Source organism: Poeciliopsis prolifica, unplaced genomic scaffold (assembly GCF_027474105.1).
Source record: "Poeciliopsis prolifica strain line A6 unplaced genomic scaffold, Auburn_PproV2 SCAFFOLD086, whole genome shotgun sequence".
Taxonomy (NCBI): Eukaryota; Metazoa; Chordata; class Actinopteri; order Cyprinodontiformes; family Poeciliidae; genus Poeciliopsis; species Poeciliopsis prolifica.
In genome coordinates this window covers 636,873-705,000 of record NW_026562461.1, presented here as the reverse complement: position 1 = coordinate 705,000, position 68,128 = coordinate 636,873, and the positions used below count along the sequence as shown (strand labels likewise).

The 68,128-nt window shown below is 38.3% G+C and overlaps 1 protein-coding gene across 1 annotated transcript; it reads left to right on the top strand.

Moving 5' to 3' along the window:
- Positions 1-54,142: 54,142 nt before the first annotated feature.
- ccnd1 (cyclin D1) lies at positions 54,143-60,002 on the top strand. The gene is made up of 5 exons (XM_055022458.1): positions 54,143-54,711; positions 55,977-56,192; positions 56,840-56,999; positions 57,102-57,250; positions 57,347-60,002. The coding sequence occupies exons 1-5, from the start codon at positions 54,514-54,516 to the stop codon at positions 57,500-57,502; spliced, it is 879 nt and encodes a 292-aa protein (XP_054878433.1). The 5' UTR covers positions 54,143-54,513; the 3' UTR covers positions 57,503-60,002.
- Positions 60,003-68,128: the final 8,126 nt, after the last annotated feature.

Sequence of the window (68,128 nt, the reverse complement as noted above, 5' to 3'; positions counted from 1 at the left end):
GAGTATAGAGGAGCAGGATCTACATCTGTGGGGCTGGGGAGGATGGAAGGGGGTGTCCTTTAGCTTCAAGCTTTCAAAGGTTTGAGTTCAAAAGGGCTTAGGATAAAATTCTGAATATGTGTTAGCATATAATCCTGTCATTCACTGAGATTCTGAATGAAAAGATTCAAGAAGCATTTAAACATGATGATATTGGCACTATTAACTGATAAACTCTCAAAAATGTAATTGTTCTGCAAATGCTGTAAGCATCAATTAATGTTTAATTAGAATCAATACTTGTGAAGCAAACTGTAATAACAGAAATACACATAAATAACTGTAATAACACATAAAGCAATAAAACAATCATTTGCTTACCTGGTGCAAGTGAATCTGGTGTATAGGCTTTATTTCATTTATTATTAAACAAATAATAATATTTATTATTAACAAACAGGGTAATAATAATAATAATAATAATAATAATAATAATAATAATAATAATAATAATAATAATAATATTATTAATATTAATAATAATAATAATAATAATAATAATAATAATAATAATAATAATAATAAAGGTATCAATACACTTTATGTAGTGCTTTTCTAAAAACTCAAAGACAATTCATAGGAAACAAACTAATTTAGCAACAAAGCACTGAAGTCCATTAACCAAAATCATTAAGGGAAAAAAAAAAGTTTATCTGTTTTGAGTTCGAAGTGCAAAAATTAAACAAGAAAGTTAAACATTTAAATGTTGGAAGAAACCTGGACCTCAAAATTCAACATGGTGGTATACATATAAAATATGTACAATTTGAGCTGTAAAATCTATATTTTTACAGTCTATTTTATTCAGTCAGTAACAACCATGGTATTGTTCAACATATCTTTTCTGAACAAGCTGTACTTATTTCAAAACACAAAATGCTATGATTTTTTTTTAAATCTGACCTGCAACTGAAACATTATTAAGACGTGTGTGATAATTCAATGCAAATTCGTAATCCAAAAGGGAAGTAAATGTTGTCATAAATCATATCATCCAAGTATCTTCCAAGAGACGAAGATACTTTGAGCAGGAAGCAGTCCTGTCCAGTAGCAGTCAGTTTTGCAAGAAATGTGAAGAAACCTCTGACTGGAGATGGTTTCAATAGGACAGTCTCATGAGTGCAAGATGCTGTCAGCCCAGATTCCAGGCTGCAGAGCCGATACAAATCTCCAAGAGCAGAGACATTTTCTCTCTCTGGTTCTTCCTGACCAGATAAAATTAGTTCTTGTTTTTGCTACCTCTGTAAAAACCAAACAAACAACAAAAAAACACACACAATGTAAGTTTTCTTGCACAGTTAAAAATCTTTACAGTCTCGTTACTGCATTTTAGTTTAGGGTTAAACTTCTGGGCATAAAGATGAGTAACTTCCTCCTCTGGGCAGATTGTGTTGTAGGAAACATTGAAGGAAGATAAATTCGCCGAGCTCGAGGGATCCGATCGGTATCAGGGTTCTTCCTGCCACCATAGTCATGCTGTAGAAAACATCAAAAGATATCTGCCCCACAGGCTGCTGGTGACCACCCTGTGTGGTCAGACTTTGTTTAGACCTATCGGACTCAGCCAGTCTTGACAGTCATAGAATTATCAGTTTCAGATAACAAAGTTGGCATCTTTTATTTTGCTGTATATTTTTGAAACAAGCTCTGAACAGAACAAGTTTAGATTTAACTGCATAATTCCCAATGGGATGTTACTCAGCCTATTTTTACAGATAGGAAGTTGTTGCTTTCTCTGTATGTTGTGGCTAGGCATTTGCCTTTTTGAATAACTGGAAAAATGGCTACTATTAGGAGTGTTCCTAATAGCAGCGGCTCCTTATAGAGAAATAAAAGCAGTTTCTAGTCGGTCCAAATAACCAATTTCAGAGCTGGTAATCATGAGACAGAAGGATGCTTAATGTACATATTTAAATGATACAATAACAAAACAAATATTCAAATCAAAAACAGAATTTGAATGTTTAACAAAATTTACTACGGTTTGAATGAAACAGCTGAACAGGCATTTAACGGTTTAATAATAGAACTGCATAAAGTGGCTCCATCTAGAGAGAGCAGTGACTCCTTTCTCATCTAATCCCACTCTGCATGACCCCTCCACCCTGATAACTGCTATCAGGGGTGGAGTCAGAGGGAGGTGGTTTTCAAACGAATATTGCTCAAGTCAAAACTTCAAATACAGTCCCTCAGGAACCTAAAGAAAGTCTCTGTACATGACAGACCAGTCAATGAGAGATCAGAAAGGTCAAGTCAAAAACGCTGCAGTGGTGCTTCATTCAGACTTTGAGGCTTTAATTCAGTGGGATTTGATTTTAAACAAGCCTTCCACTTCAGCTGTCCTCCATAATGCCACAGCTGATGAGGCTCTTTTTTTTACTGCAAAAGATTTTATTAGACTAAATTGTTATTCTTATCAAGTCCAAAGGACGCCAAACACACACATTCACACACATTCACACACTGATGGTGGAAAGCTACTGGCTAGGTGCCACAGCTGCCCTGGAGGACAATGACATTGTAAGATGTTGGCTGTGCCAGCTGTGTATGAATTTACTCTAGATATTTATTAATCATATCTCCTATCTGAAGTGTATCAGAAACTTGATGAAGAACAAATAGCTGCACACTCACACATTTAACAAGATCTGTATTTACTGAGGTGCTCTGAATCCAGTCCAGCTTTTTACAGAAACCCCATCTTTGTCCAACCAGCATGCTCTGTGATGTTACCAGCCAGGAGCAACTTCAGGGGCCCTGTCACACATCCTTTGCCTGTGTTACATTTTTAAATACATTTCTAAAAGTTGCTTAATGCTGAAGACTTCTACTTTTGTCTGTTAAAGAAACTTTTGAAATTGATTTAAAATGACAGCAAAAAGTCTTAGTTACATTTTTCTCAACACATGGCAAACACAAAAATCTGAACCGGTACCTCAAATCTGAACTTTGACCAGAAAACAATCAGCTGAAAAACAAATGTTAAAAGATAAAAACACACGAGGAGAAAGTGCACAGGCTGCTTTACATTTTGTTCTGCTGCTTGACGGAGGCAGCTGATTCCCACAGGCCTCAGTAAAGTCCACAGTGTGGCAGGGGATCCCCTGTCCATGCAGACATGTGTGGTCCCTTCTTCATCCTTTTTCCCTCCCCCTCTATGGTACTGTTTCACTGGCTGAGGCTCCCCACCAACAATCAGGGCCTTCATGGGGGCCATAATGACAAAATGAAAGCCAGTTGTGTGTCTGTGGAGGTTTTAATGACTTTCAGAGCTGCTGTGGAAATGCTGGGCTCGGTGGCTGCTGCCTTACAAAGACAAAGCAGCTCAGGAGAGGTTTACAGGGCTGATGCAAGCATTGTTTCTACAGGATTAGAAATGTTAGCAGTTCTAATGACTGCAGATATTAGAAACACAGTGGGGAATGACAATTAAGTAGGACAGTAGATTAGAAGTTGATAAAAAAAAGGGTTGTGCTTTTATCAGATGTGTTTATTTTCTGTTTGATTTTGATTTGAAGAAATCTAAATCTGAGCCTGTTTCACACACTTTAGGATGTGTCAACATTTGACAAAGAAACAGATGGTGAAATCTCATAATTCACAAATGCACAGAACAAGATTCACATTTGTATATTTGATGTAAAAATAAATACATTTTGATTTTCAAGTTGCTTCTGTGTTGCACCTGTGTTGCACTGCATTTCTGTATGAATTTGGAGACTGCCTTGCAGTGCATGAAGAATGCAGAAATCATCCTTATTTGAAGTTTCACTCATCAGATAAATGTTTCATAAATCATAACTTTGGTTTTAGATATTTTGACATTGGTTGAGAATAACTGCGTCCAGGTTTGAAGGATCTAGGTGTTGTAGTTTGGGAGTTAGAGTAGGTCTAGTGTGGTCCAGATATGTATAAAGCGGTGAAATCAAACTTTATTGAAATTTCACAAATCCGTGAAAGTTTCACAAATCGCACGCATGGTTTTAGATATTCTGCTATGAGACCAGGATGATTTAGTCCAGGTTTGAAGAGTCTACTGTTTGTCAGGTGTTCAGACCAGTGATGGCTGATTTTTTTGTAATAGGAACTATGTAGGAGGATTTCAGACAGGATGAAACTCTGGCCTGAGATGTTGGTAAAGACTGAGCAAGCTGTTCTGCACAGGGCAGATCCAGGAACACCATCAGGTCCTGCTGCATCTCAGGGGTTGACAGACTGTCTGGGGCGTCTCACCTCACAGTCCTCCATCTTGAGGACAGAGGTGCTTAATTGCACTGCTGCATCAGAACAGCTGCCACTGGAGGCGCCGACTCAAAAGAAGTGCTTCAACTTCTCCACTAGTGAGATGTCACCTTCTGCTGGTGCTGTGGTTGGTGATGTGCTGGATTCCAAACCAAACCTGCCGGCTGTTGTTATGGCCCAGTTGTTCTTCGATCCTCCTCTCGTCGTCCCAATGAAGGTCTTTGGTCATAGTTTATGATTATATCGAAGGTCATAGAACCATGAGAGGTTTATTAAGCCTCCTAAGACTGTTTTTCCCCTATAAGGATAAATCTTTAAAGTCTTGACTGCCACAATTCAAGTTTGCGAGACATGGGTTATTCATAATAGGATAATGCAACTGTTATCCTTTTAATGTTTGCATTGTTTTGTGTCTCTGCAATATAGTCTCTAATAGTTGACATGTGGGAGGAAAGATTTGATGCTGAAAGAAATTCCAAACATCATAATCAGGGAAATGCATAACTCTTTTGACAGCAAATTACGCTTTTGAGCTTTTAGGAGTTCCTTATCACAGTATCAAACATGTCTTTGTTTGTAGAATACCTTGTAAATCTGGCCTACATTTGTCATTCCAAATGGTCCTGGGCTTGTGTTTGACTGACACTGTGTTTTGTCTCTGCAGCTTTAAAAAAAACCTTTCCCACATGCCAGAGTTAAAGTTTAGTAGGCCAAGCCTTCTGATGAGCCTGTATAAACAGGAATGAACCTGTTAGCAGGTTGGCCTGCTGAAGTGGTGAGAGAATGCCGTGTGGGAAGTGAGAGCGCATTCTTGTTAGATTTCCCACACATATAGACAAGTGCAAGGAAAAATTACTCCTGTCTCACCTAACCCTGCCCACAAGGAGATGCATGCATTTCAAGTATTGGTTTTTCTCCCTTAGTTGCATTTTGAGTTAGAGGATTCATGCTTTTTAGAATCATCCAAAACTAAGAATAATTACCAATGTCACAACTGGAACAATGTTAAAAACAGCAGCCAGAGCCAACAGTCAGTTGGAAAGGTGGGTGAAGGCTGCTGACATGAGGGAACCTCAGAGGTGTGTTGCATCACTTTACCAACAAGTGGAGTTTCAGGTTAAATTATACACCAGTTAGGGCAGGCAGATGTCACAGAGAGCTACTGGACCCAGTGGCTCCCATGGATCAAGAAAAACTGCAAATTACAGGTCAGTTGCCATTTGTGGAATATTTTTGAAATTTCCTCCCACACCAACCCTAGTAAAGGTGCAGAAAACAACTGGTTAAAGTATTTAGATACTTTATTCAGATAAATAAAGTCAACAAAATTGTTTTATTTCCTTTTAAACTCATAAAAATATGATTGTTTAAAATGTGTCACTGTGTTGACAGTGAAAAACATTGGTTGTGATCCAAGACATAACACATAAAGATCACATCTTTTAAATGAAGCATTATTAATGTCATGGTTTTCAGCAGATCTATAAGGCACACTTTTGTGTGTGTGTGTGTGGGGGGGCGGTGTGTGTGTGTGTGTGTGTGTGTGTGTGTGTGTGTGTGTGTGTGTGTGTATAGTGTCAGCACACAGTCAGTGTTTTCTCTTTTTCTCTGTAGTTTCTACCTACAAATCAGATATAACTGATACCTAATGTCATCGTACAACAAAGAGGAAGAAAGAGTTTTCCAAAGCGTGACTTCAGCTGTTCCTTTTAGTCCAGCTGCTTGGTGGAAGTCGTCTCTGGAGCTTCGTCCCTCCTCATGCCTCTGGGCACATGTCCAGCTGCTGCTGTTGCTTCCTGGTTGTGTGATGAGTAACAACCAGTGGCTTTCCCCTGAAACTTTGCACCTTCACACAAATATGCAAATGACATTGAAATATGAAAAGATATGAAAATGTGATAGGCAAAGTGGGCAAAAAGGTTCTGGGTTATGCAATTTATGAAATAAAAAAATTGTTAACCAAGGTAGGAGCAGCAAACTGGAGTTTATTATCTTTAAATAAAATATGAAGTCTAGACACTGATTAGTCAATACATATCAATACTGATTAGTCAGTGCAGCCCTTGCTACATGTTCTCTGTTATTTAACTACTGGAAAACCACAGAGGAACAAAAAATGGCATTCAGTTAGTTCATTTTATTAAGTATAGAATTGTTAATTGTCTCTGTATCAGCACCATTTGTATGACTTATATAACTAATAATATTTATTATGTTCAGCATTAAAGCCTGTTACATGCATCAGTGTTTGAGGAAGTAAATGTGGATGCTAATGATGGAGTGTAGTTTATGATTTCAAAGCTGTGGTCTGACTCAGAGCTGATTAACAACTAATTATAGTCGGCCACGGTTGTTATTTTTCGCCCTACTTGTGTGTGTCAAAATGTAGAATAGTGATGTGTTTCGAGTATCAGTGATGTTCAGATCAGATTAAAGCGACCTGATCACAGACTCAGGTCACATTTGAAAAGATCAGATTAAGGATCACATATCCAAGTGGCCTGGGTTGCATTCAAAAAAATCAGATTTATGAAGGTCCAGCACCTGCGTGAAGCTCACATCCCATCCACGTCAAAAAATCCACCAAATAGTGAGTGGCCAATGCTCCTTTTGTGCAGGTTTGTGCCGTTAAAAATTTTGTTTGTGCAGCTTTTGTTTTTGAGATATTCAAAGTTATAATTTTGGCTGCTGACGTCACCAGCCCCCCATCTTGCTCCAAAATGCCAGTCATTAACACATCAGATACATATTGCATGAAGCCAAAAAGAAAAAAAAAACTAAAGAATTGTGAACATAGCCTTAGTTACAAATGAGGTAGTAGGTCTTGGACTTATTATTTATGTATAAAATAGGAAAATAATTATTCATCTGAAAGCTTCTTCTCCCCAACATTAATACATTTGTAATCACACTTAACTCTCCTGAACTGTTCAGCAAATCAAATAATGAAGTAATTAACAATTCTCAGTTCTCAAACACATCGAGTTAAATTAAAGAGTTACAATAATGTCACGTTTCAAATATTTGATTCACAGCAGAGTTCAGATTAGCTTTCTTACCTGATCAACGAAAAGCTAACCAAAAGTTAACCAAAAGTTAACCAAAAGCTAACCAAAAGCTAACCAAAAGTTAACCAAAAGCTAACCAAAAGTTAACCAAAAGTTAACCAAAAGCTAACCAAAAGTTAACCAAAAGTTAACCAAAAGCTAACCAAAAGTGGGCCACCAGTATAAACATGTGAGAGTGGAAGAAGCAATTGCAGGCATTGCGAAGGAGCGAAGAGGGTCAGTTGAGCAGAGACTTCAAGGAACAGAAAACAACACAAAACATGGATGAGTGTAGACATTCCATTTATATTAGTAAATGGAGGATGTGTTGATGCTGGGAAATTGATTCCCTGTTTATTTAGGTCAAGATATAAAAAATAAAGTTGTCCCACTATAATTAAGCACCAGTTAACCTTCAAATTATGATTATTTACATCAAGATGGAGGAGTTCTGCATGTGGTAGGTCAGTGGGAAAACACAAACAACTTTTTTTCATGACCAAACCTGCAGATGCTCTGGCTCACATCTCGAGTGTTTTTTTCTTTTTATTTTCAGTTTGTAATACATTTTATGTGGCATCTGAAGAGGGTGCTGCAAAAAAAAAATAAAAAACCCACTACAAACATGAAATTCAAAGCTGTATAGAAAAGCGAACCAGAAATAATAATAATAATAATGAAAGAAATGTCAGTGTTATTAATTTCTTGACAAAACTTGTGTCCCACTGCCCCATGAAGAAATGCACCACTCCCTGTCAATCAGAGCCTGGAGGAGAGTCTTGGCGCAGTCCATCAGGCTCGTGTACGCACTGCTCAGTGTGCTAATGGCAGGGCAATGAATTACTGTGACAGGAAAATTGTTGTCATCAGTGGCCATGCATTCATATTAGGCTTTGTTGTGGTGAACCAGTTGTAGCTTAGCAACGCCAAAATTATTCTGAAAATAAATGCCATTTGTCTTGGCTTCCCCATGACAACATGAACAATAAAATGTTAGATAGAGATGATAAAGTAGAAAGCCATCAAAAAAGGCCATCCAACCAGATATAATATTATGTGTATTATAAAGTCAGAATTTTACATCTGACAATTGTTCTAATGTCAGACCCATATCTAATGTAGTAGAACCATATCTGAACAGATTAGTCCATAGGAACATTGTTAGCCACTGGTGCCAAACCACATAGTCACTGTGCTATCAGTTATAAAGCAGCTTTTGCTTTATTCACTCTATTAATAAGCAATATAAACTAATGAGTGCAGCTACTTCTCAAATAATAATTTAAGCCAAAATTAGACTAAAAGACCTTACTCCCATTTAACTGATCAGAGATTTTTTTAAAATCTGTGTTGTTGGATTCTAAACATGCAATATCCGTCACTGTAGCTGCAGTCACTTACTCAAAACTGTGTTAGACAAACAAGATGAGTACATTGTGGTTGCCTCCTTTGGCTTCAGTGAAGCTGCCCTTCCTCCTGAGCCCCTTCAGCTCTCACCACATCCCTCTGAGGTGAGCAGAGAAACCTCTAGCTATTTGTTCTTCCAACTACCATCCACCAAGGCTACACTTCCTTTTTCAACTGTCAGGCAGATTTCTTCATACTGGATTGCCACTTTTACCTTTGTGTGTCTGTAAAGTAGAAAAAAAAGAAAAGAAATGCGTGTTCTTTGTACCTCAGTGATCACTGCATCACCTGTCTTCCCATCTGTTGGGATCTTGGGATGTTTTGATTATTTCCTTCTAGTATAATCATTCTGTGTTCCTTGATTGGATCAGTCTTGTTACTGTTTAATTTTGGTTCAGTACTTCCTTAGTGATTCCAGTTTACTATGTTTATTTCTGATGTCTAGTTATTCTTTGTTACACTAATTGAATTATGTTTCTTAGGTCTGGTTATTATTCATTTTCAACTTATTTCCAAGTCCCCTTTGTACTTTCCCTCATCCCTGTGTCATTTTCTTTCTTTCTGTCTCTCTCTCCTCTGTCTGCCGTCTGCTCTCTCCCTTCACACCTGGAACCCGTTTCTAATCAGCCATTTGTACCTTCTTCAGTAATCAGCCTCCCCACTATATAAAAAACTCAGTTCCTCCAGTCTAAGCCAGTCATCTTCCTGTTCTTTCCCTGCTTGTTTTGCTCCTAGATTCCTGTTTTTCTTCTACTGTGTCTCCTGTGGTTTTTCTAATTTTTCATCAGTTCTGGGTGTTAAACATTTTTCATCTACAAGCTGACTCTGCCTTTCTGCATTTGGGTCCACTTTGAAACTACACATAATGACACTCTCTGTGTTCCTAGAGGGTCAAATGGCAAGGTGTAATAAGCTACAAACTTTTCTCTTTGTTTCCATGTCATGGGTTTCTTTTTGTGAAAAAAGACAACTTTCAATACATTGAATAATTCTCAGAACAGGCAGTATGTTTATAACACAATATTCATAAAAAAATATGTAACTTTAAGGGTTAAAATATTTTTGTCAGCATTTCTCTCTCTCCTCTTATTGTTAAGTTGCTAAAATCATCTTCCAATGAAGTTGTCACACTGAATCATCAGCCTCAATAATCATTCCTGCTAAAAGCCATTGCTGCTAAATCTATAGTCATAAAGGACAGAGTTTAATAGCAATTTGTTGTAGAAATGATCAATTAAACAAATAATAAGGTACTTAAACATAAATATTACAAAGTAAAATTCTATGCAAACCCACTCAAAATGCTCTTATCATCTTAAATAATAACCAAGATGACTCCAAACGACTTTGTGATTCTTCCCTTTCAGTGGATGATGATGTGTTCTTACCTCAGACTGACAACAAATGACAGTACTAAGAAATACATTAAACTTGCATTTTTTAAATGTACAACACAATGTTGAGTTTTCAAGTTACTCCACTTCCAAAGAATGAAGAAGTCTATGATTATCATCCAATAACAGAGAAAATCCAAATAATTCCAGACAAATCACTTTATTATAATTTAGTTTATTGAGATTTTATAGCATGAAATAAGTATTTGAGAGGAAAACAAAGCTTAGTATTTGATCCAGAACCATTTGTTTCCAGGTCAGAGGTCAGTCGTCACTTGTGGTTCTGGTCCTCTCATCCATATTGATCTTCAGGTTGCTCAGGTTCCCTCCAAATGTTCTGTTTCTGAACAGATGACCCGCCAGCCTCTCCTCACTACATTGCAGCCATCCTGCCTGCTATACAGACAGTCAGCCCCAAAGCATGATGCTTCCACTGCCGTGCTTCACAGTTGGGATGCTTCTTCCTCCTCCAAACACAGTGAGTGGATTTCATTCCAGAAAGTTCTCCAGATGGTCATCTTAATTCAGACGGGGCTGAACACGAGCTGGGGACCTTTAATACACTGTAGGATTTTAACCCATGATGGAGTAGTGCGTTATGGTTATCATAGTAACAAGTGTCTTTTCTACAGGCAACGAGTTCAAACAGGTTTAACTGATACAGGTAATGAGTGGAGGGGAGGAAAGCTGCTTAACGATGGATTGCATCTGAGACAGACAGAATTCAAATACTTATTCTATGTAAAAATATTTTAAAATCATCCAATGGGAGTCTGAGAAATGTGTCCGAATTATGGATTATTTTAGTTTAGCTACTGTTTCTTACGTACACCTCAACATGTACATAAGTTGGAGGTGTATGCTGAAGGGACCTGAGGGGGAACCGGGGTGTTTCAAATACATATTTTCCCACTTTATGAATAAGCTCAATATGAGAGGATAATAATTTGCATCAAGTTGATTTAATTAATTCCTTGGAAGCATAAAGTGATACAAGCTGAGCCTGATGGGTAGAGCTCACCACATGAATTCATTTGGGAACAAAAGAAACTTATGGCATCAGTAAAAAAGTGTAAAAGCAGCTTGTTAGAAGCCAAGAGCAGTGAGACAGGTACTGAGGTCTGTGACTGACGGCAGCAGAGAGTGTGTCCAGCTGCTCAGTGAGACAGGCAGTAAAGGGTCTTGATTGACAAGAGGTCTTGTGGCTCAAGCCTCAGCATGCCACTCACCCGCCACTTCCTGGGCTTTTGTGTTTCAGATACACACACATACTCACACACGCACAACCCCACACACACACGCACACACACCATCTGCTGTGGTAATTCACAGACTGCATGCCAGCGCAGCACACGGCCTCCTCTCTTACTTTGCTTTCTCCTATTCATCCTTCTTTCACTCACTCGTTGTCTTTTATTTGAAGGGAGAAAGCCAGGCTTTTCAGAACTTTTGTTTGTACTACCACTTCCAATATGCACTCTCGCTCTTATTTTCACACGCAATCATTTCCCTCCACTTAAAAGCAGTCTGATCTACTGAAGTTTTCACATTAATTTAATATTTGATAACATTATAGAAGCATAGAGGGAAACATCTGCTTTGGATAAGAGTTTTGAAAATAACTCATTGTGATTTCTCCCTAACATACCTTAGTGTTAATGAGTTAAATAACTCATTAACAGTTATTTAATGAGTCTGAGATCATATTAAATTACATGCCTATTATCAATTTAGTACAATAATATTGTACTAATTAACAACGTTGTTCAATCGATGCTTGTGTCTTCCAAAATGTAATTACACTCGATCCCCTGTGTTTGAGAGTTAGAGTTCACATCTGCCTATGAAAAGCCAAAAGCTTTGAACATGTCATACCACCTCTTAAGAACACTTAAAGCAGCTTATATTAATATCTCAAATAGCAAATAAACCTTGGCAGGCATTACATTATAGAAGTCATATGGGTACTACTGCAGAATTAATATCTAAAGTCTTCTTTTACTCCCTGCTGGGTTCATTCTTAGTTACATAAATGGTGCTCCTGAATTGGCTGCTTAGCAGACACCAACCAAGATTTATGCTACCTTTATACATTTAATATATCCTGCCTGACCAAAGGAAAAAGTTGCCACCTGAATTTAACTGAGTTATGGTATTAGCCTCCTTCTGGATAATTACTACAACGGCAGCTGTCTTCCAGCTGGAACAAGTTATTTAACTCAAAATGATTCAATGATTTTGTATCATAGTTTAACAACTATGTGAAAAGGCACATCCTGTGGACAAGAGGCGGGTGAAGTGATTAGCCATCATGCTTAGTGCCTACTGTACAAACCTGTTTGAGCAGCACAATGATCTGGGGTCGCTGCAGTTGGTCATGTCAAGATTCAGCAACCTATGAGGTCAGCTGACCGCCTGAATGACCAGGTTATTGCATCAATGGACCGTTTCTTCTCTGAAGACATGGGATATTCTTAGACGACAATGTCAGGAGGATTGATTTGAATTTGAATTATGAAAGACTCAACCACCACAGAGTCCAGACCTTAATTCCGTCCAGAATCTTTGTAATGTTCTGGAGAAAACTTTGCCCATTGGCCAGTCTCCCATCATCAACAAAAGATCTTGGTGAAGAATTAATGTAATAATAGAGGAAATAAATATTGTGACGTTGCAGAACCTTATTGAAAAAAGCCACAGCATATGTGTGCTAATCAAAGTTAAAGGCAGTCCTTTAGTGTGTGACCTATAAAGTAGATTTTATACCTTCATTCCATTTAAGAGCAATATTAACTTAATATATCTCTAGAACCTTATTTTTTGGATAATAAGTCAGCTGTCACAGCTGTTACTTGATGCATTTGTTTGGTCTTTAAGTGATCTATGAAACAAACGGGGCAGCAATGTGGTTGAGGTCAACCCACTGCTGTTACTCTCCTAACTCAAAAAGTGAGGTATTCTCAGCTCATGTGAATTGATTTATGTTGAGGTAACCTACACTCCAGCTGAGTATCAAATACAGCACAGCTGGTTTGTGGGCCCAGGCCTTTAGTGCTATGAAAAATGCTAAGACCTAAAATCTCTCCATACCTTAGATTCAGAAGAGCTATTTTCTGCTCACAGCATGACCATCTCAACAACTCTAATAATACATGTACAATATGAGTAACAACATTTAATTTGCATTTGAACTAAATTAAGTATTTTTGAATTGAACTGAATAAACAGGGAGAATTACCTTGACCAGTATCCCCATATCTACTACGCTGCCCATTTTGGCCAAACAAGGCATGAGGAAACACGCCTTCATCAGATGAGAGTCAAGCTAGTGTCTCAATTCTTAATGGATCCCTTTGAATGTTGGCAGAATGTAAAACTGAGCTGAGAGACTGCATGTCAGATTGATTGTTTATTTTTTGTTCTTAGTATCTCTTAAAACAATTGTCAATTCATATAGCAAAACAGATAAGATCTTTGCGGGATATAAGTTTGTCCCAATGTTCAAGTTCGTCCTTTACTTCAGAATTGAATAACTCCATATTTCAGACAACGTAGGAATCATTCAGAGGAAACTGCAAGCATCATTCTGTCAAATTCAGTAAGACTTATTTTCTTGTTTAGTGTTTGATAAATACAGTTTCTTTGTGATTTCTGCATTATTTTCTTTGTGTTGTTGAAATTCAGGTGGGGTGTAGACGTATAGATGAAGTTGGATGGTCTGTCTAAAGCAGGTTGCAGAGCTTGGGGAAAGTTTACTGTTTAGCTCGTGAATCAAACTGGTAAACGGGTCTAACTCTGTTGTTGACTGAGGAACTGGAGAGCAGCTTTATATTTAGCAAAGAATTTCTAAGTATCTCTTCTGGGTTCGACTGGGCTGATGATTCTGTCATGTCCATTTTTACCTTCCTGACCAACATGTAGAAATCCTTCTAAAACTTTGGATGCAAGAAAGTATTAGTTTATTTTCAAAAGTGTTTTATTTGCAATTTGGAAATGTGCAAATATATGCAGTGGTTGAATAGAAGAGGCGTTAGATGGGACAAGGAGGTTAAGGAAAGAATATTGTAGAGGTAATGGCTTTTTCTCACAGATTTCAATAAGTTTAGCTCTGGAGGAAGGTAAACTGACCCTGACTGTGGGTGGTTGTTTGAGGCATCTGGTAAGGACTTTCCAGAAGAGGCTGAACTGTCTGTTCCAGAATAACCATGCAGTACTTGAGTGCTTCCAGAATGAGGATCTGTCTAGATATCTCGGCTTGGACATCAAACAGTTGTACAAACCTTGAATCAGTCTCTCAAGGTATTCCTCAGCAGTCAAAAGCATCAGAGAAGGAGATTTAGTGACTTTCTGTTCTCAAGATGCAGGGCTTTACTGATGTGATAAAATAATAACAATAATAATAGATAAAAAATTATTTTCCAGCAGCCATTGTACAGCGTTTGTTTATAACCCAAGTGGAGCTGCACTTGGGTTACCAGGTGAGGGGCTGGGCTGGGCTTGGAGTTGCTACACTGCAAATTCAAAAGTGTTACTGAACATAATCAAGAGTGGAGCAATATAGACACTCTCCTAAGGAGTTGAATTGAAACGTCCAACCTGTGTTTGCTTGTTTTTTGCTCTTTTAACTGTATATAGCAGCAACAAATAGTCATATGGATGTATAAATACACTAAAGAGAATTTTGCATAACAATGGGCAGAAAGTTACTGGAGTTATTTAACCAAATCGAATTAGGTCAGCGAGTGGCATGTTCAGCTCAATGTGAAGTGATTCAAACTGATGGGGAAGATGAAGCACATTATTAAGTTAACTGTTTGATTGGAACTACCTGATCTTTTTCATTGTCTTGGTATGCATTCATTGCACACTACTCCCACGCAAGTCCCACAAGCTAAGATGTGTAACAACACTAACACAACAGGTGTGGCTTTTTAAAGGCCTTACAGAGACTATGAGAAGAAAATCTTCTAATTAACATGTTGTCTTTTTTTTTTTGCATATTACTTACCCCTAACTTAATATTGCATGAAATATTTGATTGAGCTAATAACTTAACATCACAAGTTATGTGTTTTTTCTCAAAGATCAAACATTTCTTAACAATTCTATAGAAATTGTTTTCCTTCATCATACCAGTACTTCCACCTTGATTTCCAATGAACTGGGCTCAGCATTTTGACAAGTTGGAACAGATAGGTCCCTTGCTATTTCAGCGTTATGGTTACTAAACTATGCAGCTGGGTTTCCAGTTCCTTTTAAATGCCCTAAACTTTTCATTATGTTGCATTCAAGTCGCTCTTCTCTCTCCAGAAAGGCATTTTTGCAATGGACAGAAAGTATTCTTTCTCACTATTACAAGACTATCCCTGCAGCCACTTTAACTTTGGTCTTCAGCAAACACCTGTGAAACACGCAATCCATATTTTTACACCAGTTTGACAGCATCTGCATTGCACATTTTACAAGACCAGACTAAATAAAGGTATTTCCAATTGGTTGCCTCAGGTGATGAAATTTCTGTTTAAGTTTCAATAAGCTATATTACTTAGTGAATGTTTTAAAAAAGTAGATGAAGCTCTTTGCTTAAATTGCCTTCTTTGAAATATCTTTCATAGAGCTGCATGAGTCTTGAAGGGTTATAAGATGACTTCAGAATTTAAGTCAACTAATATAAAGAAAGATAATGGCATTTGTAATCTTGCACAGGTTACATAAATGAAATCAGTGTCTGATAACCAAGTCATATATATTTGTTCCTATTACTATAACCTGTGCATTATAATGGAGTTTTATATGACATCCCAATACAAAGTAACTCAGTGCTATGAGTTACAAGAAATGGGATGTATTGTGCATGATTACTGGGTGAGTATGATTGTGCAGAATTATTATACATACTAATAATTAAAACTGAAAATTTTCTTATCTCACTTGTCATCTGTCAAAGGGAGAATAATGAACATACAACTCAATATTGACAAATAATCATTTCTGACATTTTCAAAAATAAAAATCTGTGACCACTATAGTCACCCTCTTTCCAATAGTCATTATAAGCCTTCCATTCGTGGAGTCTGTCAGTTTCTTGATCTGTTGACGTATTGTGCAACAGCAATCACAGTCTCACAGAGATCCCACTGTTCAGAGATGTGTTCTGTTTTTATTTCACTGTAAATCTCAAATTTAAGAAGGTCCCACAAATTCTCAAGGAGGTTTAGGTCTGGTGAGGAAGGGGGCCACTTCATTATTCTTTAATCTTTAAAGTAATCAAGGATTAGTTCAACATGTTGGCCTAAATATGTTGTAATTGTCCTATCAGCTAAAAAAAATTGCTGTTACCCCAAAACTCATATTATTTCAAAACATGTATATCTTTTCTTGTATTTTTCGCCCATGGAGGTCATCATTTTTTAATCATTTACAAAACAAACTCATAAAACAGGTCTGGATAACAGGTCTGGATAACATTTCTCTTCAAAATATTTGAAGGGAAATATTTTGTTGCTCAACCTTTTGAGGCAATCACTGCAATCAAACCATTTCTTTAACTATCAGTGAGACTTCTACACCAGACTACAGGTATCCTGGTTCACTCCTCATGAACAAACCTCTCCAGTTGCCTCGGTTGAAGGGAAAACCTTCTCCAGATGTTTCAGCTCCACAGTTTTTCAACAAGATTTAGATCAGGGCTGCTAAAAGGCCAATGTTTTGCTCTGGGCCATTCTTGGGCAGTTGTGGGTTTTGGGTCTTTATCCTGTTGGAAGACCCATGAGCAAGGCTTCCAACACTTGGCACCACATTTCTCTGCAGAATACTGTGATAGTCTTGAAATTTTACCAAACCTGCACAGACTCAAGTCACCCTGTGCATTTCTTCAAATACTTTTTGTAGATAATACTGTTTTCAGCCATTCTTAGGAATGTTGCATTGAGAATAACATTGGATGATGAGCTCAGCAGATGTGCAGCTCCACCAGGTGTTTAATTGCTGCTGCCAAAAGTCCCAGTCAGCTTTGGTGGAGCTGACTGGGAGGGGTTTGGAGGTACTCTGTGTGGTGGCAGCTCCGCTTGTGGATTGCTTCTCCAAGAAGGAACTTTGTGGAAATAGGTGGCACTTTGTGAGGAGAAGAATTTAGGCACTCCCTCCTGAATAGTTGCCAGGAGAGTTTTAGTCATTTCTTAAACATGCTTGAAAAATCAAAGCAACACTCCAGGCATGTCTTTGATGACAGGAATAACAACACTTTCTTCCATATGCTGTTGTCCATGTCCAGTGTGCTGCACACCATGCCACCAAACAACAGAGTGACTATTATCACCCTTTAAATAGGCTGACCGACTGAGTACTAGCTTGGAAACATCTGGAATGCTAATTAGAGGAAACACCTCAGTTTAACAAGATCAAAATATTTTCAATATTTTTAGAGATACCTTCGTTGTTACCAAAATCATTAGTTAATTTTTGTAATGATTCTTTTGAACCCCATTTGAAAGGTGATTTATTTTCTTTTTTCAGTATATGAAAGAATTATTTTCACTTGTAATGACTGACTTCTCTTTACTTAATTGTCCTTCACTTTCCTTCATTGCCACATCTTGGGGAAAACAAGTGCTAGGGCGGAAGGAGAGGATAAGCAAACATGATTGCATCCTCAGTATTGAACCCAATTGTCAGAATGCTCAAGGTCTTTGGTGTCACAGGAAAAGCATTGTGTGTTACTTTCCTCCCTACTGTTTTCTGCCTCTGTAGAAGAATAACACGGGATGTTGAGGAATACAATCCTCACAGTATTTATTGTATTAGAGGACACGCTGATCCTACTTCCCTCAGAAGTTGCACCTGGCTGCCACGCGACTCTTACTGTATATGCATGTGTGCAACCAAAGTGGTCCTTCCCAACAGGAATTTGAAGGTATCAGCAGTGAGTGGAAGCAGGAAAAGGGTGGCTCCAAGAATAGTCTCACTGTCTCTAGGCTGTCTGTCTGACATAAGACTGAATCATAGCCACGTTTTCCTTTAATTCTCTGATAAGACTGATTTCTTGATTTTTTAAAAATTTGACATCTTTAAATTATTTGCAGTTACTAAAAGTTTAATATCTTGATACTGCTCTCATTCAAGCATGAGTAACTGAAAAATATGAGTTATCATATAGCAAGTCTATACACTTGAATCTCATGTGTTATTGCCTTCATGGAATATAAATGTTGGATCTCACCAGTCTTTCGTAACTTGCGGCTTTTCTTTTTAAGTTTTCTTTTGGCACTAATGGCCTTTATTGAAAAAGATCAACATTTAGAATGTATAGCACAGAAACAGCACTGTTGAAAATCATCAAGGTAATGATCTTCTGAACTCAAATATTTGATGGATGTTTAAAACCCAAACAGGAGGGAGACAAGCATCAAAAACAAACAATCAGAGCCAAGAGGAAGGTCTTAGCATTGTTAGTCATGCTCATGGATTCACTGCTCAGTATCCTAATGTAAGAGATACTGAGGGAAAATGTTGATCTGCTGTTATCAGTGGCCATGCTAACTAGCCTTAGCATGCATTTCAGGCTTTGTTTTGGTGAAGCAGCTGCAGCTTAGCAGAGAAAAAGGGGAAAGGTGTGAGTTCAACCTAGTTGGGCCATGAGGCATTTTTTTTGGACATGTGATATCACAGAAACTGTTATGCTTGCACTCATTCTGATTGAATGGATGCATAATATCCTGAAATGTATTCAGGATAAGTTAGCGACCAAACTTAGGCTGCCTTGAAGCAGGGATCCTATATGAAAAATGTCTCATCTTATTCCAGTCTCCCCTGTAAATCTTTTGACTGCGCTACTCTAAATCCAAAATGTTTCACGTTTAATGCAAGAAACTCATTTAGATATATTTACAGCAAAATTATCTGGTAGTTTGAACTGTTTTAATTATATTTGGGCCATGACAAATTTTTATAAGACAAAATACTGCAAGCATAATCGGAACAACGGCCACAGATCTTGCACACTCACAGCCCTCCCACATTCCTGTCTATGTGCATGCCTACAACAGTGACAAGTGAGGAATCAATCCTAATGGCTCTGAACTGGGGTAGGACCGAACCAGACACCCTCCAACATGCAGTCAGAATGTGGGAGTAAGTCAGCGTCCATAGAGTACTCATAAAAAGCCCAGTAGCAGGAATTTAAACCAGGAATCTTTTCATTCAATTTAATCCAATTCATTTTTCAAGAGAAAACATTTTGAAGAATTTAAAGAAATATGTTACATTCATGCAATGTTTTCTTCTCCTTTTTATTTTTATTTTTTGATTTATCTAGAATAGGATGTTAAAGGATTCTTCTAACATGAAACGCCTCCCTGAGCTGGTGCTTTAAAAAGTCTATAGTTCAGCATTTCCCTGTCTCAGAGTCAGGTTTTACTTATATGTACATACGTTTGTGATCAAAATCACTAAAGATCATGCTTCCACCAACAATGAGAAAATAGCAGTAAAACCATTGGTTCTTTTGCAAAGTTAAAGGGTTTTGTATCTCGTGTTGAGGCTAACATGGTGGCCTCCATATCTCTCCCTCCTCTGCCCCTACCAGCATCCCACAGAGCCAGAGTGTTGTGAAAAGAACAAGTTTATTCAGTGAGGGAGCCTATTACCCCATGAAAGGTCTCTGAAAGGCCGCCCAACAACCCATGTCAGCACATGAAAGTAATGATGACTGGACACTGGACAAAATGTGTGTATGTGTGTCTTTGTGGATCTGTATGGCCTATTGGCGAAGGGTGCCTGCACTTGAACTGGGTCCATTCACTCGGGTTAGGGGGTCTTGTGGTCTTTAATGTGACCAGAGCAGGCCAGAATGACCTCTGTGGGACTGGCCGGCACCACAGCCTTAATCCTCCTCCCTCTCTTTTTTGATTCTTTTGCTTCTTTAGTGTCAAAAGAGGGTTCTGACTTTTTTCCTTCCTTTCTCTTTCTTTCTTGTCTGCTCTCCATATAGGCTTCACACTGGTCAAGGAATGTTTTAAGTTTTACATTTTTGAGATGATACGCAACATGAATCTCCAAAGTGTTCTCGTGTCATATCAGGAGCTTTAACAAAGATTCATTTAAATGATTTAGTTATCATTTTTCTCACTTTGATTTACTACCACCTATAAAATGGCTAAGCAGAACACACAGTCACAAGCAATAATGAGACAAAATGTAGACAAAAATGTAAATGATAGTATTGAATGTTCAGGTTAATGTTGATGTAGTTCAGGCCACATTAGAAATTAAAGGTGTTGGAAAATATGGTGATGTGATTACCAGAAACAGAACAAAAACCGAAGGGAATCCACACAGGAAAGATTTTTTATTGTAAAAAAGCCGTGCTGATCAGGTAATCCTCACGCTGCAGCAGTGTGTCAAGTCGGGTCCACTTTGGTGCTCATAGATGAGATTATGGCTGGATGCCCTCTTCAGCTGTAAAATCCCTAAATATTGGGAATGCATGAGATAAACTTTAATAACAACCATCATGTGTTATTAAATCAATCCAAGTAGAGTCATTAAAAAAACAAGGTCAGATACTTGTGACAAATAGTGCTGGGAATTTTGACTCTTTTCAGAGAGCCGGTGTTCTGACGATCTCATCAGATTTTTCTACAGTAGCGCATTTAGATAGCTATGTCTATCTGTCGGTGCTGCCTTGGCTGGCTGGCTGGCTGGCAGGCAGGCAGGCATGGACAACATGAGCAACAGCCCAGGCTGCCATTTATGTTCATTTGTTTTAATGCATGTTATTAAAAATGTGTTTCTGATATATTCCAAACTGCTTCTTGTGTCAGTGTGTAATGCAAGCTTATCCCTTTGACATGAATTATGTAGACATAATATAATACTATCTGAGAAGTTGTTTTTCCTCCCACACGTTTAGCTCAGGCAGACAAATTTAAAGTGAAGCTGAACATTGGGAACAGCTGTCTTCTGGCTGTGGACATTTTTATTTACCTTAGGCAATATGTCAGTTAAACATGGAGAGCGTTATACCTTCCAGCTAAACACATCTCTTTCCTAATGCAAATTAACCAAGCCTCATGGTTGGTGCATGTCTGTATACGGTCTGGTAGGAATACTTCTACCAAAATGGAACCATGAGAATCATGAAGACAACATTTTGAAGGGGAAGAGTTTTTCAGTTCTTCATCATTCCTTTTTTTTTCTGTGATTCTTTCTGGTAAGATGTTGATACTTCTTGAAGAAAAAGTCATCATATATTATTATTTTTACATGATGAAGTATGCTATGTAAGTGCACTTTTAATTTACATGTGGAAAAAAGTTGGGCCTGCTTATACTTCACCTAATTATTATCAAAGTAAGAATATTGATCAGCTGGACACTAATAGAGCTAGCCTCTGGAAAAAAAACAGCTAATATTTTTCAGACATTTATTAGTGAAAAGATTGTTTGGAATGATGTAATATTTTACTGTAACTTCTTTCACACTCTACTTTGTGTTAGTTTATCACATAACATTTATTAAATGTTGTGGTTTTAATTGAACAAAAAAATCAGAAAACTTCAAGAGGTCTGAATCATTGTGAATCGTTGTGAGTCTAACTCGGAACATGTTGCTCCTGGTAACAGTTGGTTTGATGATAACTTGCTTCCTGCCGAGCTTTTTATCTTAATGCTGAGTCTCCCTCAGTCCCCTCCCACCTACAGTAAGCTGCCTGGGTTCAGCAGACATTTCTCCAGCGTGTTACCCTGACGTGGCATTTACTGATCTAAATACATTTGCTTCTGATTAGTACTGCTTCTTACTGAACTGAATTCAGCTTTAAACCCTTTCAGATCATATTCCATAAATAAACACAGAACTCCCAATCATAAGCATTTGGTCCATTACATTGCAAAGTCAGTCCACTGAGATCTTGGGCTTTCGGAGTGTGCAGCCGAGACTGCACAATCAAAAAGGCGTAGCAAACAAACTGCAGTGCTCACCTGAGCAATATGAATGAGAACCATATGGGGATGTCACTCTCTGGCTCAACTCCATATCTTGGTCCTCTAGCAGATTCCCCCAGATGCTTTCATTTCTCAATCAACAAGACACCTTTTTCAGCCTCATCCTCATCATGTTGTATGGTTTCGGAACTAGGCGTGCATGTATGCACGTTATTCCAGCTGCTTCTTTGCATCATATCACTACTACACTCTCGTTCCAGTTTACCCCTTACAGTCGATGTCGTAGTAGCTACAGGATTGTGACTTCCTCCCAAAGCGAATCAGGACATAATGTATGTGAAACTCTATTTTGTGTTGGGACAGGGAGTTTGAAATCAGACTTTTCAAGAGATCTTAGAGAATATGGTGTGAAAGCAGCTGTTACTTAATTGACAAAACTGCAAAAACGTATTTTTGGTAATGGTTCAAGTTGTCTGTTCTGAAAGTGTATTCATGTATCAAGGGTCTTTCCACCCTTCACACACGTACCACACACACGCACACATGATACCTCTTACTGTCTACACAAGAACTTTGCATTATATTCCATTCCTTTTAATTTAGACAAACCCATCCCCTACACCTGACCCAAAACAGCACTTCCTTTTATGAGTCTTTAAGTCCCATAAAAGCAGGGGCCCTCACAAGGTCAAATTATTGGAAAATGGGCCTCACATGGTAAAACACACAGAGTTGCTGCGTAGATAACCTCTGACTCCTACATCTCATAGCACCACTTGCCTCAGGTCAGTTTTGATTTTTTTAACAAACAAATCAAAGGTCATTCTTATTCATGACTGCACTGCACCCATATTACAGCAGACAGACAAAAAATTATTAATAACCTCCAAACATATCTGTTTTTCCTTCTGAATGACAGCACAATGATTCCATTGAGAGAAAGTAGCAACAGTTATTGTTGCTACTTTCACAACTTCCTTTTTAATGCTACTTTTAGCCTACTTTTATCATGTTTTGTGCATTAAAAGACAACCAACCCCTTGAATTATATGCTTGTGCATTTTATAAGTAAAATGTTTGATACACAGCATCAGAATTGCTCTCGTCGAGCATCTGAGCAAAGTGTAGAAATTTGCAGGTCAGGAGGAGCCTCCTGCTTTTTGGTTATTTTCCTTTGCTGGTCTCTTTATGCAATGGCAGATGAAATTAAGAACTCCTTTAGATTGTTCTCCTTTTAACTGTCTTTCCAGCAACGTCTGTGGTTTGTCACAAAGTCCAAAATGCTTCCATTTAAGTTTGAGTAATTTGCCCTTTTGTTCTTCTAGAATGGTATTATGGTCATATTTTAATTTAAGCAGTACTTGGCTTAGTCCTCATGGCGGTGGTGGCAGGTTCGATTCCTGGCATGGCGACATTTGTTGGATGTCTTCCTCCTCTCTCATTGCCCTCTTTCCAGTTAAACTACTTTCCAAAAAGGCCACTGGAGCCAACAAAACCTTTAAATAATAACTTAAGAAGTACTGTATGTTGTCATCTTTTTGAAGTAGTTAACTCCAATTGACAAGATCAGATGTTTGAAGTTCTTTGTCAGTTGATTCGGTCAGCTTCACTTAGATCTTTTCAATGCAGGTTCGTAGGGAATAATCTGTCCTCTAATGATGCTTTAATCTGGAATCAAGTAGAAAATAATCAATCTATGTATATGATCTTTGTAAAGAGAAATATGTGTGGATGTGTGCTGCAATCTCCAGATATCCAGCATTTCCTTCAACTTCACTTATTTGTTAATGCAAGAACAATGCGTAGGGGAGCAGAAGTCAGCCGATCTCAATATGGGTTTAAATAGAAACTAAAATGACTAAAAGATTTCAGTCATCATCCAGGATCAGATTAAATACTTTTTGAAGGGAGGCTGGGGCTTCCATTTTCAGCAGATAAAATATGCAGTACTGCCATTCTGCAATTATGCTCAGTGTCATTTCCAACATTTGTTCAGCTTTTGCAATTACAGGTTATGGAAGTACAAATTTATTGTCACACTTCATTCAAACCTCTCCAGAGTATGTGGTTGTGTTGTAGAAGATAACTTTCTACATTCTAACAACAGTTTAAAAAAGAAAAGAAAAAAAACACAAAGCAGGTGATGACTCATCTGGGAAGGGAACTGATGAGGACTTGTGTGAGGGAACTGGGGAGTTTATATTAATGTACAAGCAGAGTACTAAGTACTAGCAATATTTAAATCAAAATAATGAGATGTCTGCCCTTTAAGCAAACCGTGGAGACTTTGTAGTTAGTGTTATCTCATGCAGTGGCTGTCCCACCTCTCTTCTGTAGAAATTGTTTTATCTGTAGTGAACTTATCCAGTAGGGCAGGGACATGTGGGAGCAACCAAAGATAACGCGCTTCTGCAGTTGGGGCAGAGTTATGGTAATGAGTGCATCAACATCTGATCTGTCTGAGGTTTGCTGCTGCCCAGCATGGGTGGGTTCACTACTGACAGCAGCCATGCTTGATAAAGTTTTGGTGCCAGTTATTTAAATACTGTACTTGTTGCATCAATGTAGGAAACTTCTGTTTTATCATAAGCACTTTGAATGTCAGTTATGTCTAAGCAGAAGAAAACTTTTTTCAGAGACAGAAATACTGGCAACTCTTTGTTTGACTTCCTGTTCAGTTACTCTTACATGGAAACATTTCTACATTTGCATATATCATTGCAGAGGAAAAAACAACAGTGTAATATGACATTGTAATATTGTAACTTTTTCCAGTTTGGCTTTGTGTCAAAGATGCAAACACAAGTTAAAAAGAACATTCTGTTACATATTGTATTTCCTGCTGTCAGGGAGTTTACTAAGTTAATTTCTACATTTCTTGTGAAAGAAATGTTATGGAACAATGAAATATATAAAAGTTTGTTGTGATTACACTCTGAACATGAGTTTTTTATTCATCCTTATAAACTTGAATGCTGAAAGTCAATGACTGGATGCAGTCTGCTGGGTTTCCTTAGAAACTTTTCAAACTGCTTTGACTAGAAACTGAGCTTAATTTGTTGTTGTGAGATTAAATTAAATACTTCTTATACATTTCCTTGAGTAGTTGTTTTGAATTGGTGCTACTTTAGTTAATTAAGTTGTATTAAATTGAACTGAATTAAATTGTCAAGTTACATGTTTGTTGTCAAACCAGTGAGATAACTATAATATTATCTCACTGTCTGACATGACAACACTGACATGCTATTCTGGACATAAAATATTATTTAAAGAGTTTCATGCATATGATTAAATTCATTGTTTATTTTTATGAATTTTTATGATTAGAAAATTGCTGCATTTAAAAAATCTTTGTGGGACTATTTTTTTCTCCAACTATCTGTACTGTGATCCTGGGAAATAAGCTGTTATTCTAATACAAATGTGGAGAAAATGTACCAAATATGTAAAACCTGTTTGATTAACGATCAACCATTGTCCAAAAATAAATAAATAAATAAATAAAAAGTTTTTCTCCCTCTACATTGAAGAGAGGTCTCAACCCACATATCTTCCTGATTGGTTGACCTCTCAGCCAATGAGAAGCTCCCTCTCCAGCTCCATTCATGGAAAGCCAGGCTGGAGGAAGAATGGAGTGGGGGAGCAGGTGAGGGAGGATGTGAGTGCTGCTGAGTGCTTCTTTCTCACTGTGTATCACAACACTTACTCTTCCAGATGACTCTACACAGAACAAAGAGTTTGTAGGTCTGATGCTGAACTGTCTTACCCTTCCCTTTCCCAACCAGAACCACAGTGTTAAAGCTGTTTCAGGCATGCACCATCTTAATGACACCCTCACTCCTCATTCACCCAAATCACACAGTGATCACTAGGGTCACTAAGACAGAGAAATTTGCTGTTCTCAAAAAATACTATTTAATGGCTTATGAAATACATGAATATTGAAAGATGCAAACCTGTACTGTTAGAATAATTGTTGCATCATACAGGGTACCGATGCGTTGATAACGATGCATGTCTTGTAATATCCACTGTCAGCATAATAGTTTAACTACAAATAATTTTGATCAGAAAGCAGTGTTTTAGTTATTGTTCTTTAAAACAAAGAAGTTGCTGTTGGTTCAGTTATATGTAAAATGTTTTCATGTCTTCAAAGAATTCCATGTGGTTTATCTCACAGGATAATTAAACTGGAACCATGGATGTTTAGTTCACTTTTGTTCTCTGCCAAGAAAACTCAAAATGAGCAATGACCTTATCTCCACACCACAATCCTCTCACACTGATTGCATGTTTATTATTATCCATGTCTGTTTATGCACTGCTGACTGTATAGGCACTTTTCTATGCTTCTTTTCCTTTCCTTTTTTTCCCATCTTTTTCCATTCTTGTGCAGGGCGTTTTCTTACAATCATCCGGTCCATAGTTTCTTGCCCCTTCACCCTCCCTTGTACTGTGTGTGTGGTTGTGTGTGTTTCAGCTCTTGCTTCTGCAGGATGCTTTGGTCTCAACAATGTGTTGTTGGTAATGTGCCAGAAGTGACTCATTGTCTCAGCCTCATATAGACAGAACACCAGGCTGCTTGAGTTTCCTGCTGGTGGCGGATATGGAATCAGTATGTTGACCAGATAACAGGATGGGACAGATTCTCTCTTAGTTCCTGATAAATATTTTTGCTATGTGCCACTTTCATTAATTATATTAGAACTCATTCAGTCATGGTCCACATTTCCTGACTATGTTCCACACAACGATGAAGTGTGATTCCCAGAGGCCCCTGACATGGGATCATGCTGGTAACTACCTGGCTGCCAAGGAAACAGACATGTGTGAGGTTTATGTCTGCTGAGACATTGGATGTACAAACACAAAGTAGAATCTCATATATTTAGATTTTTAACTTAATTTAAATTTTTTGTTTTAAAAGCTTTTCATGATATGTTTGTGAATTCCAAGAAGAAAAACAAATATGAATATTTATGTAAGATCAAATTAAACTTGATTATTCTCTCTCTCCCTGTCACTGTACTTTCTGTTTCATATTATGCATTTCCCTCCATATTTATAGTCGATCAGAAAGATTAAATATGTCATACACATTTATTAAATATATTAGACAGCCTTTTTAATACCAGCATGTGAAATTAAACATAGTATAAAGAGAGACAGTAATGGGCATGAACCAGCTTACTGCTTCATTCTGTATCTGACACAGTGCCACCAGAAGTGAGGGACAGAACTGCTTCACCTCTTGCTCATCATACATTAAACAGATTTATAGAACAATGAAGTGAACAAACTGATTTCCTATTATCATCATTAGTATCTATTTTACTTATTATGATGGCAGGTGAGGCTCTGGAACATGCCTTCACCCAAGTTCTCAAACTATGGAAAAAATACAGATTCTCACAATACTTATTTCATTGTCAGCAATATTCTCAGTCCAGTCCCACAAATTCCCCGGCATGTTCTGCCCCCGAACATGGCGTATGGAAGTGTAGCTGTCCAGAGTGTATTAAAATTGGTTACAAGTGGCAGTTTGAATGTTGTAGTCTCGATTGCTTTCTGACAACAGTCTCCATGCCCCCCTGCCCTAAAAGCCCCATTGATGTCTCAGATATTGGAAGGGGTGAAATTAAACCCTGGTGACTCCCCTGGTTTGCTCATTCCACATCCACATCAAAATGTTGTGTGGTGTTAGAAAGGAAGACCTGTATACCTCACCTGTACCAACATAGGTGGGTGTCTGAAGGGTAGTAGGCTTTTTGCTAATAGAAGTAGAAGTTTTGAGGATGTCAAGAGGACAAATTTTACAAGAAAAATGTTGATATAGTTTGTCAGATAAACTCTTTAAGAGACAAGTAGATCCTGTCATCGCTCTGGACTGGAGGTATGAAGGTAAGCTGACAAAAAAAAAAAAAAAACTCAACAACATTGAACAGTCTTAGGTTCTGGTCCCTTCAAGTCTTTTAGGTAAAGAAGATTGCAGAGCTTCTAAAAGGATGGAGGGGTAGGGCCTCACCCCACCTTCCTCCTCATCCTCTCTGTACAAGCTACCCAAGCCTGAGTGACCTCCAAACTAAACTATCAGAATGTCCCAAGCAGCCAATGGGGGGGCTATTGTTCTTCAAAGTAGGTCAAAGCCTGTTGCTATCACAATCAATTTGCAATGATTTGAGAACAGTGGGGCTGTAGACAGGGAGACACTGGCTACAGGGCCGATCACACTTGTTGATATAAGCTGATGGAACAGGAACTAATGATGGTATTCTTTCAATTTCATCAGTCCTTTTCTTATTCTCTTCTCACAAAACTCATTCTGTCTCTGTACCCTTGTCGACATTGTTCTTCCCACCACCCCCTTTTCTCTTTCTTCTCCTCTGCTTTTCTATAGTGTAATTAGTCAAGTGGAACATATGGGGCATCATATTACATAACCCAACAGCAGCTGCAGCGAGAACCAGGAAAATTCAAATCTGAGGCTGCATTTCTTTGGCACAGGAGGTGTACAGCCTTTAGCTGTGTCATGGCAAACATTCTGAATTCCGTGTCTGAAGAAGAAACGCTAAGAACAATAACCTGCTGGTGCTGGCCTCTTCCTTTCTTAACCTAACAATGAATGCATCGCTGGGGCCCACTATCACAGACTCCTGCTTCTCCACTTCATAGCATTATAGCTTCTACACTTTGAAGTTTCATTTGTTTGAAAATGATCTAATATTTTTGTCACTTTTAAACAGTGTTTCATTGCCAGTATTATTTCAGATGTTTTTGGTCATCAGATTGTGAACTACTAAAAAATTAAAAAAATATATGATGTGTATATATATATATATATATATATATATATATATATATATATATATATATATTATATATATAATATATATATATATATATATATATATATATATATATATTATTTAAAAAATGTTGAATTGTTTGGTCTGGTCTAGGTCAGCATGGCAGGTTTAACACCAGTGAATTGTCAACTCTCTTGAGCAACATTGACAATTATCAAACAGTTCCAGAAAAGAAAGATCATGCAGGGTAATTGCTGCTGCAACTACCCTTTGTGTCCCGTTTTTTGCATTTCTGACACAGCTGTCCTTCCTACTCATTGTCAGCCAGTTCAACAGATGAGCAGTCACTTTGTGCAGCCTCTTTTTAGTTTTTATGTCCATATGACCTATGACCTGGTAGGAAGTAAATGTATTTTCTGGTTCGTCCGTACAGTGTCTTGTAAACATTAGCATTAGCCCTGTCTGTTCCACTGAGCTGCAACTCAGGATGGGTGAACATGGTATAAATGAAAGGTTGTCATATTCCATGCACTGCATTTAAATCTGCCTATTAGTCCCCTGAAAAGTAATAACCCACATGTGGAGCTTATTGAATTCCCCATGTGGGTTGGTGGAGCCTGGTGTCCTGTATCCACCGTATTCCTGGGAGGTTTACTGGGGAAACAATTATGCATCTTACTTCCAGCAGCCACCGGAAGTAGCAGTATTTCATTGTAATTTGTAGGGGTTTTTGCTAGTCCATATTGATGATAAAAGTTACATCTCTCTTTTGGTTATTATACTATACTTAGTAAAACTTGTTTACGGACACACCGTCTGCTATCAGAGAGCTGTTCAGTACAGATTATCTTAATTGTGAGTTTAATTCTGGGGAGCAACAGGAACACGATCGTTAAATTTTGTAGCAAAACGACTGCGAATTAGCAGCACTGCTAGCAGCACATTTCTCTGAAGAACTGACAGTAAGTTCTTCAGAGAAAACTTACAGTCTGTAAATTGTCTCTGAAAAGTTTTATTGACAACAGTCTGACCAGCAGAGAAGCTGGTCAGAGATCGAAGCTGCAGGTTTGTGCTGACAGTACAAAGCACCAGAACTACAAAATATTAGCTTAGTGTGATGTGAATTTTATTTTACATTTGAATTTAAAAAATAATAAAGTTCATAATCTGAGTCTTTATCATTATTATTGGGCCAGCAACATTTATTTCTAAGACAAAATAAAATATCTGGGATTATTTAGTTAATCACAACCAGAACCTCGAGGTTATCCACTGCTGAGTATCATTGCAAATCAGCGGAGAAATAACCACAGCTGTTAAGTTCCAGACCATAATATGGAGAATCTCCCCACTGGACTAGAACCGAACCGAATCACACAAAAACCTGTTATAGAGAGCAACTTGCCACTGGAAAGTGTCGTATGATGGCCTTGTGGAGCTCAGATAACTGTTGTGCTGTTCATGGCTCTTCATGGCTGTTCTCTAATAATCAAACCACATTTAGTTTGTGACTGCAGCAAGTGTGTTTTGAACGTGCACCCAAAACAGGTGCACTAGTTTTTGTTGCATACCGACAAATAAGCAAACAAAAAGAATTTGGCTAAAAATTCTAAACTTGAAGAGAAAACCCAAAATGCTTTTTATGTGCTCATTTAATTGTGTGGACCAAAAGCCAACGGAAGAAAATGCGCATCTGCATCTGAAGCAATTGAGTCAGTGAAGTAGCTAACTCACTAGACTAAGTAGCTGATGATGCTAGTGCGGGTAGCTACAGCTACATTCTTCACATATAAAATGTTGCATTTTATCATTTCTTTAAGTAGCTGTAGATCTATAAATGCTGGAGGCTCTCCAGCTGAAGATTCTGGCTCACCAGCTGAAGGCTTGACAGCAGGAGGCTCTCCAGCATCTGGCTCTCCAGCTGAAGGCTCTAGCTCACTGGAACTGTGCAAGCTGGAAGCCCTGGGTTTAGCAGAGGCCTGAGGGACCTTGTTGCTGGAACCGGATTTGGCATGGCGAGGCTTCTTTGGGCCGGAATCGACAGAATTACACACAGGCGTCATAGGGCTGGGACTGATTGAAGCAGAGAGAGGCGTCATGGGGCCAAGACTGACGGAGGCACAGAGAGGCAAGACACTATTGGCCCTCACTTAGAGAAATAGCGTCTCATGGTATGAATAGCACTAGAAAAAAACCTTGTAACAAAGCTGTCTTTCTTTATCTGGTGCTTTTTCAGGTGACTTTCTAGACATGACATGATGACATTGTCGACCACCTTATGCTCCAGGAAGGACAGCAGAACACCCGAAGGTTTTGGTGATACCACTGAAAACCTTTTTGCTCAGGGCAGGAATCCATTTCTGCTGGATTTTGCATCGCTGTCCTCAATTTCGGCCCATATTCGGGCAACAATACAATCTGGTGTCTCTCTCAGGTAGCTAAGACACCAACGTGTCTTAGACTCCCTGGTTCCTCGAGACATCAACGACTTTACAAAAATCCATACTGCGTCTTTTTGCTCTTCTTTGAATGACTTTCTCATTGTTATCAGTTCCTGGACGAACCTGATAACAGGATTCACCAGAGAACTGAATTCTAACCCTACCGTGAATCACTCGATGGGGTCCTCATCATCCGAGGGAGATGTCACCATGGATATAACATGCTTTAAAAAAAAGCATGTTAAATACCTCTGTGAGTGCATGTCTTTAATAGTCTCTTCAATCCTATAGCCCGTCTAAGGTCTGAGAAATTACATTCTCAAATGTGGCTTTCAAGCCTCGAAATGTGAACCCCTGGTTCTCAACCAGGTCCGAAACCACATCTGAAAAAACTGTCATCAGATATCTCAAGAGATATTTGGTATTCTCTCCGATTCCCCCATGTCCCAATGTTAAATCCTCCCAATCTTCCTCCGGGATTTGAGGGAAGTATTCTTCAATTGCAGGAATTGCGTAGTTGTCCACTAAGACCAAGAGATGTCCTCTTATTAAATCTATCAGAGCCATTTTGATTAATAAAATCCAGTTGCTCTTCTTTTTGGAACAAGGTAGGAGTTATATACGTTTTACACAACAAAGCGCTGGTGAAATCACAAACTATGATGCATCAGCACAAGAATAGATGCAGAAAACCTATTATTATATTTAGCTAAATATTGCTGAGGGGCACATCCAGGTCTTCTTAGACTTAGACTTAGACTTCCTTTATTGTCATTGTACAAAAAAAAAAAAACACAAGGTGAATCTTGACAACGAAATGTCGTTACTTGGCTACCAGTGTAGCAGAGCTAAAACCTTATACTACACAATAAATAAATAAATACAATACAAGTGCCATAGAATACACAGGTTCAGTGTTGTGAACAAAACTAAACTAAAGTGCATGTATTGACCATGTCCATGGGGGGGTGGTTTGGTTTAAAGATTTAAAAAAATAACAAAATTTGGAAAAAAAAAAAAAGTCAGTCAGGACAGCAAGGATAAAAGGGACGGGGGCTCAAGACGTCTTTACATCCAAGACGTGCCTGCATGTCCTTGATGTAAAGACGGTGAGTCCTGCTGTGAAGAATCCAGTTGTTGCTGACATATTTGGCTTCTGTCAATTACATCCTCTCTCCCATCAGTTTGTCTAAAAAGGTATCATCAATACCAAGAGTTTTGTTTTGTCAGTGTGACATTAGTGATTATCTCCAGACTGTTTGTTACAGATGTCACATTGTTGCAGCAAACCATGGCAAAGAACTGCCTGAGGATCCACTCAGATAGATTCAATCTCATCAACTGGTATAGGAGTTGATGAGACAAATTCATCTCTCATGAATTTGTGTGGGTTGTGCAGTTTGGATCTGGAGTCAGAATGATATCAAAAAATGCTGTTTTAATGTCTTCTAAAATAGAAAGAGGCAAACATATGTGCAGGAGACCATATCTTTGCATCTATGCAGACGATGTCTGTCTTTTTTGCTGTTGTGCAAGACACAATATGGGGCTTGGCACTCCCATGTCAGGATCCCAAAGAGGCTGGAGGAGAGCCACCATCTCTAGGCTCAAAACATTCTGTTGTGAACACCGGTAAGACCAGCCCAACTTGAATTAGATCTCTCACCTCTTTGTCCTTTAGTTGACTAAAACCATAATCATAGATTATGGGGTTCATTAGCCATGTGTTATTCCAAGCACCGCATTAATCCTGGGAGCCTGTTTTCTAGCTGCTGCCACCATATGGGACAGAAACTGGAATATGCTCACAAAATGGAACATTTAATGCTCATACAATAGGCTCAGGTGTTATGTAATAGTCTTACATCTGCTGACTAAGTTTTATTCTGTCCACATTTTCAAATGAAATGTTTCATCACTAAATCTTGATTTCTTGATGGAGTAAAAGATCAAACAATATATATCAAAGTAAATTAAGTCAACTAATGAAGCTCGACTTGGATATTTTTCTGCAAGAGTCAGATGATCACATAAAACCATGACAAAACGTGTTGCAATGAAGAAAAACAATTCAAGAAAAATAAATGCAACCAAAATTGAGTTCTACAGGAGGAAAAAAAGCTTTTATGGAACTAAAAAAACAAACTATTACAGAAATCAGTTAAATTTTAGGATTTCAGAATTTAACAATCTAGATTAGAAGAAGATCCCAAGGACCAAAGAAATCAGTTTGCAAGCACTGAACTAATTCTTGACAAGCTCTAAAACTATAAAGTGACTGAGAGATTAAGAAATCTGTCCACTGCTGAATCATTCATTTGGTAAAAAGAACTCAAGTAGATCCCATCAGACTTCAGGAAGGATGTGTGTCTTTAGATTACTGCTATCTACAAAGGACTTCATGAATGAAGTACTGAGGGCAGTCTCAAAATATGTTAGCGGTTTGCGAAAAAGTCCTGAAAAAATTATTCTGTAGAATTGCTGATGGCAAGAAGAAAGTGTGGAGACAAAAGAGATCTGACCAAGACCCAAAACAGAACAGCTCACTTGTTCAACATGGCAGTGGGGGAATGACAGGAAGATTGGTTCTAAAACAATTCCATTCATATGAAGAACCTGATCAGGAACAAGGAATTTACTGCCTTTATAGACTTTATAGACTTGACTATAGACTATTATTCATTCCAAACAATAATAGGAGCTGTGAGTAAAAATAATTTTAAAAAAAAACCCATTGATTTCAGCATGGTTGAACTTAAATGATTTGGAATCCTTTAAAGTGTGGATTACACATTTTACTGACATACTGGTATCAATATTTTAAAGCTTTGCCAGATGTTTTTGAAGGACCGTAAATATTTTTGTCAAAAATGTCATGCCTTTAAGACTTCTTGACTATTGCCTGCATAGTCAACAGCCATAAACTCTTACAATTGTAACATTTTTGGAATTGTAAGATTACAATTAAGATAAAAAATATTTACGTGTCAAAATATATATTTTATTTTTTTTTTTATTTTAATCAAGTTGTGTTCTTGTAAACAGCTGAACTGATAGATGTGTGATAATCAATAGGCCTATCAGCTGTTGCCAATGATTTAACCTCAGGGGGTTTAAGAAGTAACCAACAACAGATCCAGACCATCCAGCATTAACGGTTCAGCCTTTCTACTCATTTCAGAGGGATTGTCCTTTGAGTCCATTGTTTTGCTCTTTAAATCAAAACTGTTAATCTGCTTGTGCTGAGGTAATAATGTGATTTGATGGATTCCTGCCTGTGTTTCTGATTAATGTATGGGAGCTGACTGTATCAGTGTGTGCCTTCCTGCTGTTAGGGTGTGTATCACTAATTCTATAGGAGCATTGTTTTCTAATTGACACTATAACAAGCTTGTACACGTCTTATCTGCAGGCTCATCACTCAGCCTCCATATGGTGGAGGATCCCTGGTTTAAAAGGTGCTATCATAAAATAATGTGGACACACTTCTGTTGGGATAAACAGTAGACACAAGAGGTTCTCCCAACACAAACACCATTAAATCATGCACTTTTTCATAAATACTGAAACAAAATGTTGAGTCCTTTAAAATAGCTGACATAAAGTGCTAGTGTTTGGAATAGCAAAAATAGTTCATTCTACTGTATATTGTTTCATGACAATATTGGCTCATTATTATAGGAGTTGCCTCTAAACAATGTCTGGCTGCCATTGTGTGACTGAGAGTCATAGGAGATGAGGGATAACCATAGGAAGAAGTAAACTGTCTGACTGGCCATTACTCTGAAGTTAAAAATATTGGAATAAAAATGAAAAACACACCCATGTTCCTTCAATCATCAAGAATTTAATAGTTTTATTTAAAGTATAGAATGAAAATAAATTGGATGAGTTTATTTCAGTGATACCAATAATCATTTAATTTTCTCTTAATTGAAGGATTTCTCACATAACATTGGAAGTTGCCTGTTCAAAGAGAGATAAATGCCTTAGATGATATAACTTATTATTTTTGAACAATAATAAATATTTGTTTGTACCAAAAAGAAAAAAGTGCAGAACTTCCACGAGCGTAAACTTGTTGAAGATTATTTGGCATGAGTGGAGATAATCCGTATAAATGTGTCATCCAGAAAGTCGAGAACAAACAATGGAAATCTTGCCAGGAATGGGGCATTGGGTAATTACATCCAATCCATATCCATCATCCACATAGACACAAAGTAGTGAGTCATATTCCTAATCCCCCGGGATGGGTTCGATGTTCCATCTGGGGCATATGGGTGAGGATGGCGCGCGTTTGGCATTTGTTTATGCCTCATTGGTTACCCGGCCATGACCCTCCTGCTTTTGATCCTATTAGCAGGTGAGTGAGGAGATGGACATCAGACTGACAGTCTGAGTCTGGCCTCCGTTTGGCCACCTGACCTGAATACTCATTAACCCACACATATGCTGTGGTAAGGACTGGCATATTGCAATTGGCCTGAGCTAGTTCTAGTCTGAGCTAACTGTGCCCAGTCGCTAAAACTGAAATGTTTCATGAGGGTTGGGGGAAGAAGAGGAAGGGGTACAGACAAGTGATCTGACTGACAGTGGGCCTTGGCTCTTCATCAGAAACTTTATACTACTATTTTATTTATTTCACCCTTATTGTTTCAGTGGTTTGTAATTATTAAATAAAGACAGAGGCAAAATAGAAAAGTTTGGGAGTTTGTGTGTTATATGCACAAAAGATGAAAATTTTTCAGTGTTTTGCATGAGATGCTTCAAGCAAGAGAAAAGTAAAGACTTAGCATCTAAATCAGGGGTGTCAACATCCAGTCCTCGAGGGCCAGTGTCCTGCAACTTTTAGATGTGCCTCTGCTGCACCACCCCTGAATAGAATAATTAGGTCATTAAGGCTCTGGAGAACTGATCTACACAAGGAGGAGGTAATTAAGCCATTTAATTCCTGTGTTTTGTACCTGTGGCACATCGAAAAACTGCAGGACAGTGGCCCTCGAGGACCGGAGTTTGACACCCCTGATCTAAATACACTATTCGTGGGCAACTGTGGCTATATGGCAGAGTGGTTGTTTTGCGATCGGAAGGTTGTAGGTTCGATTCCAGCTTCTTCCTTCCACATGCCCAGATGTACAAGCGTGGACCTAAGAGGAGAAGCGAGTAGCACAGATGCTGGTGTGGCAGTTCCACATTTAACCAGGAATTTATGGTGACCTTGTAGCCTCCACATAATTTCACACTGTCATCCTTTTTGTCAGCATTTTTGTCACAATGGTGCAGACTGAATTTGGTCAGAAAACGTCCAAAATGCATTTAAGAATGCAAAGAAGGCTCTTCACTTTGACAAAGTCTTGGTACATTTTGATGCAGAACTACCAATTAACTTAGCATGTGGTGCATCTCCTTATGGAGCTGCTGCTGTAATCAGTCATCAAATGAAATATGGAACCAAAAGGCCAATTGCTTTTGCATGAAGAATAAATAAAATAATATTTGTTTTATTGTTTGGTGTTATAACGTTCCATGACTACCTTAATGAAGGAAATTCATCTTGGTAACAGACCACAAACCATTGCTTTCAAGGTCTTCTTTAGATGCGGAACGTAAACCAAACATGACGAACAGAAGGTGGTCAGCCTCTGAGCAGAAGAAACAAAATCAGATGAGTTGAAAAAGAGGAATCATGGATGCAGACCCGCAACAAAGAGGAGTGAGAAAAGGAGGCTTTCATCATAGACAATGTGAGATTGCTGGTAAACAATCTGGATCAACGCCGAGTCATAAGAAGGACTTGACCAGTTTAGGAATGCAGTGTTTTATGTTTAATTAAAACATGACTGGAGGGTCATATTCCTGACTCCATCTATCTCCTGGCCTGAAATGTTCTAAACAGACAAACTGGACTTGTGTATAAGACAGTCTGCTGTTATATCCTCTGACAATCAATGTATTAAAAAGATCTATGTATTAATTACTGGAAAACTAAAGGTACTGGAAAAGCTCTTTTCACTTTATTCTCCCCCATGCACCCTTTCCCTCCAACCCATGCCTGCAAAGATGTGGATAACCACACACACACGCATGCACACCCACACACACAAGTAAGTCTTTCTATCTTCCTAAGGACTTTGTATTGACTTCCACTCATTTTTCATCTTTCTCAAGCCTAACTTTAACCCTAAACCTAACCATTACCAGTACATGCCTAACCGAAAGCTAACTTAAACTCACTTCACACCTCAGTCCTACACCTAACCCTTTAGCCAAAAACATGGGTCGCAGACTGTGGGCCTCACAAGGAGGAGTGGGTCCTCATAAAGTAGCATGTGTTGAAAAAACTGAGCCTTACAATGTGAGAAATACTGAAACACACACGCACACACACTCTCTATTTCTGATTAAGGCCTGGGCTTGAGATGAAAGGCAGCAGGACCAATCATTCATGAGTTAGGGGTACCATGGGAGGAAGTGGGCGCGCCAGAGGCATTCTAGGCCGTCTAGCTGCGACTGTCAGAAGCAGAAACAAACCATAAAATAGAAAGTGAGTGCAGTGGAATGTAATCAACGTGGGGGTTTCTGGCATTGATTTCACAAAGTGCGCTGGCATATAATGTGTTCAATTTTTGTTACATATTCATTCTTGTTGCTTTTGGTATTAATCGTTCACATAAAGTATATAATTTTGTTATATATATTTTTTTTTACATATTTATTAAAACTGTCTCCATGTCATGACAGTATATGGTATAATATGGACAGTCTTTATTGGCCCTGCTCTACTCTGCTTAAATACCCCCACAATAAAACAATCAAAGCCAGGAAGAGGGTTTTAGTGCTGTCAATCACCCTCTTGTACAAGCTGTTCACCCCATGCCCTGTCATTCTGCAAGGCTGCAGCTGTAACTTATTCAGGTACTCAGTTACATTGACTTGAGTAATATCTTGAAGAAAACATACTTTCATACGTTTTACTCTTACTTGAGTAAAATTTCTGTCGCCTCAACAGAGTAACTTCACTGAATAAAAGATAAGGTTGTTCAATCCATAGGCACCACACACACACAGTGTTCAATACAATTTATGTTTAACTGAAATTTCTTTGTAGATAACTTTGTTGTTTTTATATAATTTTCTATTTGCATTTTGGAGGTCAAGTGATTATAGAGAAAACAGTAGATGTAGTCACAGGGACTACTTTGTTCTAATACATTACTTCCTGTGGTTTCATAGGTATTCTGTTGAAAATTTAATTTGGAAAAATGTTTCATTTGCATGACGTATTTCTTATTTTTTATTTTTCTTTAGTTTCAGCCTTTGAAATACCAGAATTTATATATAAATTCAATTTTTTGTTTGATTACATATAAATATAGATGTTAAGATCAGTTATTTGAGTAACCTTTCAACAAAATACTTTTTTACTTCCTTGGACAGCCCCCCCCATTGTCAAGAAAAATCCGAGATCATCCCACTTCCCCATGCTGGAGATTTTAGTTAACAGTAACAACAAATAAAGTTATCTTTAAAATAAGTCACACCAATCACATCTAGATCCAACAGTAGACCCAGACTGCAATAAAATAAATCTGGTTGTGTGTGTTGTTTTGTCTCCTGCAAACTTAGCTTTCATTATACTTAATTTTTATATCTAATCATAAGAAATCATAGTCAGAGAGAGAGTCAGAGGTTTCCTGGAAAAAGAGGAAGTAAGTTTCCAGCTTGCAGCTGTATAAAAATAGCTGAGACCAGTCCTTGTTTAAAAGCATAAAAGTTTCAAAGGATAAAATCTAAACATTTTGAGTAATTAGATAACAAGTAACTGTAACTTTGGTATCAAATAATAAAAGAGTAATAAGTTGTGGTTATCATAAAATTATAAATGAATGCTAAATTAAAGAAACTAAAAGGGTTATGAATGTGATTTTGACATTGAACTTGAAATGGTGTAAAACATGTATCTCCAATTAAAGATCACTGATGATGTGTTGGAGGTAGATAGTAGGTGAAAGGTCAGGGGTAAAATGGGGACTAACGGAAAAGCAGAGACGACCAAGGCCTTATTAGGAGATAGCTTGTTGAACAACTTACACGTGTCAGCAACCCTGAGACATTAGCCAAGACATCAGGACAAAATGTCTCTAAGACAGTGATGGATATGAGTTTATCTGTCCAAACAAATTACCCAATAAAGCACAGCAACAGTGTTAGCCAATGAAAATGCACCGAAAGCGGGTATAAACCCTATATAAGGGGAGAGCAAAAGAGGAATCTTTGGTTGGATCCTCCAGGCAGCTTCGAGTCAAGACCGAGACGGACAAAGAACTCTGCAGCTGAAGAAGAGCCGGGGCCACAGGGACGAAGACTGTCCTGCGCACGGGGACCAATCCATCAGCCCCGCAACATGTGGCTTCAAATCGGACTTCTCTCATCGGCTGGGTTCAGACCCCAAAGACAAAGATGAAGATCAAGACAAAGACAAAGACCCAAGTCCTGTGTGACCTCATCATCCATGCAGAGATGACAGCTCATCAGACCAACAGAGATCCCTGCCTTCGTCAATCAATCTCCTCCTCCTGCTGTAACACCTTCTTCATCATCGATCCAGTTCTGGGGTTTGAGACACCAAACTCCTTCCGTCTCTCTAAAGGTTCCCTTTTTAGTTCTGAGTATCAGCGTTAGGGAAAGATAGGCTAGATGATTGATTTTACTTATTTGATTATTTCTGCTACCTAATTAAGCTGTACTGACCCTTGCAAAATTGCTTTACTAATAAAATATTTAGCATAAAGGAAATCTAAAAGATGTTGTGGACATTCAATTAATGAGTCACCTCAAAGTTCTTTGATGGTAGTAAAATAGCTGTGATGTTTTATTCTGGGGAAGAAAACTAGGGAATGTTTTATAGGTTGCTTTAGCCCAAATTTAAAACAACATCCTTGGGACTCGCCCGAGTCACTAAAACCAGCCTGGTTCAGTAACAAGTGCAAGTTGCAAAAAAGAGAAGGAGCGACCGTTAACAGATGTGCTCTGTGGAACTAGTTGGCTGTATGCTGCTCAGTCTGGCTAATTCACAGGGGGAAGAAGGGTGGGACATCTGGATGTAGGCCGTTAGTAGTCAGGCGAATCCGGTCTCGAAACCAGCTTAAACAACTCTGTTTAAGCTGGTTTCCGGATCGGGTAAATCCCAGCAGATTTAGGAAACTCAATTTACCCGTTAGATGGAGAGCTGGCAGCACATCTCCCCTCTCAGAAGAGGAAGTAGTGACTGAGAGAGTAGAGAGTGAAGGGGGGGTGTAGCGGCAACGACACCATACACACAGACAAAAACCTGAGCCCCAAATTGAGCAAAAATGAGGCTCAATCTGTGTCTTCAACATGATTCCAAAGTCCCCAGCATAAAAATCAATTTGTGGCCCCAGAATTCTCATCAGACGACAAATGTCCTTGTGTGGGCTGATTATCAAGCTTTACGATCAATAACTTGTATTACTATGATTTTGATGAGGGTTGTGCAGTAGTGCATGTTTATTAAAGGCAGCTGCTGGGATCAATAAGGACAATTACACTTCAAAGGTCGGTCCATTGCATGATCAGGAACAAGTAAATATTTTGTCTGTTTCAGTGCTGTTTCTGATCTGAAGCACTGAAAGATCAGTACAGAGTTTTTACATAGTTTTCATGGTTTGAAAATGTAGGAACCTTTTTATTTACTCCATGTGTTTAAATTTCACATTTCAACACATGGAAATTTGTTTCCACTCAACCATCAGTGAGACCGATGGGTCTGTCTGAAGAACACAGGGACATGTGAAAAAAGAAGGAAAGTAGACATTGGAACTGTTCTTGTGTGAAGTGAAGGTCTTAATTTCCTTTCAGTGAGGCTCTCATCCCTTTGCTCTTTTTGGTTTGGTTCTTACTGTCTGTTTGGGATTCTGGGCTTTTCACAGTTTTTCCACCAACATTCAGCTCCCCAAAGGGCCTTCATGTTTGGTATTAGATTAACCACAACAATAAGTGAATAGAAAACAAAGTTGTAATATCAGCATCCGATATATAAAGGTTCACACAGAATTTTGTAGTGTTGAATTAACAATAACAACAATAATAATATACTGTACAAGACTATTGCCTAAAAATACAGTGCAGTTATTAGAAATAGAAATATTGAGCTCACAATAAAAGAGATGTTTGACTGAGTCAGATTACCTTCTAAAAATGTGTCTTATGTGCATGTTGATTGAATCTTAAGAAAATCAATTTACAATACAGCATTTCAGGACAGAACTACAGATGTGCAGTAACAGTGGAAATGTTGCAGACAATGAGTAGAAACAGAGCAAATGAGTTAGAAGTTTGTTAATGAGACAAAGAGTTTAACATGACTTGGTTTAAACATGTTCCAATTACAGTGTCTTGGTACCTTAAGTCCCAACAAAACCATTCTATGAAAATGCTAATTCAGCTGTTCTACAGATGTAATAACTGTTCCATGTACTTCAGCAGTGGAGAATTTGGATGTGTGACATATGGCTAGGCAGATGCTCCAATAAGCTTCAGGGGATTCAGCAGCTCACTGGTGGTCTAACTACATCCTAAAATGCTTAGATGATGTGTTCATCTAAGATCCAGGAAGCTAATCATTCCTCAGTTACATAATGACAGCCTGACTATTTGTCATGCATTTACCTGAAACTCTGGTTCCTCCACAGAGTGGTAAAGGTGTCACAGCCGTCAGACACGTCTAACAAATGGTGGTTTCACTTAGCCATACACTGCACAGAAATATATTTTAGTCCAATTTAATATCACCCTCTCTTATGGCCCTGTGTTCATCTACAAAAATACACAGTTTAGTTAGAAATCACTCTTGTGTAAGTACTGCTCAGAGCTTCCCCTTGGCTCTCTGCTACACAACCGCTGCTTCACTTCAGTACAGCCTGTCATGAATGCTCAGGCTAGTTAACATAGCCACCAATAATGATGTATGAACAGTTTTGCAGGAACGCTAAGTTTCTCTGTCATGAGCACACATAGCAACATATACACAAGTGTGATTGACAGTGCTTAGACCATCTTCCTGGCTCTGATTGGTTGTTTATGACTGGAAGCGGTGCGTTTCTTTAGACACCAATAATAGCTCAAGCAGGAGGTGGAGGAGCTTGATCTTTTCTCATGTTATCTGTCTTATATCATAATGTCACAACATGGTGATAGTGTGAACAAATATGTTAAAAACATTTTTGGAAAAGTTAAATACTGCAGCTTTTAGGTACTTATGATGCATATCATCATCTCTCTGCTTACAGATTTGTCTGGTGATGACCTGTGTTTATTCAATCTTAAGACTTATGCAAGAACTTGGTAAGAAACCTCTTTCCCTAAAATAAAAAAGAGAAACAAGAACACAGACATGAGTTTGTCCTAAATAGTTCATTGTATAGTGAGGTATCAGGTTACAGGGATTTTCCTCGCTGTCAGAAAAAGAGAAGTACAGCAAGTTAACCGGTGAAAATATGTGAAATCGTAGCCAAAAATACATATTAGTGTAAAGTCTATGCAAATGTTATGCAAATAAAATGGGGAGTGGAACGCTGTGCCCTGATTTTCCAACTGAAGACTTTCTGACTTTGAAGAACAAGCTTATGATTTACAGCCTACATTCAATATGTTTCTAAAACTGATAAGTATCTTTGTCACTGATAGCATAGCAGTCTAGGAAACATCTTGACGAACCACCAATCTCACCTGAAGTGAAAAAGCTGTATCTCTATTCTACATAAAATTTACAAAGTTTATGCTTGAATACCACAGAAAAAAATAGCTCACTGTTAAATGAAAAGATAAGTAAATTAAAAAAATAAAACTGGAGTTGCAATCAGATTCAGCTTAAAGTATTTTTTCCCTGGTTTTTAACATTTTGACTTTTTTGGGTTGCCTCTATTACCAACTCTGATAGACCATCAGTAGAGCAGGCACTGAAATTAGCTAGCCCATCACCAATGTTGTTAGGTTAGGTTGGCTAATAGCAGTGATAGCTAATCCATGACAGTGATCACTTATTAATAATCACAAAATAAACAAAAATCTAAAAACATAATATTGTAACAGACTGAGGGTTCAGTTCATTGTGTGGGAAATGTGTGTGGTATTTGGTATTGAATTCTGATAGATACAATGGTCAGTTGTCAGTTGGTATGGCAACAAGTCTGTGTGTACTGCAGCCAGCACAAAATGAGAAAAAGGAATACACAGTTTTTCTGTTATTTTCCCCTTTTCTATGGCACAGTTAACTGAATTAAAAACAGCGACATGTCCAGATTTCATTTTGTTAACAGAGTTGTTCTGCCACAGAAGAGGTCTTCCTGTTTTTCAGTACTGTGTGCTAAATTTACGGAGGTAAACAGTAACATGCAAGGGGTGTATCCTGTTAATTAACATAGCAAAATATGCTAGCACTAATTGGACTACTTTTTGTTGTTTATATTTTAGTGACTGATTGTGTTTTGCTAATATTATCTTTTGCTAACAGTAGTTAGCCAGGTCACCTAGCTCAGCAGCTAGTTCACCAGTAGAACCTGAATTCCATTGTCTGTGTTAAATGTGATGGTCCATCAGCGCTCTTATTGGTTTGTAATCAATTAAATTAGTTATTAAATTTAATTGATGTCTTCTGTTAAAGAGAGAAGTAAGAATCTGTTTAGTGAAAGATTTCAGTTTTATGAACTAATTCCTATTTAAAAGGAGCACTGGAGCTTCTTTCATTCACTTGCCTGCTAGCTGGTGAAAGTCTGAGCTATTGGTACCATGAGCCTCATTCATACATACTTGTCAACATAAAGCCCTGTAGACTCAACTTGTTCTGAGTTTGCATGATATGTGATGGATTCCAGCTCACCCTACCCCCATCTAAAACTCCTACTGAGCCATTGTATTGTGGGTGTTTTCCTCTTATTCTTGCCCTTGGCCCTACATGGCCCCAAAGCACCCACCCATCTAGCTGAGATGGAGGTGCTGTTAGGTCATTTGTGGTGCAGGACATGGAGAACCACACACAGACCGACCCCTGACTATCTGTGTTCGCGGATCACTTCACAGGACAATCTCCCGATCCATCTTTGTGGGGTCATTGTAGACCTGCCCTCAGCTGATAAAGGAGCTTCATTCACAGGGAAAACCCTCGTTGTCTCTTTCACTGTGTGGGGAAAGCCCTCACACACTGTGCGTGTGTGCGTGTGTGTGTGTGCGTGTGTGCGTGTGTGGGTGTGTGTGTGTGTGTGTGTGGGTGTGTGTGTGTGTGTGTGTGTGTGTGTGTGTGTGTGTGTGTGTGTGTGTGTGTGTGTGTGTGTGTGTGTGTGTGTGTGTGTGTGTGTGTGTGTGTGTGCGTGTGTGTGTGTGCTATTAGAGGTCATATTTAGAATATGAAGAGTCTTCAGGACTTCAAAGGTGGACATGTAATGTCGGAGAAGATAAACTCCACCACTTCAACAGTCCTGCAAACTCATGCAAACAGTTCTGAGTTTGTTTTACTGGATTAATATCAACATACAATTAAAGAACAATAAAGTAAAAATAAACTAAAATTATGAGAGAAATAGGACATTAATGGTCAATAACTGGTGAGACTCGCACTGTACAAAAAGCCTTAGCCAGATATTTTTCTGCGCTCTTTGCAAATTTTATTCTGTTGTATATATTGCATAATTATTCAGCTATATCAAAGAAATGTATGACAATTAAGATAAATACAGTTAAAAACATGAAAAATCAATGTGTAAAACCTGTGTGCATGTTTTGTGTTTATTCATATTTCCTTTAAGCAAACATATTGAAAATATGTAAGGATAAAAAAGTGTTTGTCTCATGACTTCTTGTTTTCTTCAGTGTTTCAGAACATCAATCCAGACTAATAATTATTAGTCAAAGACAGCACAAGTTAACACAAAATGCAGTTTTTAAATGAAGATGTTTATTATGTATTTTCCAGGAACAAAGTGACATTTTACAGCATATTGAAGTAACCTTATTATCTTAAGTTATAAGAAATCTGTATATATGAAAGATAACAAATAAAATAAACTTTGACCTGAAATTGACCTTTGTCTCTAAGAAACTCCTGTTCTTTCTGACACTCATCAGGTCATCCCAACAATGCTCCTCCGTTATGCTGTTTACTACCATTAAAGGATCATTGGACTGAGCAGTAGCTCTTATGGTAAGCTCTCAGACCTGCAGTTCCACAGTACCTGGGAGAAGCTCTTCACCGTCCTCTGACTACTGTCATCATGGTTTCTTTTGATCTCCACCATGCAACTTACAGACCACCAGCGATCTTACCTGTTTGGCTAAAGTAAGACGCATGTCTGAACTGAGATAAGTAGTTAAGGATCCAACAATTTCAGTATTGGTCTTTTATTGTGTTTTTCTTTATTGTTTTTGCATAGCTGATACATAAACTTTGCCAGACTGGAGCAGACCGAGAACAAACCTGGAGCTGAGGCTATCAGTGATTCAAACTTTATTCAAGCTTAATGTCAGTAAAGTTGTTTGAGATCTAATGGTGTGAAAATGTTAGTTTATCCTGCTTTATTGCTGTTTTTTTATTTTCTCTCTTCTCACTAACCTCCAAAATTAGTTCTTTGAAACTGTATTGTGTGGATTATCTTATTTGTTACTGGTAAAGAAAAACTTTGCTGTAAACTTCGGTTGTGGAGTGTTTACAAATGAGCTTTACCAATTTTTTTCCCAGTCAGCTGTTGTCAACACCTGGCGTTCATTAAAGGAGGAGTGTTAAGTAAAATTGATTCTTTTTGGAGCATGGTATAATGTTATTATATAACATATAATGTTATTATGGTATAATAACATATAATGCTATACCATTATATGTTATATCATATTATGGTATAACATTATATGTTATACCATATCAAGTGTTGACTTGATTCTTTCATGCATGTTTGAGAAATCCTTTAATCTCCATGGTAACCATTCAGGTATGCAAAATCGCTGGGTGAACCAAGCCCTGCCTTTGAGATGCACCACCTCCTCAGAAAAGAATTGCAGTTACCTGTCTTTTGAACTTCCACCTCACAGAGCAGTCCCCCCCTGAGTCCCCACTCAGGTCCTTGAGACTAGCCAATAGCAATTTGCACCTGGTGGAACTGTGCGTTGGCTGTGCTCATTTATTTTATGAGCTACTTCTCAATTAATTAGCTGGACTTGTAGCCGTTATTTTGTGCCCATTTTTCTCAATGTAATTTTAAACATTAAAACAGTAAATACTAATTAACTGATAAAGCTGAAACACACAAATGGTAAAGAGAAAAAAACATCATAACTCACCTCCACATCATAGTGCAGCAAATAAAGCTGCGTCTTCCACTCTTTTACCCAACGCCTTTTCTTACATCTTTTATCATTTAACATAAGCTCACAAACTATCACTATTGCGTCTACATCATCTAGTGTAGTAATTTAGTGTTTGTTTACACTAAATTCACATGTGATATAGTGTGCTTATGTACGCAGTTTTTGAAATCTGAATGTTGGTGAAAGAAATAGGTTCTTGTGTGGTGTGTTGCTCTTGCCGTGTGGCTGGACACATTGCACAGTAGAACCAATCAAACCTTTTATACGATTTTTTGTCTGCTGGTGGGCCTCAGGTTTGGAAAATGGGCCAATGGCCAGCCAGCAGTTCTAAAATCATGTAGTGTGAACTGGGCATTGCACTAAGGAAATGAGGAAGGGAGGAGTTAGTGGAGTTTACCTTTTTTCATTCAGTATCAATGCCAACCGGCACTCACTGAGAGTGTCTGTAATCAGAACTGTGACGATGATGATGATGATAATAATAATAATAATAATGGAGGAACTGGGTTTCTGTCTAAGAAAGAAATTCAAATTTCTTTGAAAGAGAAAAAGGCTGGAAGAAACAATAAAACCGATAAATTAAAATGAGGTTGATAACTTTCATTTGTGTGTGATTAATTGATTTATTGTTTATCACTTCCGGCCTAATCGTAACATCCCTAGATTCAATAAATCTTACCTGCTTCTTTCTTGACCAACATCTGGATGACTGGCAGTAGGTCCTGGACGCAGCTGGAAAACATTCTCTGTCCTCATCATGAATATCAGAACATGCTTAACGAGTTCTGATAAACACTCATGTGACCCCAACTGAGAAGTGTCCATGGAAGTAAATGTAAAATTAAAAATATATACAAATAAATAAATTCAAGTTATTCTCTTTCACTCAAAGTCAGTGCATAAGACAACGAGCCATTGATCAATCGGGAAGAAAGGCAATGAATGAACACATTCATCCCTCCGTCCTCAGATTGAAGATCATGTGCACCATGTTGTAGATCTCTTCTGCTTACCACACTCTGCATTGCTGCACTGCGGTATAACAAAGAAATAAAAATAATAACCGGTAGAGAAGTTTTACTTACAAAAATATCTGAGTGTTCACCACTAAATGTGAAATCACAACTTGCTGAATTTCACTTTGTGCTGGTGGACTCCAGAAGAGCCCCTCGGCAGCGAAGTCTGAGGCCTGGTTGTTAAGGCTGGGCCATTTTTTATCTGAAAACTAAAAGAAGATACCAGTATTTTTAAAATTAGATGTAATAAAAATACAATAAGAAATCTCATCCTAAACATATTTTGGTATGAAAAAGAAAGATTAAAAATTATTTTAATTGGGTAGATGTTTATTTACACTATTCTACTTTATTATTTCTCTGGGTACTCCGGCTTCCTCCCACAGTCCAAAAATATGACTGTTAGGTTAATTGGTCTTTCCAAATTCTCCCTGGGTGTGTGTGTGTGTGTGTGTGTGCATGGTTGTTTGTCCTGTTTGTTTCTATGTTGCCATGCGACAGACTGGCGACCTGTCCAGGTGACCCGCCTCTCGCCCGGAACGCAGCTGGAGATAGACGCCAGCACCTCCTGACCCCACTAGGGACAAGGGTGAACAGATAATGGATGGTTGGATGAAATAAATACTGAAATTTTATAACAACTGACAGTACCATAGTTACTTGGTTGTGCTGTAAAATTCCTCAGTATGCCTAGAAAATTCATTATACTGCCCTCATAAAAGATTTTTTGTATCCATCCTATGACTGATCCTTTTCAATGACATTTTCTCTGATTGACTGGATTTTCTTTAGCCTTCATGCTGTAATGGTAGCTAGGAATACTGATTAACTTCCAGAAACAGATGGTTTTCTACTACAATTACTGAAGACACTTACTGCAGTCAGCTGATCTGCAGCCACTCAGTGAGACGATGAGTACCAACTGATTGGATCTCTGTTGAATGAGCTCAGTTATTTTAAAGGTGGTGAATGATTATGCAACCACTTATTGTCTTTCTGTGTAATATTTTCATTCAACGATTTTGTAGAAATCAGTTTTCATTTTAATGTTAAATGTGGTTTCTGTCAGAAAGCCAAATTATGTTGATCATAACTGATTTGTAAAATCAATAAAAAGGCAAGAGAGCATTCAAGAGGCAAATATCTTTTATAGACACTGTACTTTGGAAGTAGCAGTAAACTAATCAGGCATTCCTATTATCCTGCAAGGAGTTATTTTTATCAAGCTGCCATGACAGATAAGATGTTTGCTATGAAACTTGTGACATTCTAAATTATTCACATAATATCATCTGTGGACCAGGGCATTCTGAGTAACCACATCACTGTCTTCTGTGATATGTTGACATCTACCTCCTGCTTCTGCCTGAATACTCAGGACACAGAACAAGGGCCATACTGTAAAACATATTAAATGACTCGAAAAAAGTTCCAGCTTTTTAATCTTTTTTTAAGCAAAACAAAGGCTTTGGAAGTGACTCAACCAACTTATCTGGGTAACTGTCAGAAGTTTTAACATTTTCCAAAACAGTTTTTGCTGAAATGTACAAAGGTTTAATTGATTTACGTTTAGCGGTTATGAGTATTGAGTATTTTATCTTCAGGAGACTCAATTATTGAATAAATTGTGTTTGGAGGATAAAAGAGTTAAAGGAACAACCAGTCAAAACACAAGCCCTTAATAACTTACTGCAAACTCAAACGTGAAACATTTAAAACAGTTCAGATTTTTTCATTATTATTATTGTTTAGCATAATATTAATTTGTTGTTCTTGTTTTTGCTCTAATATTCTCTTTCTGTTGTTGTTTTGTATTGAATTATAATTGCAGTATTCTGTTTTCTTTTTTTGACTCAGTCAATATTCTTTTTTTATTGTGATTGCTTTGCTGAAAATTAGTAAGGAATGTACGCAAGCAACAAGTTGAAATTTATATGAATACATAGATGTAGTGTGTCTTCCCCCTCTGTTTGATATGTGGAGCAGTGTGTATGCTGTGTTATACATGGACAAAAACAAAAGCATTAACCTTTTGCTGAAAGGAAAATCAAGAAGTGGAGTTGAAGCATAGCACCCAGGAGGTGCTGCATGTTTAGACACACACACCACATTCACATTTCATTCTTTCAATTGCACAACTGAAAATGTTCATACATTAAACTTCACTGTTTAGGCTCGTAGTGTCCTTTTATGGGACTTATTTCTGAATGGAGGAAAATTTTTGAAAAGGGGAACATCTCTAAAGCAAATGGAATTGGAGATGTGATCTGGTCAGGAATGAAAAACAATCCATGCACAGATAAGGTAGAGGCTAAATGAATTAGTCGTAACAGGAGGAGTTGGACAGACACGCATAAAACAAAAGACCTCATCCTGTCACAGAGAAAGTAGTCTGACTATTTTGCCAAATGACTGGAATTAGGTGTTCCAATCACTTCCATGACCACAGGTGTAAAGACACAGTCTGATAGGCATGCAGAATGTTTTTACAAATATTTATGAGAGAATGGCTTGCTCTCAGGAGCTCAGTGAATTCCAGCGTGGAACTGTGATAGGATGCCACCTGTGCAACAAACCTAGCCATAAAATTTCCTTTGAAATCGATAACCTGTTTTAGACATAATTTTCTGCCTATTGCTCTCAGTATGCATAAAACCATAAAACTCCTGTTCCTATATTATTGTGCCCTGCAGCTTTCCAAAGTTGACAGATCAAACTTTGATTGTTATTATTTCCTTTGGAACAATGTGTAATCATAAAAACCTTTGAAATGTATAGAAGCGTAGAGCCATCGCCCACGCAAAAGATAAATACAGGAACATCACTGTATATTGTTAAAAGTTCAAACAACATACTTGTCATGTTTGTACTCGTTATTACACTATACAATCTTCAGATTTCAACAATGAAGTTATGCATAAATGTAACATGTTTTTTGGTACAACATGATGAATATATTTATTTAATGAGATAATACATGTTATATTGTATAAACATGCATGAAGCCAGAGGATAATTCTGTCGTCAGTCTCACAACAAACCTCCTGTTTATGTAAAAGTTGTCATACCTGCTGGAGATTGTACAACCAAGGTTAAATGTAAGTATTTGTCGACCATATAAAATATATTATTTTTATCAGGTTCTTGCAGGTAAAAGACTAGAACAAAAATGATACGATATTGCTCCAAATAAACTGAACTGAACTGAACAGAATCAAGACAAAGTGGACTTTGTTTTTACATGTGTTTCTTTTTACATTTCTTTTTACATGTCTATCATCAAGACTGATCATGAAATAAATGCCTCTCCACTGCATAGAGGCTAAAATCTAATTGAGCTTATGGTACATCTCTCTAACATGCTCCTGCATACAAGAAGTTTCTCCAACTTTTTTGAGATGGGTTGTTTTTATTTGTATTTTAAATAGAAAACCAAACACAAATCTTCTTATGTGAGATTTCAGCTGAAGTGAAAGTGTTTAGATGTACTGGTCAAAACAAAAGTAGTCTTAAGGTGTATGTGGACCAGATAGTCCGGTAGACTCGGGTTCGATTGGGGACTAAAATTGTTTCATTTCCAGAACTTCGCAGTCACACTGCACCGTGTCAAACGACTTAAACTAACTGAAAAACCTGTTCCCCCCATCGCCTGTGGCTGAGCTGTACCAATAACTACTCAAGGAATTGACACAAAACCTCTGAAGGCCAGTGCAACTTTCTTCTTCACAGAAAGTAAAGAAAAACAGATCAGAAAATTGCTGATCTTTGTAAGTATTATCCCTTGACATAAATCTATAAACAGTTTGGTTTCTATCAAGATGCAAGAGAGGACTGACAAACTTCATCCATCCTATTTGATGATTAAATGTTCAAACAAACGAGGCAATGAGTTCAGTTTATGTCATTTATTAAAGGTTTAAAAATTACAGCAGCTGCAGAGCGCCATGGCAATGGGACAATAAACCCGTTGATATGGTAACTGACACCACATCTTTGTTAACCCACAGAGCAGAGAGTAATATATTGACCAGAATGTGCTGCACTGATGCTAACTTCCTGCTTTTGAAACGGTATCTAGTCCGGTTGCATTCAGACAGGTTTTCTACAGTCGTAGAGTCCACTTCAACGGGACTGAGACCGAGGTTTTTAGGCGGATCAGAGTTCGGTTTGTAAGTTCAATTTGGAATTCAAATTTGCATTCAAACATGATGTGCAATTAAAGTATACTTTACTTAACTTGATGTTTAAAATTTATTTAAAACAAATAATTAAAAAGCAGTTCTACTTCAAATAGTGATATTAATCAATCACAAATTCAAAAAGTAGCTACAGTTCATTTCAAATGAACAGCACAAGTGAGGGCAAACCAGTACAGGAAAACCTCATGTCCCTGCTGTTAAATGAACATAAAAATAACAATGCTTACATGGTAAACTGCCTCTCAGACACTGCTTCTGAGTGTATGTGATCCCAGTTTTGAATCTGTCTGCTGGTATTTAATGAGCTTTCACTGTCCCTTTAAATTTTCTTCTGCTGTTACCATAAAGGTGCTAGAAGAGGCTCACTCCAAAAGTCACATGCTCCAGCTCCCTTTGTTTCCCACAGAAAGACTCAATGCTTCTGTGCATGAGGGGAACTCAGAGAGCCTTTCTGCTGATGAAAACCACCAGGATCACAGTTAGAGTTAGTTTGAGCTTCCATGTGTGTTCACGTAGCAAATATTTTTTTTTATAACATTACATGAAGGAATGTAAAAAGTTCAATTAAAATAACTGAGTGATTAGTTTCACCAATAGCACATATTATAAAAATGCTTGGGTGTTTAATAATTGTAAATTATTGAATTGTGAAATGGCATGAAGATACAATCAAGGCCCATGTTTTTAGTTATGAGAAATACAGAAGTTTTTTTTTTTTTTTTTTTTTTTCTAATATGTATTCAGAACATAACAAAATGTTAATAAGATTCAACATTTTGCTGCACAGTATTTAACAGTACTGGAAACTCAATAATCAATGTCTAAACTCAATAATCATGGGAGTTTTATTTGAAACCAAATGTAAAAAAACAGATAAGTTGAATAAAGTTTAGGAAGAGGTGGCTGTCAGGTCATTTAAATGTCTACCACATGTGTCTTTACAAGGTGTGTTTGCATTGCAGAACAATGTCGGTTGTCCTAACCCCCACAACAACAACAAAGTCAAACTATGTTCTGAAAGTAAGTCAGGCTGAGACTCTTCAGGCAATACGGTAGTAAACCAAAAGAGGAATTCCTGGAATGTGAAAAGCTCTCATTCATATTGAAAGTACAATAAAATATTCTCAATTGACACATTTAAAAGTGAAGTTTCACAGATCAATGTGTGCAGTGTTGTAGGTCTAAACTGGTGTAATGTGTATTAACTTGTAAATGTGAGAACCACTGCTCTTTCATCCAGTGAGGTGTCTTCTATTGAGTTTCACAGATTTTGTGGTTGAATACAGCAATATTATGTTGACAGATTTTCAAATAGTTTATTTGAAAATAGTTTATTGGAAAATCTGTGTCAAAGGATTTTGATAGGGTTGTCAATGATTCTGTCAACTTTTGCAGTACAATGAACTTTTCCCCACTTAAAAAGTTACAGCACCAGTATTAGTCTGCCTAGTAACAGCAATTCTTCCTATTGGTCCAGCTCCAGTCTCCTCCTGTATGTGTCTGTGCATGTGTCTGTGTGAGTTTGCAAGAAAGGCTTTTATTTCATGCTTTGCACTCAGAAATGTTTTAAAGTTATCTTAACTAATTTGTTGGTCAATTAGTTTAATGTGAAATTCTGACCCTCCCCTCTTCCAAATTACTCAGTGGATACAGTAACCAAGTCAAGATCTGTCAGCAAAGATGTTTATTAATTCAGGTGTATTGTTAAATTACTAGAGCAACTAAAGAACGAGGAGATCCTCATTTACGGAGTTTATAACAAGTTGTACTGTGGTCAAGGCGCCCTTAGTTGTTTCTTGAACAGAACTCTTAGTAAAGGGATATTTCATCCAGTTTCCTTTGTCCCAGGACTGATATCTGGAGTAAATAGGATGAATGAATAAAGCAGTGTTTCACTATTCCCCCATGTGCTCACCTCATGTTTGCTCACAAAGCTGCTGCTTTCATTCAGCCTCAGGAAGACACAGGAGGAAGCATGATGAGGAGGACTGTTGTCGCCCCCTACCGACTTTAACCTGACAGGTCGGCCAACAGACGCTCCTCAGACTCCGTCCCGGACCTCTCACCTCCTCCCCAGAAGCTACATGCAGGCGGAGGGAGGTGTCGGAGGGGGGGTTTCAAAAGGGAGGTCCCCCCACCCCCCACCCCCCCCCCTTTCTCTCTCTCTCTTTCTCTCTCTCTCTCTCTCTCTCTCTCTCTCTCTCTCTCTTTCCGTCTGTATATAGGCCTACATCTATATGTATATAACACAATCCTTCCTCGCGCACATTTCTTTGATCCCCCTCCCCCTTCAACAACAGCTGACGTCATCGCGTGTATCACCTCCTCCTCCCAGAGTGCAGTAAGTGTGTGCGGCCGTGCTCGAGCACAAGCAGGTCTGGGCGCGCGGAGAAGGGGTTTTTGTCTCGCTGAGCGAAGTGGTCTGTTCCTCAGAAGGCTCGCGCACACCGAAGGAACAGCAGCACGCAGCGACGAACAGAACAAAGGGATTTAATTTAGCCGCCTGTCTCCTCGTGCCTGCTCCGGTCTCTTCCTGCTGTAAGCTAACCGGGGACATTTCACCAGGACAGTCCTGCCTCTACGTTCTCGACCGAGGTTTATTATGGAGGAGCAGCTGCTGTGCTGCGAGGTGGACTCTATCAGGAGAGCCCACCAGGACGAGAACCTACTTAATGACCGAGTCCTACAGACTATGCTGAAGGCAGAGGAGAACTACCTACCGTCCCCCAACTACTTCAAGTGTGTTCAGAAAGAGATTATACCCAAAATGAGGAAAATACTAGCCACTTGGATGTTGGAGGTTAGTTTTCAGCGTCTTTGCTTTAGCCTAAACGACAGGAATTTAGTTTGTTTGATTTATTTGTAAATCTTAAAATAAAAACCTAAAAGGTAAAATTCTAATTAATGTTAAGGTTCTAGAAGGGCATTCACACAAATGCCATGCACAGCAGTAGCTTGAACTTAGTACTGACTGCTTCTTCGGCGAGATTGTCTTCAAATCCAAATTCCCACCAATACAACCTGCCACATGGTTGATTATTGTTATTGAGTTTATAAAATCTACACAGCTGCTTTTATTTCCTCCAAAATAACAGCAATGTACACGTATGCAGTTTGGCCCATGCCAGAAGCCTATTACGCGCCATCTTTGTTGTTGTCCTTTAAGGAAAATTTTAATACCATTAAAAATCTAGAAGGCAAACAGGAGTGACAGTGAAGCGATAAAATCAACAAGAAATTCACGTCCACCATGAGACCATTGTTTAGTGTGTGCATGTCGCCATTCTGCTGCTATTAACTGCTAAACTTTGTCTTCCTTCTTCTCAACTCGGCTCTTTCTGTGAAGGTCGCTCAGGGAAAAATGCGTTTTTTAACAGATCTTGACGTAAATTCGTGGCGTTAAAAGTCGGATTTGATTGCTTAGATGTTATCAGACATTTACATCAACTTTTGGATAAAGTTAATCGCCGCTATATATTTTTTTATTAATTTTTAAAGTCGCGCGTTGGAGCGATGTCGGGAAGTATACCCGCAGCACGTGAAAAGGCTTCGTGGGAGAAATATTTAAAAAAAATGCCAATAATGTCGCATTCTTAAATTTTTTCTCCCAATCCGATCAGAAATTCGATAGGGATCATTTAGATGCTATTTTTAGCCGGCTTAGTAATTTTTAAATATTTATAATTATTTTTTGAAAAGATGACGAAGTTGAAATTAGAGTGAAACTTGCATCTACGCCACCTTTGTGTCTCGGTCAGAACTGACTACCAACTAAATCCAGATTATTTTCACTGTAGATAAAAAGCTTCTATAAATACTTTGTTGACTTTGTAGTTTATATTATTTCGTGTTTAACCACATTTGAGTTTGCTTTATAAATTCTGATCGCAGTTTGATTTATTTAATACCAAAGCCACGTGACGTTAATTTTCTTATGTTTCTATCTTTTGTCAGTCGAAGTAATTGTAGCTGGAGCTCATTTTGAATTCAATCAGATTATTGCTGATAAAATAGGAAAACATGTCTGTGTATCAGCAACTTCTAAAGCGCTTTTCTCACCCCAAGGTCTGCGAAGAACAGAAGTGTGAGGAGGAGGTTTTTCCGCTGGCGATGAACTATTTGGACAGATTTTTATCAGTGGAGGCCACCAGGAAGACAAGACTGCAGCTGCTAGGGGCAACCTGTATGTTTCTAGCATCCAAGATGAAGGAGACTGTCCCCCTCACTGCAGAGAAGCTCTGCATCTACACCGACAACTCGGTCCTACCCGGGGAGCTGCTGGTAAAATTACCTTCTACAGACATAGCTGTTTCATAACACTTAACAGCATATTATCAGCATGCATGGAGGCCACAGAGACAGAGGGTTATCTGCTCTGTCAGCCTCACTGGCTTCCATAGAAATGAAAAGACAAAGACCAGGAGTCTGGTTAAAATAAAGGTGATAAACGTGGCGCTTTGTCTGAATCGGCTGCCTGGTACTTTCCCATGGTGACCGTAACCTCTCTCATTTCATGAATGGACACAGAACATGCCTTAAATAGGATTTACAGCGACACCCAGTGGTCATAAGGCTGCAATGCAGACAGAAGAAAACTTATGAGGCTTTGAATAGAAACAATGTTTGGCCCAGCTGTAGCCCTCTGTGTCCATGTGATATAAATGGACACAATTTATTGCATCTTAATTTATCGCAATAAATTAAGATGCAGGGTTTTCAGCGCACAGTATAGCATAAACAATATGACTTAATATGATCTGATTTATTGTGATGTAATATAAATTTGATGAGGTTAAACTGAGCCGACGTGTCCTGCAGGCCTTGAAGTTAAAGCGAGTGCTCACATGGAGACAGTGAGACATTGTTGGAGGCAGATGAGGGGATGAGGAGATGTTTGTCCCTGAGTGTGGTCCTCTGTCTGTCCACAGCAAATGGAGCTGCTGGTTCTCAACAAACTCAAGTGGGATCTGGCTTCAGTCACTCCTCATGACTTCATTGAGCACTTCCTGTCCAAGTTGAAGATTCACCCCTCCACAAAGCAGATCCTCAGGAAACACGCTCAGACCTTCGTGGCGCTCTGCGCAACAGGTCAGCCACCTCAATGATGTCCTAATATGTCAGAGATCGGCATAGACTTTACCATGACTGATGCTATGTGTGTGGAATAAAATGATTTTCTTATTTCACTAGATGTCAACTTTATTGCTAATCCTCCATCAATGGTGGCAGCAGGAAGTGTGGTGGCTGCTGTTCAAGGTCTCTATCTGAAAAGCCAAGACGCCTCCCTCTCCTCACCAAACCTCACCAACTTCCTGTCACAGGTCATTCGCAGTGACCCGGTAAGAGATCAGACCTCTGTCAGCACCAGTCCATTCATGTCATCCCATGTGTTATCTGTGTAACAGTCCTGATGTGTCTCCACCTCCCGTCTTCAGGACTGTCTGCGGTCGTGTCAGGAGCAGATAGAGTCGCTGTTGGAGTCCAGTCTGCGGCAGGCTCAGCAGCACGGTGGCGCAGCAGAAACCAAACGCATGGACGAGGAAACCGACCTGTCCTGCACGCCCACAGACGTGAGAGACGTCAACATCTGAGGAAGACTGATGTCGCATGATGAACCTGTTGATGGAGGATGGAGGGAACTGATGGAAGGCTCGCTCCCATTTCTGCGTTCCCATCTTTTTCTGCTCCTGCTTCCTGGTTGGCCGCCAACATGGCTTATAATTCCATTGTCTGTTATGGCTGCCATGACGAGACAGAGTGGTCTGCTGCCATGCAGCACACCCCATGTCCCATTTCCTGCCAGTGACCCCCACCTACAGAAATGTACCTGAGAAAAGGATGATGCTGGGCGTCTTGCAGGGCTGGAGCTGAAGCCTCAGAAGCTGACAGTCTAGTAGATAGATTTTATTTTTTTTTTAATACACTAGGAATCTTTTAATGACTGCAGATCCAACGAGCTCACAAACAGTTCTCAGTTTCAGGTCTTTTCCTGGTCTCTGGCCTTTATTAAAGCTGTTTTGTTAATTTTTTTCTTTCCATTCCCTTTGTCTTATATAGAACGACTTTATGCTATCTGCCCAACTTCTCATATTTGTCTCATTTATCCCCTCTTGCATATGTTTAGTCACTTTATTAATTTCATTTTTAAACATCATTAGTCTTATACCTCTTCCGTTCCATCCTGTTTGGCTTGGTAGAGCCAGCATAACGAGTGACGCTCTGTATTCTGATCTTTGAAGCTAGCGGCTACTGATGTGGACAAATGGAAAGCCTTGTTCGTCCTTCACAGCCTTCATTCTGCTCAGTCTAGTCTGCTGTAATGTGACATCAAACCAGTGCACGTGTAAGCAGAAGAGTCCACATCCACCCAGACCATTCCAATGGTTGTTTTTCTGTAGAAAAAGCACTTTTGGTCAGTAATGCTGGCGCAAGTTAAAAAAACAAACAAACAAAAAAGACTCACATGGATAAAGTTTGTGAAAAATGTAAAAATGGACTAGTGGGGTGGGGTGGTGGGCTGGAATGTGTAGGAGAAGAAGATGTAGAGTGTATTTGCATACAGTTGCACCTGCTGAGACAAAGAGCTGATGAGTGGCAGAGCGGCTCCTGATGCTCCTCCCAACCTTCACTGCAGCAGAATTGCTTCGTCTGACACGTCAGCATCAGGAGCCAGCTGGACAAATTCTGAGGAAAAGAGGAAAAATGTTGCATTTCTATCATTCAAATAATGTTTTGTATTTTAATGTACAAATATAATTTATTTTTATAACTTTAAGCAGATCCTAGCAAAACCTGCGAGTGTTAAATCTCAAAGACCGGCTTCTATCTTCCTGCAGAGCAGAAACGGATCCATGAAATCTTCAGTTCGTCTCTGACTCCCCAGACCTGCACCCCATCCCACAAACACAAATACTCCAACTAAGTTCAAACTTTGCTCATGGATTCCAGGAAACAGATGAAGCTGGAAACAAGAGGAGTGGTGAGACTATTGACATGATTTTGCACAAACCTGAAAGACATGGGAAGTGTTTGCTGGGGACAAAAAGGCAGAGAGCAAAGATGGCAACAGTACCAAGGAGTGAAAGTAGCATAAAGGGCGTGTCTTATGGCTGTAGAGTTAAAGTCCAGGTTCCTGCATACGATGGATCAGGTTGATGCAGGCTTTTATGTCAAAGGATGTGAGTGTGTTGAGCTATAGAGGAGCTCTGTCTGCTAGGATTCTGATTGTACATTACAGATAGAGTGTAGGAGAACAACACTCCTTGTATTCTGCTGCTATAGAACCAGAAATCCCAGCTACGTGTTAAAACAAAAAGCAAAAGGTGAAAAAAAATTTTTTTTTTGAAATGGATCAAAACAATGCTTTGTTTCTTCTTGTTTGCTGCTATGTTTTGATTGTTTTTGTTTTATACATATAAATGTCAATATGCTGCCATTCTAGGTTTGAATTTTCTCATAGAAAATTGTTATTGACATCCTCATTTGTTGTTTTGTGTAAAATATATGTGGTCCTTTTTTATAATTACATAATATGATTCTCCAAACAATTTCCAAAAAACAAGGAAAAATTAGATATATAGAGAAGTGTTTGATCCACTATACCTCATGTGACAGTCAAGATCTATTTCTGACTTTTAGTCTTTTTGTTTGTTTTAGTTCTTATTCTATTTTGCCTGTTGGGTCAGTGCCTAGCAGCTGTGTTCCACCTGCTCAAGGTGAAGCATCCATGATGGAAACCAGCCAGTCCAGGCCATGCTTTCATACTGGTGCCATAACAGAAAATGGGATATCTATTACTCTGTTGAGTGTTAAGCTGTCTCGGTAAAAAGAGACTTTATCCCCTTTAGGCCCGTTGAGGCCTTTCTTCCTCCCCCCTTTTTATATTTATAAAGAGAAAAAAAGCTTTGTGCTTCAATTGCTGAAATGTCAGTGCGTTGATTTGAGTTTGTAAATAGATTCATGCTCTGTAAGCCATAGACTGTTCTTGTTGTTTTCACAAAATTCTTCTACACAGTTGAGTCTGCTCTACGATTGGGACACAGTGTATTCATCTTTGTGCTGACAACACAATAAAAACATGAATTAGATGAAGCCTGGTGACCTCGCTGTCTTTTTTTTTCCTTAGGCATAAGATCTAAGGGTCCCAGATCCAGAGTTGCAGCCTTCCTCCATGTCTTCATCATGACATGTTGGGACTGACAGCATGGTTTCCTAGTGCATTTCCTCCAGGCTCTTCAGTTTTCTCCCCAGGTCCAAAACATGCATGTTATATCAAGTGGAGATCTTGAACTTACCTTGAGCATGGATGTGAATACCAGATTATCTGTCTGTGTGTTGGCTCTGTGATTGGTGAGTGAGCTGTGCGGTACTCCACCTCTGTCTGTCTCTTGAACCCTGGACAGGATTAGACAGATAGAAGCAGTATATTCATAACTGGATGGACAGAACCTAGTATTTATAATAATGAAAAAAGCATTTGTCCATGCTAATAAAAGAAGAGAAAATTCAACAGGCCTCTTTCTTTTGGAGCTGCACTGATAATGGGAAGAGTGAGTTTCAAGAGAAACTAATGTTTGGTGATTTTAGAAGTAAAAGAAATATGCTCATTCAGCACATACAATTCATTTTTGCAATAGTTCCAATTTCACAGCAATACCAGTAAACTCAGTTTAGCCAAATACAAACATTGTTGAATTCAATGTATTTCTATGCAATTATGTCTCTTAATAATAAAAAAAATCCAATCAAATCCAAGTCTAATCCTCTTCAAACTAAAATGACTTGCAATATTAAGTCACACTTGTAGAAAGAAAGTGTCTGCCAGTCACTTCCAATTGAACATGATTTTAATATTGCATAATCATTCAATTCATCCCATTACTCCGTATTTGACATAATTTGATTCATATGCAATACAGTAATATAAAAACAGTCATATGCACAGGCTGAGATTTACAAAGACACAGTGCAGCCAGCAGGGAGCGAACAGTGAGCAGGTGGTACCACCGGTGGTACCAGTGGCGGTACCACCGGGTGCGTTAAGCTGCTGGGCTAAATTGATATTTTTAGCTATATGCTATTGCTGAGGGGCACAGATTTAAAAAAAAAAAAAAAAGAAAGAAAATTGAAAAGATAAAAAAACTCAAAACAGGGCACTTTGGTCATCAAGGATATAAGTTGCAGGGGCTCGAGACCCCACTCCCCACGTCCATCGCACTTGGTGCCTGGCTCCGGGCACCGAACCTGGAGCCTGGTTTGGTGCCCTATCGAATAAAAAAAAAAAAACAAATACTAATACTTATTACAGTATAGTATTAGGTAGTCCTGTACATCAGTAGGTATGAACTGATGCAGAGTTGAATGCGTCCTCCAGCCCATAGCTCCAGTTGTTCGCCTAAAAAATAACCACCATAATTTTCAAATACTTGAGTTTGGTCTATGTTCATAGAAATTCACTTCAAATGATATGGACCTATTAGTTTTAAATACAGTGTAATGTTGCCAAAACATGCAGTCATGAAGAAAAATAAAAAGTGAAACAAAAAACTCCAAAAAATTACCACCAGAAGGTGACTGATACATAAATCACTTAAAGCTTCCAAGGTCAGGGCCTACAATGAACTTAAAAATATATCTACAACCTAAATTAGAATGTTTATTCAATTAAATGTTCTTAATTTATTTGCAATAATCTTTTCTCTTTTTTGTGATGCCTCTATTGGCTGTGCCACTGTGCATGTCTGTGTGGATCACTGACCAATCAGATTTCAGTATCTATGAGCCTCCAAAGGCAACCTAATCTGTCCAGGTCTTCACAAGGCCCATGTAAAACAAATAGTCTGACAATGGAACTGTTCTCAGAACCAATCAAATTTTACTGCATGAAAATAGGGATATTCATCAGCTATTGACACATAACAGTTGGTGTTTAGAGATTGAAATTTTTTTTGTCAGAATGGGAAACTGTAGGGAACTGTGAAGAATTGACAAAAACTCTGTGAGTCTGTGTTACCCTATCACACCCCTCCTCTTGTGCCTAGGAGAGGCTTTCATATTTAAAAGAAGTTGCTGGGACCAATGCAAATGCAAGTCAAGTATTGATCACCAGCCTTTCTGACTGTAGTTTCTGTTGTAGCTCACCCAGTTTCCCTCCTGTGCTCCACCCAGGTCTGATTACCAGTTCCAGGACCAGACCAAAAACCCTCAGTGTTATTATTTTGAGAAATAATAAAATTTGTTTAAGCATAAAACAGGCATTCATGCCGAATATGTTCAAATGTTACAAGTCATACAAATGGAACAAATACAGAGTGACATTCACCAGCGCTTGACTACACTGAGATCACCTTAGGCATGTAAACAAGTTCCCATGCCTAAGTAGAAGTTTTAGGGTAAATCTGATGATACATTGTCAACTTTGCATGTGTGTCAAGCTCATCCAAGATTGTGTAATGGAATGCAGACAGAGCCACCGCTGTACACATTTCCAAGAGAAATGTTTCTGCCGACCTGAAAACACTGAGCTTTACATCAGTTGTGTCATCATGTGACAAAGTTCCAATCATTTGCACATGTAAAATATTAGTCATGAGAGTACCATAGTCACATGTACATGGTATACTAAGTTGATGTTGACTTTTCTGATGTTAACATAAAAAGGAGGAGGCGTGGCTGCTATATTTAAGAAAACAAACCATAAATTGTAGTAAAATATTTTTGGGTCATTTCACATCTTTTGAGTATCTTGGAATTCAGGTTAAAGGCTACAAACAAACTTTGACACTAACTTTATTCCAACATATGTGGAAAATTTCTTTACTGACTTGAATGATCTCCTATCTCTCATATGCATTGATTATGATTGTTTAATAATTGTTGGTGATTTCAACATTCATGTGGACAAACCCCAAGACAGAGGGGCAAAAAAGCTTTTAATATATTAGAGAATTTTGGTTTAACACAACATGTCAAACAAGCAACACACACTCAAGGACACACACTGGACCTGGTTATCAGTAAGGGTGTGAATATTTCCAATGTCTCTGTAACTGATGTCGCCCTGTCGGATCATTTTGCTGTTATCTTTGAAGGTTCTTTATCCTTTAATCCACTTGGACAAACAGCTACTGTCACAAACGTTCCTTCATAGAAAACAGCAGAAACATTTAATCAAATCTACTCTTCCTCCTCACCCTTAAGCTGTAATGATGTAGATAAGTTGGTAGATGATTTTCAGTCTAAAGTTTCATATATCATTGATTCTATTGGCCCAATTAAAGTAAATGTTGTGTCTGGTAGGAAGAAATCTCCATGGAGAAAAGCACAAACAGTTTGATCTGCAAGAGAACTCTGTCGCAAAGCAGAACCAAAATGGAGTAAAACTCAAGTTCACGTTCATAATGACATCTATAAAGAAAGACTATGTAACTATCACTCAACACTAAAACATGCAAGGGAGGCTTTCTTTGCAGATGTCATAAACAAAAACATTAACAATGCTGGAGCTTTATTTGCAACAGTTGACAGGCTCACAACCCTCCTATGACGTTACCACCTGAATCCAATCTAATGCTGCCTGGAACAAGTTTTCCAGCTTCTTTTCAGAGAAAATAAAACAAATCAGAGGATTAATCTGCACTTGACTCTAAAGCCAGAACCATTGCTGGACCCAAACAGAACAAATACAGGAAAATGACCCAATTTCAACTACTTCATTATAAAACCCTAGAAGAAATTACAAGTCAATTAAGTTCAAGCTCCTGCTGTCTGGATGTCCTTCCCACACATTTCTTTAAGGAAATCCTACCTGTTATTGTTACTGATCTGATCCAAATAGTAACTCATCACTCATATCAGGCGTTTTCCCCCAGGCTTTGAAAACAGCAGTCATCAAACCACTGCTAAAAAAGAACAATCTGGACAAATCACTACTGCAGAATCACAGGCCGATCTCCAACCTCCCATTCATCAGCAAAGTTATTGAATAAGCCGTGTGTAAACAATTAGTTTCCTCATGATGACCAACTGCTTTGACTCTTTCCAATCTGGTTTTCATGTTCACCACAGCACAGAGACTGGCCTAGTCAAAGTATTCAATGATATTCATATAAATATGGACTGTGGGAGAACCACGGTGCTGGTTCTGTTGGACCTCAGTGCAGCTTTTGACATATAACTGAATTGACTGGAGAGTTGGGTTGGACTCTCCGGTCCAGAACTGAACTGGTTTGAATCTTACATAAAGAACAGGGATTTCTTTGTTTCAATTGGAAACTTCTCATCAAAGAGGTTAAAGGTCACATGTGGGGTACCCCAAGGTTCAATCCTAGGACTCCTCTTATTCAATATTTATATTCTCCCACTAGCTCAAGTTATAACAGGAAATAGTATTAGCTACCATGACTATGCAGATGATACTCAGCTCTTCATTATGATGTCACCAGGTGACTCTGAACCCATCCAATCACTGAATAAATATTTAGAACAGATAAATGTGTGGATGTGCCAAAACTTTCTCCAGCTGAACAGAAACAAAACTGAAGTCATTATTTTTGGACCTAAAGAGGAACGATCTAGAACTATAGATCTAGAGCTATAGATCTAGAGCTATAGATCTAGAGCTATAGATCTAGAGCTATAGATCTAGAGCTATAGATCTAGAGTTATAGATCTAGAGCTATAGATCTAGAACTATAGATCTGAAGCTACAGATCTAGAACTATAGATCTAGAGCTATAGATCTAGAGTCAATGCACAGCTTCAGTTATACAACTAAAAACTAACGATCAGGGCCGAAGCCTGGGAGTAGTGATGGACTCAGACTTGAACCTTGCGAGCCACATAAAGACAGTTACAAAGTCGGCCTTTTATCACTTGAAGAACATCTCCAGGATTAGAGGACTAATGTCTCAGCCAGATCTAGAGAAACTCATCCATGCGTTTATCTTTAGTCGCATTGATTATTGCAACAGCGTCTTCACAGGCCTGTCCAACAAATCAATCAAAGCTGATCCAGAAGCTGCTGCTCCTGTTCTCACTAGAACCAGGAAGATAGAGACATAACAGCAGTTTTAAAGTCCCTCCACTGGCTCCCTGTAGCTCAAAGAATAGACTTTAAAATACTGTTGTTAGTTTTATAAATCACTGAACGGTTTAGCACCACAATACATTAAAGATCTGCTGTTGTTGTATCAACCTTCCAGACTCTCGGGTTCTGGTTCTGGTTCTGCTCTGCATCCCCAGAACCAGAACCAAGAGAGGAGAAGCAGCTTTCAGCATCTATGCACCAAAACTTTGGAACAAACTTCCAGAAAACTGTAAAACAGCAGAAACCCTGACTTCCTTTAAATCTCAACTAAAAACACACCTGTTTAGAATTGTTTTTGAAATGTAATATAAAAAATGTATTTTAAAATGTAAAATGTATTGTTTATTCTATGTTGCATGACTTTGTGTTCTTGTGTTTATGATGTAAAGCACTTTGAAATGCCTTGCTGCAAATCAAATCAAATAAGATTTGATTTGATTTGTGATTAAACATTCTGTTACCATAGAAACACTCAAGCGGGTGTTTCAAAGGAAACATGTTGGAATAATGGCTCAAGAAAGCCTGTATTCCACCATGTACTCCTGCAAATGGAGATGTAAATACATGTTGGTGTTGCAGTGCAATGGGTCATTTTGAGAAGTTTGTTCAGTTAGAGAAGTATGCCATGAAGAAGTATGATGAATATTATTTCCTTGGAGAAGGAATATTCAAAGAATAACCTATCTTATCCAGGTGTGTTAGGAGCACTGAAAAACATAGTTTTTGTTGAATTGATGTAAAAGCAGAATATGCAGGATTACATGGAAAGACTTTTGTTGAACATGATCTTACTTTGACATTCCACCAATCTGTAGATTTATCATGTAGACTTAATCAAAAATAATAATTATAAAAAACTTGTTCCAGAGTGCTTCATTGTACAAAACATATTTTTGTGGACAATATTCAAACTAAACTGCTCACTGATTGATTCCATTTCACACTCCAGTCCAATTGGTGGAGGTAATGCGCTATTATAGTTGGTCAAGCAACCACTATTAAACTCCAGAAGAAGATCTGCACAAACGCTGAAGCCAATGTGAACGAAAAAGTCCATGCTTTGTGTGAAATGGTGAAAAAAGTACATAAAAGACAACACAAAACATAAAAAAAAATACTTTTCTCCCCTTAGTAGCCTTAAAGTTTTCAGCCTGCACAAAGTCAGGTGGACCAATGAAAATAATTTATTCAAAAAAAGGACAGCAGGTCTCCATACATCTAAAACTATAAAAACATTACGTCAAATTTATAACTGTGCAATTTAAGGCTCAATTTATTTAATAACATTTAAACATTTTACATTATGCTACAAATTTATTTTCCCTCTTAGAAATGTTATTCTATCATGGTACTAGCTTAAATTTAAGGAGAGGGCATGAAAACTGTCTTAATGAAGCAAGTTGTTTGGAGAAACTATTAACATGTGTTATGTGTGTGGATGAGGGTGAGACAGAGAGACAGACAGGCAAAGAGTGAGATAGAGAGAGAGAGAACTCTTGATTTGTTATGCAAGGAATGTCTTTGATGGGGCTTCAGTGTGGAGGAAAAGGCGTGAAACTCTAATCCTTTCCCACAGACCTGCCAATGCCAACTGAACCAGCAGCAGACAAAGACCATCAACACACATTACATACAAACAACCATGTATCAAAAAGCCTTTTGAGACATAAGACACGGAACATTAATGCCTTCAACAGACTGTTAAAACAATGACATGCTTAATGTCAGACCAGGGTCATATTTACACTGACGTTCAAAATCTTCAGTTCTGACCTTATTGTAGTTTCACATAGTACCTTGTTAAAAGTAGAGAATGAATGGGGATTTTCTATGAAGTTTACATACATAATTAATCTCAACAACACTGTGCTGCATGCAGAAATGATGGCAACGTCAGAAATGTGTTTGATTTCTATATCACATGAATTTTAGTTATTCTTAATAATTCAGAATTTGTAATTGTGCCTTTTTTGGTTACTCTATTATTTCTGATCTTAAAGCTGCCACATCTGTTTTATGCATTTTACATATATATAATTTGTTCAAATTGTCACCATGTTGTGACAATAAAATATGAGACAGATAATGTCCTCCCCTCCTCCCCAATTGTACTACTGCCCAATGTTCCCTCTAAGCTGCGCGCCTGCGCAATCGCGCACTGCTCACATATTCTCAGTGCACAAGAAAATCTATGTAGCGCATAAAATAAAGTCCAACGTAAAGTGGACATTGAGTCAGACATCAGTTTTTGACTATGGACCAATAAATTTTTTTTTTCCGTACTACTTTGCGATCGAACTCAATGAGTGACAGGAATCCAGCCAATGATACGATACGGTTCACTTTCGCTACACAGCCAATCAGCACATGCTGATTGGCTGTGTGTACGTGGTTACGTGCCTTGGTCATATGCGCCGTGCAGGTGAGAATAGTGCGGTAGAGTTAAGAAACGTGAAAGCCATCACCTTATCATGTCTACGTGGGACATCCACTCACCAAACCAAAGTAAAAAAAAAAAAAGAAATGCACTTCTTCTAAGATCAAATGGAATCAAATCAAATGAAAGGAATTGTCTGCATTTGATACTGAAATGTTGAGTTGAGACTTTTGACTATGGATAAGCAGACATTTGTACACTGGCAGAGAAGTATGAGGCCATTCTCCTCCACCCACAGATTATGGAGGCCATTAACAGTCAATATGCTGAATTTAAGTACATAAGAAGCAGACTGACCATCAACCTGGGCTAAGTGAACAACCACTGGAGAAGTGAGAAGAAGTGAAACTGTAAACTGTAATTAAATATTTTACAAGAATTTATACTGCATCACAAGCTACAGAAAACATTTCATTGTGCAAAATGTGAATGTTTTAATATGAACAAACATTTATGTCTGAAAGGTGTAATGTCTCATTTCTCACCCTGGCTGAAGCAGGACTCTTACTTATAGCATGCATCTCATGAACAGCAATGTTTTCTTTTCTTTTTTTATTTTAATTGAGCAAATCACTTAAATTAAAAGCAAACGAATGAAAATTGCTGATGTGATTTGATTTTTCTAATAAGCCATGCAACTTTTTATGATCCCAGATTTATGATACTTGTGCGTGGCCACGCCGTGTACACTGA

Excerpts from the sequence above, each read along its gene's own strand:
- ccnd1 (XM_055022458.1), top strand. The coding sequence starts at position 54,514 with ATGGAGGAGCAGCTGCTGTGCTGCGAGGTGGACTCTATCAGGAGAGCC. Across the intron at positions 54,712-55,976 it reads TAGCCACTTGGATGTTGGAG|GTCTGCGAAGAACAGAAGTG; the intron begins GTTAGTTTTCAG and ends TCTCACCCCAAG. Across the intron at positions 57,000-57,101 it reads CGTGGCGCTCTGCGCAACAG|ATGTCAACTTTATTGCTAAT; the intron begins GTCAGCCACCTC and ends TTATTTCACTAG.